We start from the raw sequence: 72,089 nt of genomic DNA, 5'->3' as shown, positions 1-72,089 counted from the left end.
CTAAGCATTCATCGCTGTGGTGTTTCTGCACTGCACTTCCCAGAGATCACCTGTCAATCAAACAGTGTGTCCAGTACTGTGACGTCTTTTTCCCTGGATTTGAGTTTCTGTAGGTGGCGCTCTTTTCTTGTCTGTTCAGCCATGGTGGCTATCACTGCTCATGCTAACCACCCAGTTCTTCTTCTGTTTATTCCAAACACCAAACTAGAAACATAAAACGCATCACTTCCTGTGCGGCAGAGAATTTTTCCCGGGAAAAGACCTACCAGACACCGGGTGTTTAGAACAGCAAGCTTTTATGAACTGGATATAGGATTAATCATTATTGTGTTATATTAATCAGCATTAGAGAGTAGCAAAACACACATTCTTTATATGAAAATGTCACAGACTATTACATTAACTGATTTAAAGATAGATTTGTGATGCAAAAACACCATCTACACTGCCTTCAGAAGTATGACTGCTATAATATGATCGTGGGTTATACTGTACGCTTTGATTGAATTTTCAAAACGTTTAATGACGCAGAGTAACACTTTTGAAACGAGTCATGAGTAGCACATTCAGCCCCACAGAGACTTGTATAAAAGTCTCACTTGTTCCAAGTCGATAGTATGTGTGCTGTGCAGATTTCAGCCTTCATCTCATTCAAAACGGCGCACAGCTGCTGACGAGGAATGTGAGAGCAAAAAGAAGACATTGTGGGAGAGCGCTCTCCTGTCAATCAAAAGAGTCTTATTAAATTTGTTTAAGCTGTGAAAGCATTTTGAAGAAAAGAAACAATGTTCTTCATGTGTTCTTCATGACCACCGATTTTCCCTGACAGAGCTTCCAATCAGACAGATTTTTCTTCAAATTAAGGTGGAGAGAGTGTTGGATTTATATTTTTTTTCCCCAAAAAAGGACACGGCACATCACAGAACTGAATTTCCAAATCCACATGAATAGATGTCTTTCTCTCTTTCCCCCCCAATCCTGTACACTGATAAATAGATATCACCGTGCAGAAAAACTGTTCGTCGGAGAAAGTTCATACATAACAATGAACACAAATGAGTTCTCCTTCACATGGCCTGTCCTCCTGACAGCGGCGCATCTCAGCAGCACATGTGTGTATGTGTGAGAGACAGGCAGATACCTAAGCGTTTACTTAGAGCATCAGACGCCGGTCCCTCCAGTTTATTAAGCTCGCTTGCTTGTTCTCTGCATCTGCCTCGCTCTGCAAAAAAACCTAACCAAATTAAAACCTGTCACTGTTTAGAAAATACGCAAACCCTGTAATCTGTAGAAATCTGCTTTGAGCCATGAGTGATGTACTTATGCATTTTTCAATGGCCAAATGTAGAAAGATAATCAGCCTTCAGTAATTTATGGGATTTCATTCTTCTTTTTTTTTTTTCAACATCTGGTTTCCATATATAAAGGAATATTTAAGACACCACTTTACTAGGCTCTGCATACTTCATTGACAATCTGAGTGTATCACCGCAAGGTAAGTATTCTTTAAGGCAATATCCTCTTCTTTACGATTTGCGAGGAAGATGCCAGCAGTAAAGCGGGCTGCTCGGCGGATCCATGTGGAAATAGCATGTCCAGGCGCTACTGAAGAGGCAACAACAAGGAACATAAAGGCAAAACCCGTGCTGTAATGCAGCCCATGCACATCGGGGACGACTCCCAGCGCTCTGAGCAATTTCAGGCTCTCTCCATAGGCAGATGAAAAATATTTATATTCAAAATTAAAAGGACATTTTAGACTTTTATCGAGTAACTAAACCTCCGACCCCACTCCAAAAGACACTTCAAATAAACTTTGCCAATTCTTGTTATTCTCAAAGTTAGTTTAAACGTTATTAATAAAAAATTCCAATTTGACTTTTAATTGGAGCGTTGATGCAACAGAACACTTGAGAGCCAAGTCGATATTAATTTCTTTTCTAGTTAAAGATGTTTGAGGAAATTTGCCTGTGTCAGCACAAGAATTATCAGCCGCATTATAAGGCGCTGTGCGTTTGAGTTGATGCTTCTCAGCTCTTAACTTTAATAGTTGGAGTCAGAAGCATTTGTTTGAGTCAATTACAAATGTGCGTCATTACCAGAATGAATCCACATCATCAGCAAATTACATATTCTAATTCTCAGTTTGGTCTTAATCATTAACACAAGTTCTTCCATGCGATTTTTGTTTAAAAAGGACCCATAAACTTCACAATTTATCTAATAAATTATAATTTTTTTTTACTTCTTTCCTCATGCTATTGCTGACTTTGTAAAACTTGAATTTTTCATGCTGCATGATGTAAAACTGTGCGGCTGAGGCCCCTGCATGCTGCACCTGGGAGATACTGATGTAATTAACTGCTTGAATGAATTAAACCTTTTTATAGACATGATGAGAAAACATTACGATATTAATTCTGCGTAAGTATATCACCATTTCCAACAACACTGTGCTGTTTTGCACTCATTAAACTTTACAAACTGCTACTAACATTTTCCAGTTCCTCCAAGATGGCTTTTATTTTAGTGAAACAGAAAATGAATAGATAATAAATAATAAAAGGCACAGAACATAAAAAATGAAGTGAATGTCACCATGCATGAACATATAATCTATTTAAACATTATGATCTTGTTAATGTGTATTAAACCTTCCAGGAATAAACCAATATCTTCAATATCTACAGTGTTATTTTTTATCATTAAACCAGCTTAACACATTTTCCAGCAGTGTCTCTTTCAAAAGCTTCAGGTGAGAATTATTTGTGACAATTTGTAAGTATAAAAGTAAGCATGTATCATAATTGAAAAGTGTCAATTGTATAAAAAAAAAACCCTCTTTGATTCCAACATATCCTCTCTGCTGAGCCACCACTTTAATGACATTTCTTGAAGGCTTTCATTAACTTAACAAAGGATAATCTTCCCTGCTTTAGACGTTGCTGATACATGTCTATGAGTTGTGCTGTGGACTGTATGTGTGCGGGTGGGTTTCAAATGAAAGGTAAGCACCGCACATCTCAAATCCCTCTCCTATAAGACTCTGTCCTCAGCGCTGGGGCTTTTGCCTCTTCAAGAAACAAGCTTTGATAGAGACTACATGTTTTAAACTAGTGCCCCCCCTCCCCTCCTCATCCCCTCCCCTCCCCAAACCTCTAATAAATAGCTTCAAATGTAAAGGATCCCGATCAGCTCTTTGAGCAAAAGGAAGCATTGCGAGAGCATGAGATCAACCCCTGGATTATTCGGCCCCGCGTTGAAAAGCGGCCCTCTCCAGCTCTTGCCCCAAGTATAATGCCCATTGGTCGCGACGAGGAACACCATTCGGATTAAGTGGTGCCCCTTTCACATACGCAACAAGTGACAAAGGAGGAGATTGGGCAACTAACCTGCTGTTTAGATAAATAAAGGTACTCTATCAGCTCTAATAATTGCTAACCCCCTCTCCTCTTGCCCCATTGTCCACTGACAAGTGCTGCTTGGCCTCCGTCTAATTGCTGACAGATTTGATTTTTCAGCGACAGCAGGAGCTCTGTTTGTGGCCTTTACATCAAGTAATTACTCTCTCCCTCTTCCCCCCCCCCCCCTGCCGCCGCCGCCGCCACCGCCACCTAGTTTGTCTTCCTCTTCTTCTTCTCCTCCTCATAATCCTCCTCTTCCTTCTCCTCTTTCTGAGACTGAATTTCCCATTCCCTCGCTCAGACCTCTTTAATAGTTTCCTTCTACGTGAATAAATCCTCACCATTGAAATCACATTTAGGGATGTTTTCACTAACTGATTCCAATTATCCAACGCTACATGAGCGGTCACCGTAGTAGCAAGCCGGTCCTGGCCCCCAAGTCTTTTTACACATGGAGTGTGAGGTAGAATTTGGCAGTGGGAAAACATGTAAATACTTAGTTTTAATAATGCTCATCTTCTCTACTTTGGTTATTCTTGATAATGAACAAAATGACCATCTGGGTTAACAAATCATGCATTTATTAGCGATATTTGTTCATATAATCACATTATCTTTTACATCTTGTACTGAAGTGAAAATGACTTGAATGAACATGTTTTACAGTAATAGTTATGGAACTTTGCCGAAGTTTGAAATTGAAAGGATTTGTAAAGTGCCGTTAGCATCAGTGAGAACAATGCATTCTGCAGCAGTAAAGACTCTTAACATTTCTTCACATGTGCAGCCTTTACTGCTCTCCTCTGGCCTGTAAGCTGCGTGTAACAAGCGCTGCTACCCCATGGGAGAGCTAGAGGGCTCACTCCAAAAGCAGTGGAGCCCAGGAGAGCCTTCACAATCACCCTTGCAACATTAAAAAGCTAATTATCCCAGGAACAAAAGTGCACTTTATTTTCACTTAACACAATTAGTCATAAACTGCGTTTCTGAGTTCTAAATCTACACAGGCTCCCATTCTCTGCCAATTATTCATAGTTTCATGTTCGTATCACATTCAGAGTTTCAAAGCAAACATATTTTCAGTGCTGGTGTCTGTGTTAATCATCCCACCCACACATTTCATGGATTAGACATTCACATTGCATGAAATATGAACCCGAGTGCAGCTCTGCCAACTATATACATACGTATTATACTCCAGAATATTTCTATTGGGTAGTTTGAAAGGGTTAGGTAGACACTATATATACACTGGAAGAGAGAGAGAATCAATGATTCCTAATCCACTCAACAAGCGGGTGAGATAATTATGCATTTCATAAATGATTAGCAAAATACAGGAATATTTAATCCCTCTTTGCATTGATGTTCTTTAAACAGCTCTTAGGTACAGCAGGGCACATGATGAGCATCAAATTGGCCTTTCTGCTGGAAAATAGCATATTTCTGGCAAAAGCCACGTTTGAATGTGACTTTTTTTTCCAAGCATTAGAATAAGGTTTTTAATATATTCATAATTGAAAATGGGTAACTATTTACAAGCAGAAGGAAAGGCTTAGAGTTTACAACACTGTTGTTATTGTAATTAATTTAAATTTAAGGGATTACTTGTCAGGTGTGCCATCACAACATGTGGATTGGGCTTGTTACACGTGTTATTGATGGTCCCAGTAGAGTTATGCTGGAATATAAAATCATCTTGTGCTGCATGTTCATCCACAAAGCCATTGGTTTCCCCTTGGCATGTTCAGCAGCCAATATACATTAATTTTTTTGAATATCTATTCTTGGATTGCATCATGTCTGGGTGATTTAGCCAGTCTGCGTGCCTGTGTGTGTGTGTGTGTGTGTGTGTGTGTGCGTGTGTGTACGTGTGTGTGTGTATAAGGGAGAGGAGGCAGCAATATTCAGGAAAGGCAGCAATGTCACACAGGTCACTGACTCAAAAAGTCATATAGGAATGTATGTTGCACACCTCACTTCCAAAAAGAACAACTCTCTCAAACAGGAGATCCACCAAAAGGAGTTATTTAAAGAAAGGAATCACACATCACCAGTGAGCACACAGGTTTGGATCCGTGGCACTGAGTACAGTACAGACTGTGCACATCACAAAAGGTCATGAGCCTCAAATTGCCAATCAGAGGTGTCAGCTCTGCTTAATGTCATCTGGGTAACCTTTTGTGGTTGATATAACACAAAAATTAGACAATACTTCTGCATTTCTCCATCATAACACGAGCCTGATAGACCTTGACCTTTGTTGTCACGTTGACACTGTGAAAATGATTTCCCAATTATCAATATGTCATCACCGCACAGACGTTACACACGTATGAGTGCTACTATCACTTAAAACGCACTTTCCCACTAACTGCTCAGGTAGAGACAAACTTCCGCCGGGATCCAACAGCAGACGGCGGGGTGCACGCTAAGGGGCGATCATGAAAACTTCATGTTGACATGATCACAACATCTGGAAGACACATTACTCCATGTGAAGATGTAGTGTGCGGAGATTAGAAAGCGCCACTGACGTGTCCTGGAGAGCGAGGGAGAGCAAGAGTGATGCTGACAGACGAGCGGAGCCCAGTTTGTCTGACCCGAGCAAGGAACGGCTCCAGGGACCAACGACCAGATACCTTTTGTAGACAGTGAGACATCTATGGTGACCGCAAGTAACACACACAGCTTACTGGTATCAAACATAAAAAAAACTGGCCTCACACGAATTAATATGTTATCCACATGTCCAGGAATGTGTCCCTTCTTTACCTTTTTTCAGATGAATGAACTGTAGAACTTACAAAATTTGTTCTACGCCCTTAATCATCATGCTATAGAGGCACTGACATCCAACATGGCATCTGTTATCTGACCTGACAATGCATCAAGGCACACACACCCTTCCATGGCCTTTACAAAGGTCATCTACTTGGGTATGTATTACCCATAGATAGAGAACATTATCTTACCAGTCATGACCTTACTGACATTATGCCGCTACACAGCGGTTTAGGGCTATATTTTAGCTTTGTGGCATTAATCGTATGAGCTATTGGTACATTTAAGACAACTGGGAAATGGGAAACTTCCTACTACCAAATAGGAAAAATCCATTTGAACATCTCATCCCTCCAACTCATAATTCCTAGTCAGAAACTTGTGATTGTTCTCTGAGCTGCGATTTCCGGACAGTTAGTTCTGTGACATCATGGAAACGTAAATCAACATGGCGGCGTTCATAGTGAATGGTAAGAGCAAAACATAACAGCTTTTGAACAGACTTTCATGTTTCTGTTTGTGCATGGCATAGGACCTACTTTAAGATCAACTAATGCAGTTGCACAACATACCCAACCCGGTCTCACGGCAGTTCGTAAAATAGTCACGAAATTTAAGCTATCGATTCATGTACAACGACACGATTTTCCCATTTTTTTCGTGACACTCAGAACGACTTTCAAATTAATGTATTTCAATTGGAAGTTTTTTTTTCTGTCAGTCGGGACTCAGGAAGTAGTGTGACATTGAAATAAAACGGTGGTGGATGGGCGTATACGTTTGCCTTCGATGCCGACGACTGGGGTTCAATTCCCAGCGTGTTCAAAGTTCATTTCAACCATAAGCCACATTTACATTTTTAACGAACGTTTTTCTTATTTAACCATGACCGAACCATTTCTCTAACCTTAACCAAGTTGTTTTAGTTGCCTAACCATAACCGTAACACAAGTTGTTTTATTTGCCTAAACTTACGTTTTCAAATTCGTGGTGGAGGAACGTAATTCAGGTCGTGGTGGAGGCACGTTTTTTATGTCGTGTTCATTTCACGAAAAAAAGGTTGTTTTTAAGTCGTTCTGAGTGTCACGAAAAAAATGGGAAAATCGTGTCCATGTACACGAATCAATAGATTACATTTTCGTGACTGTTTCACGAACTGCCGTGAGACCGTGTTGCAATACCTGCACAATTGGAAGGTTAAGTTGTTCTATGTAACATTAATGTTAAAACTACACAGTGGCCCTTTAGCCAAATAAATGACCTACCATTTACTGTAGCTTTACAGCTGCTACAAGTTATTTGAGATAATGCTAGTTGCCTAATATCACTCAACATAGTGTATGCTCAAGAGTTAGCATGGAGCAGCAGAGAAAATGATCTACTGGGGACACGTGGATGATTTTGGTGTTTATGATCTGATCACTTAATGGGTAAGTTGACTAACAGGCCAGTCTCCCGGTGTATTCCTCTTTCAGATAATTAGAATGGATAGAAAGTACACTTTGTGGAGCATCATGACAATCTCCGCCATAACATGGTAGTTAATGTTGTCATGGAAATGAGCAGTGTTTAATGTGGGACTCAAAATATTGGCATGTTTCAAGTCATCCACTTTCTGGGTCGGGGTATGCACTATGGAAATACTCTGTTATATGACAACAATATTAAATCAAACATTGAAAACAGTCTATGACAGTTTACATCTACCAGCCAAATGACCATTCAAGAATGTAGATTTCAATAGGAATGCCTGTTGCACCCACTCAAGTTCTGGGACTCCTGCCCCTCTCCTCCCGTCATCATGCACACTATCATATACATACTGTATCTCTGGACACTTTTTCTGTGTAAGCTAACATCCACAAATATGGTCTGTGGTGATAGTGATAATGACAGCAGACATCAGTGCATTTTTTGTTTGCTTTTTCTGTAAATATGGTATCTTGATTGGGCATTTTTGATAAGGTGGACAGCTAGTAATGCACATATCTAAATCTGCACGTTCTGTACATGTCTGCATCTCTAAGGTGAATTTATTTGATAAGGTGTATAGTTTTTTTTTTTTTTTTACAATGCATGTTTTAATGCCTATGCACTTTGTGTACATATACAAGCCCGTTTTTGCGAATTCTGTATACACACTGCAATTTTTCTTCTTGTTTTAATTTTCTTCTCATTTGCTATGTGTTGCACTGTATTTTTTAATAATTTTTCACTTATTTCATAATGCACATATTTCAAAGTAAGTAAGTTCAACTGTTACTAGTGCCTCTATACTTTTGCACACCTCATAATGCTGTAATCCATACTTTTTCCTACTTCATTCATACATTTCTACTTAACATGTTCTAGTGCTGAAATGTCAGTTGCATATGTTCATACAACCCCCATTTACAATTTTTTTTTATAATCTTTTTTTTTTTTTTCCGCTCTACCCTATTACTATTTTCTGCTGCAATGGCCCAATTTCCCCATGGGGATCATTAAAGTTCCATCTTATCTTATATATAACCAGATCTGACTTTGCTACATTGTGTTAAATGTGTGTATTTATGTAGAAAGAGATGTTAATTTGATGCTTAATATAGGCAAATTGCTATAAAACTGCGCAGACTGAGTGGCTGTGTGGGACGTTTATCCTTGTAGAAACTGGTAATAAGCTGATTCAATTCTGCTCCCAGCTTTGAAGACTGGGAAACGTAATGATACATCCCACTCCTTGTTTCTGTAGGGCTAAGGTAATACTACTTTATATTTGTGTGTGTGTTTTCCAAATGCTGTCTCTCCAAATACAGTGCTAGCTTTATATCATAAATGTGTCATTGCATGTAACTCTTTACATATATATATATATATATATATATATCCTACTGACTATGCAAATACACCACCTTCTAGGAAAAATGGTAATCTGGACAGACTCATTTGCAGCATGTTTTACATTCATCACTTTAAGTCGTGTAAAATGCAGTTGAATGATCATTTTAAATTTTGACTATGGGAAATTGTGTCTTCAACAGAAAGGCTTTGCAAAATAAGGCAACCCTTGCATTATAATTAGAACTGAAAAAATAGCATGGGATGCACTGAGCGATGTGTTATCTCTTAAAAAAGATCCAACATTTTTCACCTTAAATATCCAACAGGCTGCAGCGTAGTAGAACTGTGGACCAGGGAGATCCACAAGAGCCAAGCGAGTACAACATAATGCATGCACCATGTGCTACAAAACCACCAATTTCATTGGGACATTTGCGAGAACCCTCTACATGGATTATACAAAAATATAAGGAGTTTGAAATGGCCTAACCTCCATTCTGCCGTTCCCAATTCATTCACAGCTGACAGTTTTTCTTTTCTCGGCGAGCATGCTCTTGTCATTAGCATGCCTCTGAACTCTACATCCCAATGTCTCTTCAGAACTGTTCTGATGAATTATTTCATCCTGTAAGGGGCTGGGAGAGACCGCAGGGCATACACATGTGGGTGCTTCCTCTAGGCCTGGGTATAGTCTTTTCCAACTGGTGCAGGATGGACACCTGTTCCCCCGGCCCAGTACACATGACCTCAGACTGGGCTGCTGACGGAAAACTCCAACGCATAAATTCAGATGCATACTGACACAGTGTGGTTATTATCTGTTGTCATTTATCCATCTTTATTCCATCTCATTTGTTTAGTAGTTGTTAGTTGTTTTGGAAAATAAAAGTTCTTCTTTCTTTACATAACCAATGTTATATTTTAACTTCTACTATGTTTTCTTTGCTACACATTTGCATAAGATTTACATTAACTCAGCAATACATAATTAATTGCAAGCTCACAAGTTAAATATGACACATGAACATCGTATTGCTACAATCCACAGTATATATCAGTTGATTGGTATGGCAAATGAAAAAATAATTTTGATAATTTTCTGATTATTCCTTAAGCTTACATCCAACAATTTATTTTTTCCTCATTGGAATTCATGAGTGCTCAGGCTGCCATCACAAAGTTATATTCCGACCATTTGCAAAAGATTTCATGCAAGATCAAGATATGATCAGGAACTTAGAGATGCAGAGTTTAGTTAGCAGGGAGTCTCAAATACAGCTGTACAGTGACGTGTTTTAAGACAAAATGAGTTTAAGATGCAATGTGCGATTTTGAGCACAGCAATTATGTGTGTGAGCAGATGACTGAAGAATCAGACCTGCAGACCAGAATCAGACCTGAATCAGAATTCAAGATACAAACCTGATGTACATCAATGTTTGCAAACTGGAGCAATGTAAACAAAATTATCAAATGCACCTTATTCAGGTAAAATATGACAGCATTTTGTAGAAACTCAATATTGATACAAAGTTCCAGTGTTACTAACCATGACTTGGAAACCATTGAAATAAAACTGCATCTAATCCTGAAAGCTTTGTGCATTCTAATTCTCATAATTGCTTGCATTAGCGTTCATAATTGCAAGCACTGGTCACGCCATTTGAGAAATTTGCTGTTTTAACTCCTGTCATGTCTTTGTGTGCTCACTTGCTTCATACCCATAGAAATAAACTGAACAGGACAGAAATACTGAGTGATAATGCAACGTTACAATTTTAGATCACCACACAATGAGATTCCAGGAATATTAGTGAAAAATTACTTAACATAAAAGTTAAGTGGTGCGTCACTGTAGTGCCACACCAGTTTATGGCAGCGTTGCATGTTCAAATCCAGCAGGTGTTACGCAAAGATGAAACCAAGTCATTCTTATTCTAGTCACAAGTAAGTTATTTTTCACTTTTCCTACAATTGTACATTATTATCTTGAGTCTAAGACACACCTGTGAGCCACTGCTCTGATTGGCCGCGCTAGAGGCTCCACCCTCTCCCCTACCCCAAAGATGATTGGCCAACTCCAGTAAAGTCAGCTTTCTACAGCACAAACCGACCATGTTCTAATTGGCCCGTTTCAGATGCGCCATTTTTCCAAATACAACTTTGGCGAAACAAAAAAATTGTACAATTTAAAATTTTTACATTTTAAAATATCCAAGTGAAAACCCATGAAAAGCATTAGATAAACAATTTCTAAAGATACTGCCCCTGCCTTCCCCGCTCTTTAAGAGGCCCAAGTTTTAAGTGGGGTCCCAAGTCAAAAGGAACAAGTCTCAAGCCATGTCTAGTCTAGTCCCTAGTTGAATAACCAAGTGAAATCATGTCAACAAACTGAATAAATTTCAGTATAATTTACAGCCAACATACAGTTGAGCACACTTTTGCTAAATCAGTGAAATAACACAAAACAGAAACAATGTGCTATATACTGTCATTTCAAATAAGTATTTATTATATTTGCTCATTCATTCTCTATTTTTTCCTACTCTCCACTTGTTTTTTATTGTTTGGAAAAAATAAAATGTCAGAGTGAAACAGAAATTGGGCAACCGCTGCACTCTCATGGTACAAAGAGCTTATCTTGGTACGGACCTGGCATCGCCCTGGAAACCAGCTGGCAGCGAATAAACAAGCGCACCCAAAGCTCGTCGACCAATGAGATGTTGATGTTGTTTTTTTTGGTGTTAGTTTCACTTATTCTTTTGGAGGTTATGAGGCAGAAATGGAGGCCTGCAGGGAGCCACCGGGTTGATGTTCCCCCGGCTTAGCAGCCCCTTTTTAGCTGCGCTCGTCACGCGCCGGTCGCACATCTGCACCTATATATCAAAGCCGCGCACAAAAACATTCCTGAGAGCAAAGCAGAGGTGATTTGTGTGCCTTTCTCCTTCTTTTTTTATTAAATTTCATCTTGTGATCTAAATGTTCACCCTGGCTAAAAGCGAGGCCTTTTAAATCAGTCATCCGTCCCGAACTTAGACCTGCACCACATTAAGACCGGCACTGACATCACAACCGTCCCCCCCCACCCCCACATGCTTCTTTCATATATTTTCTGTTGTCCTCAACAGATGGACAATCTTGCGGCCAGAGATTTTTTAAAAGTGTTTAATAAATGTAATACAACCTATATAGTGTTGAAGAAAGAGGCCTAAACCAGAACCATGTGCAGAGCCGGAACGCATGGCGGCTGTTAAGGGCCGCGGCTAATATGGTTCAACATGTGGAGCAGGCTGCCATGCAACACAGCTTCACTTACATGCTGCACAGTTTACGACCGTCAGCGCCGTTCCCTAGTAGACTGAATCCATACGTTACCGCACACTAATTTATGGCATGATATTTTCTTTTTTTTACATATATATATAAACCAATGTATTCTCTGTTAGAGGAGAATAATAAAAGGATACAGGTGATGTTGGAATGCAGCGTCTTTCATGTTTTATCTCACAGAGGAGCGCTGCAGCGGTACTGCGCTCCTGCAGAGGGTAATATATGAAAGTGTTTGACTTATTGTCAAATTAAGGAAGAAAGTCGTGACCCCGGCGATGTATATGCATGCCTCTCGGCGTTATTTCATTCAGCTCAGCCTGACACTGCTAACCACAACAGATAATAAAATATTCTCCAGCAGGAATGTGAGTAGTGATAGCACGGGATAAATCACAAACACTTGGGAGTCGACCAGGCGCTGTATATTACAACTACTTCCATTTTATAGGAGCGACAATTAGAATCTGGATGTAATAGTGAAGCTTCATCAGCCCTTGACTTCTATTGTAATCAGGGTCTGAAATTAACACCCACCACACGCCATATGCCAGTAAAATCTGTCTTTGGTGGATAAATCAATAAGAGTCACCCACCACACATTTGAATGCCTCAGTCATTTGCAGTCTTTGATTTTTGCCTGTTGTCAAACTTTGTCCCTGCTGGCCACCGTACACTCTCCCTGACTGTAAGCCAATTAAATGTTCAAAATCTTCTCTTATAATTTGAATTCTGTTGCATTTCATGATGAATTATAAACTGGATCCACTGTATAACTGAGTGAGCAACTTCTTAAATTAATACACTACCTTATTCTATACATGAAATAGCATTAAAAACGGGTAGGGTGACACACTGTGTTTCTATAAAAACTGTATATTAATTATTTTGGCTGGTAAAAATTATTCTTGGCAGGTGAATTATTTTAGTTTATTAGCTCTTGGCAGGTGAGCCAAAAAGTTAATTTCTAACGCTGATCATTTTTACCATTTTGCCACATCCCCATCCTTTAAAACACCATTTTTTGCATTGTATTGTAATTATTCACCTCATGTTTATACCAGTTAATGCAAAACATGACAGAGAAAAGGCACAAATTTATTCAACGCAATCTGAATCACATTTTTGTGCAGCCTAATATTTCACTAAGCCGCACCATTTCATTCAGAGATGTACTCTAGATAAGTGCAATAATCTCAGTTTGATGGATGGCCCAGCCTCAACCTCAGGCCAGTGGTATGTACATACGGCACTGGTTGTGGCAGAACGATAAAACCAACAGAGGCAGGTGTGTTTGGTTAAGATGGACTTGTCAAGTGGGGTGACATGCACGTCTGTATTCATTCAAGTGAACCCCTTATCTGCACCTCCATGTCCCCACTCATGAGACAAAAGCAGCTCCCATGTTTGTATGATTTACCTCTCAAGTAAAGTGCAGCCCCCAGCACACACACACACACACACACACACACACACACACACACGCATACGCAAACACACACACAAAACACACACACACAAAACACACACATCCAGCTGGAGAGTGTGGTAGCTAAAATAATTATGTTATATCATTACAGCTTAACACTATACCTATAACTGACTCCACACTATCACAGGCTATCATGTATTTTATATTCTTTCTTTCTTTCTTTCTTTCTTTCTTTCTATTCATTTCTTTAGTTGCTTTTTATTGATATTATGTAGGTTGCTTCCATATCCTGCAGCAGCAGCAGTAGTATGTGTGTATGTGTGTGTGCATGCGTGCGTGCGTGCGTGGAGGCGGTGCTTGAACTTTCACCGAGGCGAGAGGAAGTGACGTTAAACCAGGAAGTAAAGCTGGCCGCTGGCCGCTGGTTGACAGTGGATAGGGATGGATAGCAACAACAGCAACCACTAGCTGTCTTTTGGCTCAGATATCGTCGCATAAATGTCTTTGTGTAACGAGTCTTTGCCATGCTAAAGGTCTGAATGACTTCGTAGGATCGGTGAAAATGACACCGAGGTGAGTAGCTGTGTGTGTGTGTGTGTGTGTGAGCTAACTTACTTGGTTGCTAACTAAGTAGCTAGCCGCATAGCTAACGTTACCTACAGCCTAAAACATTTGTTACTTCATGTAACCTTATCCAGTATTGCTTGGTGTTGTATAAAGTTGCTTTTTAATCTTCAAATATCGAGTTTAATAGCTGCTTAGTTAACGTAGCTTAGTCTGTCATGACAAACCTGTGGAAAGATGCTTGCTTCATGACTTAAATGCTACTGCCACTGACTGCTACTAAAGCTAGCTTAAATTACTAGCTGGCTGGATATCAACACTGCCTTACTTGCATGAGTCATGTTATGGTCCTGCTGGGAAGGGTGGTGATGCTCTTTTTTTCTTTTTGTGCTCTTTCAGATGACTCACCAGTGGCTTGGACATCTGTGATCTGATAGAAGATGAGGCTTGCTCAGTTTGTCAGACCTGTCATTGCTTTTGATGATTGCTACTGTAGGCGCATACAACACACAGACATGGACACCGAACCATAGTGAATCATGTTTCTTGCTTTTTGTATATCCCACGTCCTAGAAAGTTAACAAGATTAATTCACATTCAAATCGACTTGAATGGCTAAACGATGAATAAACAGCTGACCATGTCACTGGCGGAGCAGTCTCAAAAGTGGTTTCCGACCCATGTCCAAGCCACTGTTCTTCAAGCAACTGGTTTACAGCCCAAGGGCAAAAATGGCACCAATGATGCCTACACTATCATCCAGCTGGGCAAAGAAAAGTACTCGACATCAGTGGCAGAGAAAACACTCAACCCTGTCTGGAAAGAAGAAGCCTCCTTTGAACTACCTGGTCTGCTTTTGGAGGGCAACCCCGAAATATATGAGCTCTGCCTTATAGTGATGCACCGCTCCTTGGTTGGGATGGACAAGTTCTTGGGTCAGAGGTCCATCAACCTCAATGAAATCTTTGATAACAAGGAGCGAAGGAAAACTGAGTAAGTGTCACACAGCAACAACATCCTAGTTCTCCCATCAAGGCACAGAATAAAATTAGTGTTGTAATCCCAGGTCTATATTGCTGTTACTTCCTAGGGAGTCAGTTTGGGCTGCGTTCAGCAACATTGTTTCACAAGGGTTTTCACAAGGGTTTTGAGCATAAGAAAGATTACGGTTTGACTCTGCTAATGTGGGTTATGTCTCAAGCACCGTTGTCACAATACCTCAGTTTTACCTTATGATACTATACCAGCCCAGTATCACGAAACTATGTAGTATCCCCATGAAACGCCCATTAAAGAATAACTGTTTTCTGATTAATATGTGAAGGATAGAGTCCTCAGTACAGGAGACTAATGGCATACAATATGCATATTTTGTTCTGTTTGAATGTGGCTGATACGAGCTGCTGTAGTGCAGAAGTATCGTGCAGCTCAGTCATGCATCTAGTTGCTGTTGATGGAGGAACTGACATTTAGGAGGAAGTAGAAAAGATTTGCAGAACTGTTAGTCATAGGTGAATAACAGTATGGAGTATATTAGTTGTGATTTGTCACATTGGTTATGTGTGTTACTGCCATATTAGGCTAGATCTCTGGACCTAATGACAGTGTGTCATTGTATTCAGCATTCTGTTTAGATTCAAATCGATGAACTAACTCTTTTACACCAGCTGTTTGAAATACCATTGCATTTTCTTTTATGTCCCTTGTTTGATTTGTTGAAGAAATACTTTTTATAGATAATTTATACAGGTTTATTATAATGTAAAGAGTAGGAATTGAATTGTGTGTAGCCCAGTTGGTGAACTGGTGTAGCAGAGACACCAGATTCCCTCCGATTCTCTCTTCAGTTCCAGACTGTGTAACACAACTTCTGTCACAGATGAAGTGGCAAAACTGTTCAAGCGATCGTCAGTGGCCACAAATTATTAGACTAGGGTTTGTCCGTCTTATTGGCCCTTTATCGTTTGATACAGTACAAACAATAAGCTTAACCATGAAATGGCCCACACTGTTGTGAGATTATGAGGACATGGTTTTCGGCTTGAGCTCTGACATGGTGAGCAGCAGTTGGCCTAACCGAAAGTGGTGGAGCTGGCCAAACATGTCTTGTTAGTCACTCGTATTAACGCTTAGCCTATGTACAAAAGATGTGAATGGAGTTTGGGTGGCACGGTGGCTCAGTGGCCTGTTGCATCACAGCAAGAAAGACCTGGGTTTAAATCCCGGTCCTTTCTGGGTGGAGTTTGTATGTTCTTCCTGTGTTTGGCTGGGTCTCCTCTGGGTGCTCTGGTTTCCTCCCACAGTCCAAAAACATGCTAACCAGGTGGATTAGAGCCTCTAAATTGCCCATAGGTGTGAATGGTAGTGTGAGTGATTGTCTGTCTCTCTGTGTCAGCTCTGTGTTGGACTGGCGACCTGTCTAGGGTGTCTCCCTGCCTTCTGCCCAATGCATGCTGGGATAGGCTCCACATGCCTGTGTCCATGAAAGGATTAAGCATGTAGAGAAAATAAATGAATGAATGATGTACAAACTACACCACCAACACCCTAGTATGACGCGGTAGTATCAGTTAATTTCGGCGTTGACCCTACAAGTCTGACACGCCCATATGCAGTTGCTTAAGCATACATTGAGCAAACAGGAACAGAGTAACCCAATTGGATCTGAGGTTAATTAGCCCACTGCACATTTCAGCATGGAAAGACATTAGCACACTTCCTTTTTGTCCATCAGTTGGTGAGAATCACAATATGTCATAATCAGTGTGGATGGGTTGTATTTGTTTTAGCTGCGTGAGCCGATGCACCTCCAGGCCCTGCACGTTTTCAGTAGAGGCGCTGTAATGGATATGCCCACGTAGCTTGTTGGCCTAGTCCCACACCGTAGGCATACTGACAATGAGGCTTAGGCCCTAGATACTATATCCACACTCCACAGTGGGTCTGTGTTCGCTGCAGCCCATCCACAATGTTTTTGAACTGACATATTGGGGAGGAAAGTCCGTCTTGATATCTGAGTAGGCAGCCCATAATTATCGCACACCTGTGTTTGTTGATTGTGAGGAGTTTCCCAGCGGTCCGGGGCCGAGTGGGAGGATTGTGGTTCCAAGCAGAGGGAGGTTTATCTTGGCCTTGACACACACGTGAAGTACAGCCCCGGCCCTGCTGCAGCAGCATGCTGTGGCTGCTGATCAGACTGAGGATGGTGCGCAGCATGGGAATTAGACCCAGCAAGGCCTTTCATGACATGGCTCTTGGGCCACCAGATGGTTTAGAATAGGGTTCAGCCATTATGGGTTTTCAAAGGTTGATACCAACATTTATTGGATTGAATTGATAACTCATATTTTGTGCCGACATTTAGGGGACATTACAACTTTCTTTTGTAATCCAGGATAATAACGACAATAATTATAGTAAAACGCATTCATGCATACTTGTGTTGAAGTGGAGTCAGGCTAAGGGTTTCCCATGGATAACCTATGTAATATTTAACAGCTAAACTTATACAATAAATACGTAATCGAACATACTGCATCATATTGGAGGTGGGACATATGGTCAGAAATACTGGCAAACCAATATATTGGTCTAGTTTAGAACAAAGTATAAACCCAGGGCTATAGCCCATTCATCAATCTGACATTGGTAAAGCTGATTAATCTTGATGCTACCTAGTATTTTGAACAAGTTTCCTAAAGGACATTGTTGCAAGGCCTGTAGAAGCGAGGACAATTCTCATTAGCATGTATGAACTGCTGGTTTGTCCTGTAATGTGGCTTTGCAATTTTCCAATTGCTTGTCATTGCATTTCTGAACAAAGGCCAGATTTGTGCAAATGTCACCTTATTTTGCTCACAGTGAAGGCATAAATCCCATTTCTTCCAGTTGAAAAAGCAGAGAGGTTAAACAAATAGGAGCCCAAAAGCAGCCTGAAATGGTCTATATTATTCAGCAGCAGGCTATTTCTTACGTTCAGTTTGCAAGGAATAATGTTTATCCTCTGAATAATAAAATGTATTCTTACGTGTCAAAAAAAAGTTCAAACGATTTAAGCCTGTGCATTTGTGTGTAGCTTTTGGATTAGTCTGCTCAAATTAGCCTTTTCAATGGTATCCACAAAGAACTAGGTAGAGCACATTAGAAAGAATGTGGGCTATTTTTTTCCATGTGTCATATTGTTCGATATTGTAAGGCCTTTTACCACATTATGACTGTGTATACCTGTCTTCCTCAGTTCTGTTGAATTGGGTCTAATCAACTCTACAAATTCTTTTGGACGTTCAGAAGATTTTCATAAATCCTATTCTTTTTACATAAATTCGCTGAGCCTAAGCCTCCCCCACTCTCATTTCAGCTGGTACTCCTTGGAGTCCAGGCCGGGGAAGAAGAGGAAAGAACGAGGCCGCATCCAAGTCAGCATCCAGTTCATGAGGAACAACATGACAGCCAGCATGTTCGACCTCTCCATGAAGGACAAGCCCCGCTCACCCTTCTCCAAGCTCAAGGACAAGATGAAGGGTCGCAAGCACGACAGCGGCTATTCTGACACATCTTCGGCCATCCTGCCTCGCTCTGCCGTGTGCGACTCGGAGCCCAGCCGCCAGTCCTTCGCCCCGGAACCACAATCTCAGCCCGAGGCCAAGGCCAAGAGGCCGCTACTAGCTGGTTCCCATAAGCTCTCCGCTGCCCATTCCATGTCAGACCTCATTGGAACCCACTTTCGCCCCAAACTGGACTCCATGAACTCCATAGAAGAGAGTGGTGAGGACGAAAGCTTTCTGCATGATTACTCCATCATATATATATTAGGATAATTTTTTTGTATTTATCATATTTGTTAAAGCAATTTATGTATATTTTTATCAGTTAAATTAGATTTCAGATTAGATTTTTCCATCCCTTAGCACAAAATGACCATAATAAATAAAAAATAGGTTGATGATCAATACCAATGATTCAATGATTACTTCACCAGGTGCTGAGACAAATACTGTGACGCTGCTAGGGGCGTCCAACCGGTATTGCAACACATTTCAGTTACAAAGGCTGAAAACTCTTGTTCTCAAGTTAAAAAAGCAAATCACAATGCAGTATTATTATTACAGTATTTTGCTTGGTGATATATTACCTCTTCACTCTTAGTTAGCTCACTCGTCTATATTGTGAAAATGTGACTTAACTGTTTGTGTTAATCACAGGCTTCCATAACTCAAGGGGACGGGAGGGATGAGAGGGTCGATGTTGGTGCAATTCCTACTGGTCGCCAATAGAGGTCGATAGAAGTCATGCATTACTTAGTACCCCATTAATGGGAAAATGAACCCAGAATTAACTTAAAATGATATTTTTGGTCATTTTGTTTTTGGCTTCATCAGAGGATATGACTATTACATTATGTATTGTAGCAATTTCCCCTGATACTTATCATGCCTGGATTAAATATTTTGTACACTGTAACCTGCCTGACCTGAGAGAGACCCATCCTCCCCTGCATTCTGGGTTGAGCCAGATATTGGTAACACTGATATGGGCACTGAGTTTAAGAAATCCAAAAAAGTAAGAGTGGTAAGAGTGTCGTGTAAGAGTGTCGTAGCCCTTTGAGACCAACCATAGTTGTCATACGCTGCTCATTATATTACATTGGGTACGTTTGTTTAAGGGAGTTTGCATTCATTTTCAAACGGGCCCTTCTGCGGCAGGCTCCTGACATGCCCAGTATGACTCAGCGGTAAAACCAGCCAACAGCCAAAACAGAAACCCACATGGTGGACATCAAACAATCTGATGAGTAAGCACTCCGCAATTCATTAGCCAAATGTATCAAAAGGAACATTCAGAGTCCATATTAATTTCCCTATCTCTTGAGTTGGTAAGATACTTTTTTTCTGAAGTGCTCATAAAGAAGGCCGTGTTGGTATTCACGATTTCACAATTGATGTTGTGATGCTAAAATAAATGAAACTATATTCACTGGCAATGATGCTCCTCACTTTAGGGGCAGGTGTGTTTTACTGCAGCACACTCCGCCCTTGCCGGTGTCCGCCGTCATGTGACCAGGGTGTTACCGGCCGCTCTGAAGCATGTGCACCTTTTAGGTCCAGTGAGAAGAATTGAGAGTGAGGGCTTTTGGGATTTGAAGGCCATGAATGGAGGAAACCAAGAAATCACTAGACGTGGTAGAAATCGCATTTTCTGTTGGTATATTTTTCCTTTAAAAGGCCATTAAGTAATCTATGACTTTCATTGACCTCTATCGGCGACCAGTATGAATTGCAATAACAGCGGCAGAACTTGCCTCCTCCGACAAAAGTCTCTGGTGCATCTCCCCGACTTCTCTGAACCTCTTGAGTTACGGTGGCCTGTAATTGACACAAACAATAGTCACATTTTCACCATAAAGATGACTAAGCTAGATAATTAGAGCAGAGATCAAACAGAAACGTCAAATGAAGAGCTAATGCATTACAATGCAAAACACAGTAATAATAACAAAAAATTGTGTTCTAGGCCAAGTTTATTGTTGAGTTATTGGTATTGATTAACAACCCTATCAACCCTCCACAGATATATTATGGTTATTTTGTCCTGACCATAATACAAATCGGTACAAATCTTAATTATTGTCCTTTAAATGTGTGATTCTTTTTTTCCAAAGCTGATTTTTTTTTTTTCCATAGGTTGTGAGTTCATGTGATGTTTTTGGTTTCTCCTCACAGGCGCCCCTCACAGGCGTTCCCAGAGCGAGGTGCCAGGCTACCAGGACGGCGAGGCACACGGTGACCCTTTCACTGATATCAGTGACACCCTGCCGCAGAAGTATGCCACGCTCCCACGCAACCGCAACCCGTTCGAGGGGGAGCAGGGGCAGCTGTGGGACCGGGCGGAACGGAAGGAGAAAAAGGAGAAGGTCAGCCTACTGGAACGTGTGACGGGAAAGAAGGACGGCCGCAAGACCAGCAACGGGGGGCGCTCGGGCAGCTCCGGGGACCTGCGCTCGCCCAACCCCTTCAGCGGTGACTCGCAGGCAGACACCAACCCCTTCAGCTCCAGCTACAAAGCCAGGTACTCCCTACTATGTTGACCCAAAAGACGGTTAAAGTTGGCATTTTTTGCTGTTGACTCATCTAAGTTATATCTTACATCTGGGTATGAGGGAAAAGGCTGCCAGCTTTTGACTTGGAGTCTTCTTTGGCATTCGTGGTCAATTTGTTTCAATACTGTCAGTTGTTGAAGTTAATTTTTTGACACAAAACTCATTGTGCACTAAGTTTGCAGAAAGTTTGTGAGTAATCAACATCACTAACTTGATACAGGGACATGATATTTTACTTTGAAATATCCTTTTCTTCCATCCCTTAATTTTAGCCTAAAAAAAAAACCTGTTCATCTATAAGATGTTAGTTACAGCATTCTGGTAAAGTTTGGAATACATGGTTGATTGGATCTAGTACCTAATGGATTTCTCTCTCAGTCTATTGTCCAGTATTGTTGTTCAAACATTTCCGCCGAGCCAGTTCTATCTATTTCCTGTGCTGCACAAAGAAGTATCCTAGTTGGTGAGCACTGTGGCTAAGTTGTAGTTTATCAGAATGGAAGGTGTCATTAGTGGCTCTTTAGAGAGCCCGGGCTTGATAACAGAGCCCTCTGAGCTATAGTAATGAGATCTTCTGGAGAGATAGACTACCCAATTAACCACGTATCTCTCTGTAGGCACTAGTCCATCATCTTTACTGCCGCCTTTGTCATACAGTAGCTCAGTGGTCATTTATATTGTGGCAGACGAATACAAGATGGTAGTTCAAACTATAATATTTGTTGATGAACCTACTCACAACCATAGAAAAACATGGCGCAATGCATATCCGATGCCTTGATCTAAACGATAACTTTCACACACCACCCTTTCCTCTAATATCCAAGCGAGGCTTCTATGTAAGTGCTCACCCTAGTTTAATAGCACAAGGTTTAGTTTCATCAGGTCCTGTGTATTCATAAATTGTTGATAATTATACCCGCAACCATAAGAAAACACACTATTATGTATATCTAATGCCTTCAAGTGAATGATTGACTTGCTTTTCATTTGATTGTTTTGCAGTGATAAAAAGTCCACAGGTAATGAAGAGATCACCTATGGCCGGAAGACCAGAGACGGCTACGGCAAGAAAAATGTAAGAAAGAAAGCACGGCCCTCATTCTAAAAACAGATGATTTGTCAGGTGATATTGATGACACCGATTAAGATAAAAAAGTGGAAAAAATTACGGTTGCAAGTGTGTAGTTGTACTGCGAATAGTGTGGCGCCGACTTTTAATTGAGAACTTTCAGTCACGTTTGACCTTGCAGCTGGCAATGTTGATCTCCGAGGCCCTGGAAAATTCAGATGTGCCATTCAACTAATTAGAAGCCGCAAGCATCGGTCATCATCTCCGATCTGATCATAATTTGAAGCGGTGTGAAATTTCGGTCTCTAAGGTCAGGCGTAGTGGCGTTTTGCACTGATTCGGTAATTGGAGGATTTTGTTGAGGAAAGGCATAAAACTGTCATATGTTTTTCTTTTCCTTTTAATGATTCACTATAGTATTTGCACTTCGCTTCACCTTTTTTCCCCTTTTTAGTTTACGTTGTATTTCAAAAATTCCCTTTTCAAAAACCTAAAAGTTGCCGACCATTACGCTGCAAAATTGGTATTTACGTGATAGCAGCATGAGCAGTGGCTAAAGTGACGCCTAAATGAGAAGGAGAATGCTGATAATGGCTTTCCTCACCTTTCCTTTGTGGGTGTTGAGGGCTGTCGGTAGCCACACATGTGCCCCTGTGTATGCCGCAGTGCCTAGCAGAAATGGCAGTTCCCATTTCCTCTGCTTCAAGGCCCTAATTAACCACACACGGGGGGGAGGGAGGACAGCGAGAGATTTCAAAGGACTGAGCTTTTAGATTCTCAAAGCTGAGCTCATTAGAAACTGTAATGAGACAACTGGAGAATGCCAAGTGTGCGCCTTATCTTCTCCTCACTACTGATCGCAGAAAAATGGTCATCATTACTTTGCCAGTTCATGGTCATTTCCAGGCCTTTGTCACCAGCCACTACAGCTCTTGATTACAATGCTCTGTGTGTGTGTGGGTGAGTGCTAGTGTGTGTACGCGTGCACGTACACATGGCTCGTATGTGAAACCAGCATCCACTTCCTTATGGCTGTCAGTTCTCTTATTCCTGCTCACATGGCTTAAGAGCAGTATCTCTCAGTCAGATTCCTTTGTGTTGTGTGTGGGGAATAGGTTACTCAGCTCCGTTCTTGAAACCCACCTTAACGTCGGACATTTAATCTTGGTGGCAAATATTTCATTTTGGTTTGTATCCCCTCACTAGCCTATATACTGTTCGAGGCGATAAGATACCTGGTGAGCAGTCCCACTCCGGGTCTCTCTGCATTGTCTTTACACAGCAGTAGAGGCTTGAATGGTGCATGGGAGTGGAAGCTGATAAGCGTGGTATTTTAAACAGGGTGAAGGCTTTGCTGCTCTATCCGTTTGGGGGAGGATGCCCAGCACTGAAGCGATAAAGTGGTCCCTCATTAAAAACGATTACAGCTCTTCTTGTACCCGCGCAATATGATCTGCACGTACCGAAACACACCGGTCTGTCCAAATAGATTGTCCTCCAAAGAGCGAACCTAGGCTTGGGTTGCATCCTTATTTCGGTATTAGCCTGACCTTTAATTCTAGAAAAATGCAGCCTGGCATTTCCCCTGGAAACAAAAATGAGATTTTTTTTTTTGGGGGGGGGATCTCTATTGTTGTTATCAAAAGACCTGGCAGGCTGGTCAGAGTTTTTGCCTGATCCCTTTCTAGTGGGAGAGATTATTCTTTTAGATGTTGGAAAGTGAAGCAATAGGAGAACAACTTTTTCAAGAGGTTGTCTACTTTTTGTAGTGTTAAAGTCAAGCCCCATTAGAGTGGTTAAACTGTCCATGATTTATTATCAAACACTGTTAGACACTAATAGATCACAACATCTTCCGTAAAATTCAGTGACATGTCAGCGCTGAACTCTTGGAGAAGGGTCTCATCTTATCAGCAGCTCTCAATTAGCCTTGATTAGCAACAGGGAACAAAAGATAAACACATGACAGTTTATGTCACGTTATGCCAACACATCTAATTAGTCTGCTTTCTCTATCGTATTGTGAGCGAACTCAAAGTGAACCTTTTACTCTTGCCTTCATTATCAGATGCTGACATTTCATGGAAGATCATTCAACCATTTTTGTTTACTTTTACAGAACGTGGCTGTAAACAATATGGCGCTGCAAACGCATTTAAACTCCAAATCTGGCGAGGCTGAAATGAGAAGTTAACTGTGTTTTGCATTTTTTTTTTTTTTTTAGGAGGCGACCCAGGAGAGTGTGGCCGCCTATAGCAACTTATCCTTCGAGGAAGTCGTGCAGGAACTCATCAAGCAGAAAGAAGTGGTGAAAAAGAAAGACGCCCACATTAGGGAGCTGGAAGATTACATCGACAACCTACTTGTGCGCGTCATGGAGGAGACGCCGAGCATTCTACGGACACCCTATGAGCCAAAAAGGAAGGCGGGTAAAATTTCTAAAAAGTAGGGTGCAAAGAAAAGCAGGAGGAAGAGTTAATAATGAAGGTTTAGTGGTAGCTCATGTCAGTAAGAAATATCGGTAAAATAAGTGGGAACAAATGGGATTGATCAATGCCAAATTTCTGATTGTTTTATTTCTTTACCTTTGAAACAGTTTTGTTCAATGGATATAGTTTTTATATAGACATCTTTTTATGTTCAGTTACTTTTTAGTTGCAGTTTTTCTTTTTTAGATAGACTTCATCACTGGATGAAATTGTTCATTGGTAAATATTTTTTTCATTATTAAATGAATGAAGGCGTATCCCATGTGACCTTGCAAAACAGTAGAACAACTTTCACACTCAGTTTAATTGTGTTACCTTGGGAACTCGGATAGGTGATTAGCTTGTTGGTTCTGCAGATGGCTGAAATTGAACACAGAGGGTTCCGCCAACTCTTTGCTTGGTGGAAATCTCATGCCCTCATTGCCATCTTAAAATCAGATGCTTTTTATGGATATTTGTTCAGTTTAGCTACTGAAACAAGATGAGAGAATTTCATCAGTTGATTCAAGTCAAAGCAATTCATGTTGTTCACAAAGATTTGGCTTAGGTGTATCGTTATGCACTCGTGAACTCACACAGGCCCGCTGCAAATCCAGCTGCCATCTTGTATTCAGCCCAGAAGCTCTTAAAGTGCGAATGTAGCCAAATTCATGTTTACCAGATGCTCTCGTAGCAGTTGTTTGCTGAAAGATATCAGTGGTCAAGTGGTTGATAAGATGGAACTGTAATTACTGTGTTTACACTTAAGCACAAGTCTTAAAATTGCTACCCAAACTACAGAACACACTTAGCCAGTCAGTATCAGCCTTCCCCGAGCGTCTTCCTCTGCCTCTCCCATGCTGCAGATGCAGATGTGGACGCTCTCTGCGCTCTGCTCTCCACCCCGTCGTCCCAAATGATTCAAAGGTATTCTCACAAAGACTGAAACAGTGTTAGAGTACGAAGTCGCTGAGCGGTGTCCGGTGGTCTGGTTTGTGTCTCGCTTATTGAGTCACGCGTGTTTCAAAAAAACTGAACAAAGTCGCTGTACATTCCTATCATAAGTTATTGCCGTTTGTTTCTATTTTATTTTTATTTGTGACGACTATCATTTAAGTTTCTAGGACCAAGGGTCTCACAGTCACTTGCTATGTGATTATAGTTTTACACTGAATAAGTGCAATAATCATAACTTAAGCAACTTGCTTTATATTCCGCTGGTGATGTGCTTGTTTACATTTTGAATCACATCCTCGAGTTGAACTCATCTCTCACGTCAGTGAACTAATTCATTAGACTGGCTTGGAGTTCTTTGTTACAGGCTTCAGTGCAGATTGACCAGCCTTGATCTCGCTTCAAATACGTTGTTGGCTGAAGATTGTATTACGGTACCTAGCTGCATATATGCTTGATCTTTATTTATAAATGTTACACTGCCCATTTATATATCAATATTATTTTGATGTATGAGGTACTCTATGGTAAGGAGGCTACTGTATCACAATACCCCCCACCGACCCCCACCCCCCTCCCCTTTCTACTGTATTAACACTGTACAATTGGTACTAAAACAAATCTCAATCTAGATTTGCTCATTTGCTCAGCAATGTAATGATGCATTAAAGACTGATGCTGAAACAGTTTTATTATATTAAATTTACATTGTAATTAATATATATTCACGTTTTTAATGAAAATGTAGTCACAAGCTCATTAAAGTGATATTTCACTTTAGCAGAACATTTTTTTCTCTTTAGCATTTGTAAACCAATAATATTGGCTGACCTGGGTATTTGTAGTGCTGTTACTCGCTTGCGTTTTGGAAACCTCATCCAAAAGGTTTCAATTCTAACATTTATACAAGATATGAAATGTTCTATCAAGCTGAGATATCACTTTAATATGAATTGACGTCCTTCTGTTGAGTTAAACAACCCACTGATGTCATTACATGTCACACATAGCTGTTTGACAGCCTAGTCAGCTAACTATCCTCATTTCACCGTTGTGTGTCACCTTGTATCACCTCATTCTATGATGCCAATGTCATAACAACATACAGTATGTTGTTTTGATCACAAACAGCTTTCCTTTAATCTGTTAATTTATCAGTTTATACCGAAGAAATGTAAAGTGAGCTACAAGGCTGATGTTAAACAGGAGCACTACTTAAAATTCTAGTACAATGATAAAGTTACTGATGTAAAGGTTTACATTTTTACTTAGGTTTTTTTTCCTATTTGATGGAAAACAGTATCATGTGCAGTGTTAAAACCATGCTTTGCATTGGCATATGCTGTCTTTTACTGTACACCATGTTTAACGATGTGTATATCAAACTTCATCAGATAATCTCTACCTTGTCCTCTTGCTGGTATTTTATTCACGTCATCCTCTGATTTGTAAATCGCTTTCAGTCCAGACTCACAAGTCTTCAGATATTTGACCTTTACACTGTATGAAACCAAATCACAGATGAGGCAAAGTGCTACACTGTATCTGTGAGATTTCAAAAGTCAAAAACACTTGTCAAGTGTCATTTTTCTTTTTTTTTTTCTTTCCTGCTGCTGAGAAAGGAGTTATTTCATCTGAAGGTACCTGGTCTCCTTTTGGACTTTATTTTTCAGAGCCAAAATCTCCCGCAACTGAATGTATTTTGGTTGGCTTTGAAATGCATCATTCTTTTAATGTATAACAATGTACACTAACAAGGCCATCGAACCTCGCTTGCCTTTAAAGTATTTAGTGTATCCAAAGAGGTCATTTCATTTGGGTGATTCCCCCCCCCTCCATTCTGTATTGTCAGACATGATTCAAGTAACTTATCATGGACATGCAGTTATTGTTCATACATACATACAGTCATGTCCATGTGCTTTGACGTGACATGACTTCCTTTTACAGTAAATTCCTTCATATCAGCACAAGTTATCTGATGGGCTTTGTGTTCTGATATGTGGGGGTTTTTTTTGGAATAGCGAAAGGTTTGTTGAATCAGTTTTAAAAATCAGGAGTATGATATGGTATGAATTAAGAGGATAATGTGGATAAGAATATGGTTCAGATTATGTGAAAGCTCTTTTTTATTTATCACAGATTGCCTTCCTATATTTGAAGTGTAAACTCTCTATATCCTCTAGCATCATGTTATATCCATTACCAACTGCTTTAACTAGTCTGTACCAGCAGTTAGCCAGTTGTTCATGGATCATGCCAAGCTCTTTTAAAATTTCCATTTTACATATAGTCACTTTGAAAAGTCACTTCACCTCTCTTGATGTTTTTGCACATTTTGTTGTGTTTATAAAATGAGTGAAAATGTGTTTATTGGGGATTTATTCTGTCTGAAAGTTCAGTACCAAAATACTGAACTTTAAGTTAAAAGGAAACGGTAGAAAAGAAGATAAAAGTGTAAAATGACAAAAGAAATCAGGCCACCCACATCGCATTTGATCTAAATTGATAGTGTCATTTAATAATGTGACTCAGGCTTTTTCTTTATGTTGTAGTTATGGATTGTGGACATTTATTTCTCTCACTAAGGTATTTCCAGTATATTTCAATGAGATTTTAGTGTGTGAGGTGGTTCTGCTTCATGATACTAAGGCACAGTGGTGGAATAGTTGCTCTAAAATCCCATGTACTGAAAGGATGCAGCATCTACTTTACTTGAAGGAGGGAATTAAAACAACAGCCTAAAGATAAGGCCTGAGAAACACATGATATGAAATGTTGAACACATTGTGGACCCCGAGGTTAGTCAGTTCAAATAGAAAATGAGGGTGAAAAGTTCAAATTAATTATTTTTTCCTGTCATTTAGTTTTTGACTTCTACATTTCCTTTATGCTTTGATAGAATTGGGTACTTTTGCAGATGTCTAAATTAAAAGCATTTTGAACTTTTTTTTTTTAGCACAACAAAGTGTGCAGGAGGTCACATTGCAAAAAAAATATTTCATCATTACTCTTATTCCTTGGTGGTGTTTGAATATTCAAAGCACTCAGTATAGTTGGAGGCAACGTGAAATTTGGCCGTGGCCTCTGTCATAGGTTTAGCGTTTTCAATAGTTTTGCACATGAGGTACATGTTATTTGAGTGTTGTTGATAAGTGTCCAACCCGTTTCCATACAACAGTGCAAACGTATGGGGAATTTCACCGTGTTGATGAAGCCGGCATTGAACCTTTTGACGAAGATGACATAAAGCCCGAGTCGGATCTCACAATCCTCCTCTGGCAGTCTTTAAGTCTTCTGCTGATAATATGATGCTGCTTGCCATAGGGCCACTTACAGCTGCCAGACACTAAGACTTAAGCTGCAGCTAAATCCCCTGACGTTGCTTGTAATGTGGCACACAGTTTTGAAGGAAATGATGACTGTTTATAAAAGATCTCGCCAGTTAGCAGAGCGTCATTGAGTTTACAGAGTTGTATGGAGGCCGGCACGCAGAGGCCGACGCAATTCTATATAATACGACGAGTTGAGTTTAGCGTCCCAACATGTTGGCGACCTAAAGTGACTTATTTCTACTTCCATGTAAGACACTTTGTCTGGGAGAGACCTTGGCCTACTTCCATTTCTGCTCACTTCTGACGGTAGTAAATGCGTATTGGGTTTCCCTCCCAATTACTCCGGTCACAGGCCTTGTAAAATACCGAGCAAGATTGTTCCACACTGTAAGTAAATCTTTGTTTGGGTGCTTTTGGATTCCTGTCATTTCTGCATGTCAATCATTTCTCGTGCTACGATTATATGCAATTTTATATTTACCAAATGACACTGCATTTTCCTGATCTAGAAATCCGAATTTGTGTTTCATTTGACTGTAATGCCACAGTTGCTAATGTATTAGATCAAACTCATGATTGTACAGTGTGTAATTTTGTTAAGTGTAGCTTCCGAAGAAGAGGAAGGCAGTGGAGGTTTTTTTTGTTTTTTTTTCCACAGTGGGTGATATGCAAGACTTTTAAAGCTGGACGTTAGGGGACAAGAGTGGATGGGTTTGACTTTTTTATGGTTGTAATTCTGGAAACAAATTGGGGTCTAGATGATGGTATACATTATGATTATGGGAACAATGTAATGCTGGACATTGGTGACTGTATGTAAAATGCTAATGTAAGCACTTGGTGATGCATTTCTTAATGTCCACCCGTTCTCCACACAGGCAGTACAGTTTGTTTCCACTGTTTCAAACATTACATTTATTATTATTATTATTAAATTCCAATGATCCACTGGATGTTGTATGAAAGACACAAGCAAGATTGTATTGTCCTTTTCAATAAATTTCACGGTATTAAAAGTTAAACTGCTGTTGTATTATTTGTTCAGTTGTTTGCAGAGGCAAAAAGATCAAAAAGCCTGTAAAGACATATTGATCACATATGAAAGTAGAATTTCATAGTACATACCCATATATTTTGCAGCTGGTCTAGTTAATTAAGCGTTGTAGTGTAAATCTGATGCAAATCTTCCATAAAGTGAATTGCTAAGCTCAGTATGTTCCCTTATTTTAACACCTGTCCTATCATTCTTATAGATAAGTTAAAAGCCATTCTCAATTAACAAAACTCTGATCTGACTGGCAGTTAAACCGTGATTAGGGTTGTTAATTGTGCCGATTTGTGTCCGGCTTTTGTTTTCCTCCTGCTCAGAGCGGCTCCTCCTTTTGTTCTTGAGAAATTCCCATGCCTTCCCGGCGAAAAGGAGAAGTGGCATCGTTTGACAACCGAGGAGCGAGCTTGCTTGTTAAAACTCCACTCTCATTTGCCTATGTGTGCGAGAAGTGTGTGTGAACCCTTTTGGGACGAGAAACACTTGTGTTGTTTACCGGCTGACGCTTTTGTGGGTGGGCGGTGTTCCCCGTCACCCCTCCGTGTAGCAGGTTAAAACATGACCTCTCCCCTGTCACCTCAATCTGCCTCCTGAGGAGCGGCGTCTCACAGCGCCGGCAGCTGGCACCGCACACGTCAGTCTGACTGGAGGATCCGTAACACTGGGAACCAAGGACTCCAGGAGAAGACCCGCACACTTACAACACAGTTCACTTTCCTGAATCGATGCTTGAGTCCGGTTCACTGAGACGATGATAAACAACCACCTGTGTTGATGGAAGGATTAGGTGAAACTTCTCTTTATTTCAAGGGGCTTAAATCTAAAGAATTCAGCAACATTCACATGCAGACAGGTCCATAAAGTATATAATTATATAATTCTGTGAATGTGCTGAACAGACTTCTTTGAATTTTAAGACTGAACTATGTATAAACACAATCATTCACAACTTTAAAGACTGATTACATGAATGTTCGCCCTCTATTAACTCCAAACTTAAACACAATTATTCTTCTGCGTTGTGTGTTGATTTACCATTTAGTAAATTTATAGTATTACTGAAGGATTGTGCATTAGGATCCTTGAGCAGAAGTGATGGGGAGTTAACTGGTGCATTTACTGACTCAAACTACATTATTGGCAACAGCAGTAGCAGCATGCCTTCATGATTAATTTTTTATCTCCGTGTGTTAAGTTAGATTCTGTGTTGAAAGACACTGAACACAAGTAAGTGTGTAATTGGGCTTTATGTAGGTGTCACCTGTTGTATTCATAAGCTAATTGGAATACTCATTGTCATCCTTACACATTCATCGGCGGATCGAATTTCACAGATCCCAGCTTTTGTACGGCGGCGGCACGCGTCACCTGAACGCCTCCCTAGATTAAAGCCCATTAGTTCATTGTTCATTATATCATATGGCTGTAATTTGAGGAAATATCCAACAAACTTGTTATGCAAGATTGTGTGGGTGCAAGGGAGGCTGGGGCGCGTGGACAGGCGTGCCACAGAGGGCCACCCACAGGTCACCTGCACTCCCCTTTAAAAATGGATGGGCGTCACAGCCGGGATCAGTGTCACCCCGCACGCGTCTGTGAATGGAAGTGCCTGCAGCGATCATGGAGAAACTTATATGAGGAGAAATTTACCAGATGGATGAGGTGTTTTTAGGGGAAAAAGCAGGCCTATTTGGGCAGCTGGCCTGAACTTGTTGGCTGATCGGGGGCCAGATGTCAAGGTTAACCCCTCAGACTCCCTGGAGGATCAGACCCCACCCGCCGCTCCAACGCCGGCTTCTCTGTCGGATAGTTAGCTAATCTGAATAGGTGCTTGAGATAAATCAGGTGTCAAACGTGCCGAAGATCCCCGCATTGTGCATTGTGTGTCTATTGTCTCCCTCTGATAGCTGCCACGCGTCTGGTATCAGGTGAACAAAGCCAGATGACAACCAGCAGAAAGAGACAATCTGTCAACACTGGAAACTATCGCAGCAAACAAGGGTGAAAGATACAGAATTCACTTGGCTACAAAAAGCTTGATATATGTGTATGTACAGAAATTATTTTAGTCTGACCTGTAGATAGAAAATAAGTTTTAACCCATAACAACTCCAAATACAGGTCTATTTTAATCCTGTTTTTACTAATATTACAAATGAAAACAAACCTTCAGCTGTCACATGCTGTAAGTCCTTGTACCAAAAGCTCAGATAATTATAGATAGAAAATATATCAATAATACCAAGGCATTGGGAAAGCCTTCTAACTCTGTATAACATTTTCAATGCTCATTGATTCACTTTGCACAGAACAGCAAAGTGGTAAAATAACGTTTTGCACAGTTTTTCCATATTTATTTTGCAATCATTCATTTGTTGTCCCATCACAGAATGTCAGCTTTGGTCACAAACAGGACAAAATATCTTTAACAATAATTGCTCTTTTGCTAAAGAATTGAAGTTCATTCTTGTAGCATTCAAGTCCAGATAATGGCCAGAGGATCGAGTTTCAGTCTCATTTATTGTGGGGAAGCAACCAGAGGTCAGAATGGCAGGTGGATCCACCATCTCTTCATTTCCATACTATAGGCTACTATTAATATTGTGTCAGCTGTGGGTGGAAGTAACACATTACAATTGCTCTTGTTACTGTCATTTTATATGTACTTGTCCTTTTTTGAGTAGTTTTTGAAGTGAGTAATTTTACTTTTACTTAACTATGTTTTGACTTAATTATTGTACTTCACTACATTTGCAGAGTACACATGTTTCTAGGCTCTAATTGTATCAGAAACTGACCAGTTGTAAATTAGGCCTACATCTGCATCAAACCTGTACAAGCATGTGGAGGTAATGTTAACTACCATTAAATGCTCAAATTTATCCATGATAGTTTAGTTGGTTAAAATCCAGCTACAGTATTAATTGTTTTGTTTGTTGTTAGTTTGGTTGTCATCTAGCTAGTTAACCTTGCTAACTAGTTGGATAGCTAACAGCAAAAGAAACATCAATGTAGTAATGCTGTTGAATAGTAGGGATAAGCATTTTCAGCTTTGTTTAATCACAGATCAATTTCTGAATCTCATTCTTATAAACATATGTGCAATATGGGAAAAGTTCATTGGTGTAACAATGTCTGTTGTTTTTTTCAAAGCAACTCAGTAAGTTTTACTAGGATATTTTGAATGAGATACTTTTTTTATTTTTACTTAGCCTAAGCACATTTTAGACCAGTAATTTTACTTATAGGCTTATAGGCCTTTTGCTTTTAACAGTTACTTGACTTTGAGTAGCCTATATTTTAAATTAGATACTTTTTACTTTTACTTAAATAGGTTTTTAAACCAGTAGTTTAACCACTACTCAAGTAACATTTCAGCAAAATAACAGGACTTCTGCTTAAGTACATTTTTGAGACCAATAATTTTACTTCTATGAGTAACATTTCAGCAGAAGTACCGGTCGTTCTCCTCGAGCAGGGTATTTTGTTGGTGTGGGGGAGCAGGTTGAGCTCGTACGACCACACGTGTCAGAAAGCTAGCGGCCCAGCAGCAGGCTGGTGAGCGACCGGCCTCATTATCACTGTCTGACCGGCACGTGCCGAGGACTTATCACCTAAAACCTAGGAAACATGAGCTGTCAGCAGACCATAGGTTTGCATTTAGTCATTTTTAGCCTGTAATTGGCACCACAAAGAGCTTGTGGAGGGATTACTGTAGTGTGAAAGCAGCGAGAAACTCCATGTCAAACCCAATTGGAAGGTAACTGATGATCTCATGTTGCCATCATCAACAATGAATAATTAGGTAGAATCAGGATCAAACAGAAGATTGACAGTACCCAGTAAACATTGGGAAGTAATGCTGCAGATACTACTCTATAATACAGCATTTTATTGAATTTTATTCGTTTTTTTATCAGATGTAGGGCATGCTACACTGCATAACATATGTACAGCATGCATTGGATGTAGTGTATTCATCTTTTATGCTTTGTGGCATGTGGTTAAATGTTCCCACTGACCAAAAAACAGTCAGTTAGTGTTTGTTTTGTTATTATGTGTGGGTTATTATGCCTGAGTTCACTTTTAAACTATGATTTGTGATGATCACAGCAGGCTAACTCAGCAGCAGGCGGGCTGCTCGCTGCTTACGCCGAGCACAGTTGTAGTTTGCATTGGATAGATCACATTAGAACTTCACCGCAATAGCTCAGTAAAGCCATGCTAAAACTAGAGTAATACAATCAATCAATCAGTCATCTCCTGACTTCACAGCACAGGAGAGCTCTGCTGGAATGCTGCTAAGCTGCAGATGTACCAGCCAAATTACTCCAGAGGGGAATTACCAGGCCATAAATCCAGATGTCATAAGGATGGCTGTAGCCTATTTCACGGTAAAAAAAAATAAAAAAAAGCCATGCAACTTGTTTCCATTACCTTCAGAAAGAATGTCTCGCTCTGCATGGGCTCCAATTTATCGCTGTTGGCAAATCTAAACATGTTTGCATCCAAACATGGCCTCAAATCACAGGGATCTCAGACGAAACATCATGGGAGTCGCTCCGCAGCGCCGCGCCTTGTCCTGACAGGTCCTCTGAAATGAATGATCTGTGAGACGTCAAACTGTGAGAGCAACTAACAATCATCTCCAGCTCATTCATAATCCTGTGTAAATATGAGGCATGTTGCAGCCTGCAGGTTTTACCCTTAGCTAGATTGAAGCTTAGTTATTGTTTAGGGACGCGACGAAGACGTTTTCCTTCTCGAGCGTTACAGTATCTCCGGTTCAAGATGCATCATCATTACGTGTTTGTTATCAAATCTAATGGTTTTAGTGGCACAGAGCATGCCTTCAGATTTTTTGTTTGTGCAATTCTCATGTAAGTAGCGGGCAAACAACAGACATACAGTCTAGTCAACACGACACAGTAACCACTGGCATCAGATAGTTGGCAGGTACCGGGCCTCATTATTGCTAATTAAGATGTATAAATATGCTGTCTGGCACTTGACTTGTCGTTTGCAATGCGCCATTTTTTCCATCAAACTCAAAAAGTGCCAAGGTAGACAAGGTGAGGGCGCGAGTGCTGGTAGTGATGCTACAGTGTGTACGCTGTGGGCACACTTCAGCTCAGCTGGCATACAGCGAACTGACGCCATCGGGTGCCAGCAGCTAAACAAGCCGAGGTTTGAGGGGAGAGTGTTGTATATTTGGGCCGAGCTCAACGAAGTCTGCCAATGTCTTTGAGTGTCTGGCTTCACGGTCTCTCATACAGAGCTCCTTGTTGAGCTGCAACTCTCTGGTCATCTTGCAGATGATGGCAAAGGACAGCTGACAGCAGGGGGCACAACCAGCAGGACATGACATCACAGCGCGGCGTACTAATAGAAGGTTTTAACCTGTTACTTAAGTGAATCAGGATTCAGCCCGCCTGTTGTTGTTGGCTCGGCATTCTAGTCATTTCAGAAAATTGACATCAGTTTTTCCTGCCACCGCCTTCAATTTAGTTGAATTTCATTGGGTTAGATGTCATCCCAACACAAGCAACAACGGCCGTGATTTACAAATACTGAATTCAAACCGGAAAAGAAAAAGATTTATAAACAAAGGGCTACTTTTGATAGAGTTACAGCTGCACTAGGCCTATTTGCATGTTCTTGATTTCAAATGGCACGGAGAGGAAACTCTTTGAAAAATTGGAACTTCAATACCCAGAATGATGCTTTATACCAGAGGAAACCAAAGGGATGAGAGAGGAAAAGATCTAACGTTGGTGAGTCTCTGGACAGATCGCTGCTCACTGCCGTTTAGGAGACAGTTTGTGTTTCATTTTTGAATTTCAATTCGTCACTTGAATTTTATTGCAAATAGGGTGAATCTACAGCTGGTTCTGATTGATCTTTTTTAACCTTTACTACCTTTTATAAGCATTATCGGGGAGGTTTGCTGAGCATGCTGGTTTTCAACAGGAGAGGGAGGGAGAGGAGAGTTTTACTCATTCACTTTCCAGGCCCAGACTTTCCCAGACGGGCCAGGGATTCGAGCCAGCGACCTTCTGGTTACAGGCCCACTTCCCTGACCTTTGCCCTTGCAACTTCATGTGGGAAACACAGTCAGATGTCATCACTAAATCGGCCATAAATTCTCCATTGCAGTAATATCTGCTGTAGTTATGCAGAAGGCATGTGGTTAAAGTCATCACCATCATACCATTCAAGCCACTGGGTGACCGCTTGTAGTTTGCGGATAGAGGAATTGCCTCAGAATTGCCATGGCAGCAGTGATGGGAATATTCCTATTTCTGAAGAGACATTAGAGGAAAGTCATGCCAGGAACCAGCAGTACAAACCCAACAGACCTGGAGGGGAATGCGTCCTTTATTTTGATCATACCTGACAGTGCAGGGGAGACCTGTAGCTAACAGCACGTCGTTAAACTGATATATATTTTTTTGTTTAACTATATTTTGCAGTATCTTGGTGGTAGATCAACTAAATACAGATTTGGATAGTGTTTTCAGTAGTTTATAAGTTTTGTCATTTTTGTCATTTTGAGGTAACTACCAACTGCTTTTGGCTGACATAGATTGTAAGTCAGATGTTACAAAGACCCTTATTTATTTCAAGTTTACATACAACAGAAAGTTAAAAATGCTCCTTTTTTTTGTGAAGAACCCAAATTGGGTTGTTTGGTTTGGGATTTTTATGTCCAGACTAGCAGTGATGGACATTACAAGGAAAGTTAACATTCTTTGCACTTTTCTTGTGATGAACCCAGATAGTGTTATTTGGTTTGACAGGTTTATGGCAGGCAGCTGTCGGAGTGTGGTCATTAGCAACACATTGAACATTCTCTGCACTTAAGTTCAAATTAAATACAATTTCTGTTCACTAATTAGTGGTATTTTTTGCTGTCCTGAGATTTTGTATTATATGACACCACAGATGTAGATCATTTGAACAAGTGGTTTGAAATACTTTTTCTAAGTAACTTTAGTAAACAAAACTATATTTCTCTTGAGGGAAGCTCAGATGTAGTTCACCCTCTTCCAATGTGAAGTAACTGGTAGCTTGTAAAACTAGACTTTCCAAGTAGCTTCCCCAACACTGCCTGTAAATCCCTCTCTACTTTTTACACCTTATTTTCAACATAATTTTCATCAAGCTTTTCTGCAAATAAAACGTTCTTTCAACTTGTCTGATTACATAAGGGTAAATACGAAAAAACTGCAAATGTGCTGTTGTTTCACCATACGCATTAGATTCAATGTAATTTGTAACTGGTGTAATTTCATTTATAACCTTCATGCCAAGATTTCTCCTATGCATCAATAGCAAGATCCATTATCTGTTTTTTCTTATTCATGTGAGCTGTTCAAGATATAGTTATACTGCGTACTACTGTGTGCTGTGTTACTGTGTGTGAATGCTATAATAAAACCATACCTCAGCGACAAGCACATTACTGTAAATGAGGGTCATTGAACAAAGCCATTCATTTCTCTGCGGTGCCTAATTAAGACACAGAACAATTAGGCAATTGACCAATTAATTACAATCCTCTAATCTACAAAAAGTGATTGGCTGGAAAGATCCATTGGTGTTCCTTCCTTGTAAAAAGAGAAGCTCCATGGGCATTCTACACCAGACGAGATTTAAAAGGTCTTTAATCAAATTAATCTGAGATAAATAATGGTTTATGCTATTACAAAATTGCTGATAGAGAGGATTACAATACTATAAAATACAAAGTAATAAGTTTTATTGAAGGGGATTCAAATATCATTCCCTCCCTCCTTGCCTCCTCTCTCTCTTTCTCTCTCTCTCTCTCTCTCTCTCTCTCTCTCGCTCTCTCCGTCTACAATTTGCATCTCTTTCTTTCTGACTGGTATACAGTGATTACAATGTACCCATCAGCACAATTCCTTGTGATAACTCTATTTGCTATGTGAATGTATCGTATGTATGCCAATCCATGAAAATCCATTTTGGTAACATTTTTACTACCTGAAATTCATCGGACAATATTTCAAAAATGATGATTCTAACTATTTTGTAATCAAATGTCTTTAGATGACTCAGAACTTTAACAGTAACCCATAATGTGCTGTACATTCATGCCAAAATTATTTTCTAAGAGTAGTTGTCAAACTTTTCAACCGGTGAACGTCTCAGTTGGGAATGAAACTCTTCATATATGTGCTTGTCACCAGTGTATAAAAAGCTTGGCTTAAAAAAATCCAAAGTGAAAGTCTTTGTAAATAAACGTTGTTTTTCAGAATCCCAACATCCCAAGTGCTCAGAACCCGTCACTGGGGCGACAGCGTGCCTGTGAGCGCACTAGCGACGGTTTATTTTTCAAATAGAAGTTCACTGCAAATAATTGTGAAGCACTTCTCCAAACAGTGGAGAGTGTGTGATCCGCTCTGCGCTCCGAGGCCATGTGGACTATCACCATTAGGACGTCGCATGCTCTTTTTCCAGCCTCCAATATTATGGAATGTCTCCAATGTTTTCAAAGTGTCACATAGCTGCATGAAGACCTATCAAGCTGCGGCTGGTGAGAACCTAGCTAGCCTCTGCGGACTCCTTTTTTTCGGGGGGTAAAACGCTTGCAATTTGCAAGTGAGATGAGTTGTCAACCTTTGGAGACTTGTGCAGGTGGCTCAATTTGTCTCCCTGTTTTGATACAACGGAGGCAGTGAGTATTGGCAGGAGTGTTGGTAAAGCTCTACAAGTCTTTGTGAGTTGCGGGAGTGCTGCAATTAATTATGTCTCCCAAGTTTTGACACGCATAACATTACGCTGTCAGTCCCTCAGAGGGATGACGTTGATGTCTTTATCCCTTGGAGGTAATTGCCGGCTGTCTGTTACTCACCATGCTGGGAGCAAGAAAGAGGCATGGTCAAATACGTTAGATAGAACCTAGATCTTGGACACATGAAAATAAGGGGCTTGATTTCTCTTAACATGCGAGTGATGCATTGACTCAAGGGCAGTTAACTGTCTAGAAAGATAAACAAACCGGACTTTAAAGTAATAATCCATGACATTTTCATATAAATAAATGTGCGTTTTACTACTCTCTGTTGCCGATTGATATAACACAATAGTGATTCAACCTATAGCCAGTTCATGAAAGCTTTTACATTTGCTGTTCTAAACACCCGGTGTCTGGTAGCTCTTTCCTGGGAAACAGGCACACAGGAAGTGATGAGTTTTGTTTGTTTGGAATAAACAGAAGAAGAACTGGGTAGTTAGCATGAGCAGCGATAGGCGCCATGGCTGAACAGACAAAGAAAAGAGCGCCACCTACAGAAACTCAAACTTCATCAACAGAAAATCCAAGGAGAAAGACGTCACAGTACTGGACACTGTTTGATTGACAGGTGATCTCTGGTAAGTGCAGTGCAGAAACACCACAGCAATGAGCGCTGAGCACCAAAGATTGAGACAAAATTAAAAAAAACAAGAATTTATTTCAAATATATATATATATTAATGTAATAAATTATATATTTTTTCTCAGGTGTGGCATAGATTCCACCTGGACTCAGATATGTGGCATTGTTTAAAACAGTTTGGTCGCATTATGTTAAGAATTGACCATATCACAATGGAAAATGTGCTGTTGTTTGTGCTGTCTGTGACGTGACGAGCTTAAAGAAGAGGAGCTGGGTGTTCTGAGGAGCCTGCAGCAGCTGAGAAGTTGTGGGGCTAGGTGCTGCTTCGTCTGGGGGTATGAGTTTGGAACATGCAGTCCCCTCTCCTGGAGCGGTGAACCAGAACCAAGTGGAGTGGGGCTAGCGGGCCACAAGAGCGCCATTGTTCTTCACATTAATCAAACTGAGGAAGGGCAGGTAGCATTTCCCTAGCCCACCCCACACGCACACCCTGCCAACCTCCATGAATGGACTGCTTTTTTAGCTGGCAGCGATTGGCCATTGGAGCTCCGAGAGGATGTGTGTCTGTTTAATTAGTGTGATGAGCTCAGCGGAGTTTATGTGCAGTGTTGGACACCAGGTATTAACCCCTCGAGTTTGACCCCGCGAGGAGGCGGGGGGCCGACCTCAATCTTGACATCTCTCTCTCCGCGCTGTTCTCCCTTTCCTTCTCTTCATTAGAAAAAGACAGATTAGACAGGGGGAAGGCGGACTAAAAAAAAAAAAAAAAGAGGGGGAGCTTAGTCAGCCTCAGCCTTCGTTCTTCACCTGCCCACTTTGTAGGCTTCCCCTCAGATGAGGAGAATAATTACGGCAATGATACTTCTAATGATGCTGTCATTAGGATGCTGAGTGGTGGTCTGCTGCAGCGCTGCGAGCTTTCCTATCACAGAACACAGTGTTGTTTCCCAGGATGGTAACAAACTTTTCACTCTAATGGAATCACATGCATAGACACACACAGGACATTCTTAAGGTCATCTCAATGTTATAAAGAAGAACCAAGACAAAGGAGATAGTCTGTGTAGTGCAAGACAGGTTCAAAGCCCATGACAAGTGCTGCGGTTCCTTCACTCCGCACCGTAAACACTCATGTAAAAGACAGATCAGACGGATCACTCGCTGGCAGCTGACTTACATACGCTCCGGATGAGAGAGTGCAATGTGTTAACATCACCCAGGGGCACCGTTTTCTAATTCATTTAACCACAACAGTGTTTTCCTAACAGCTTCAGCCGGCAATTAAAAACCATGAAAAGATACGAAAACATTCTTACCATGCTAGACGCACTTTCCACAAAGGTAAAACAACCACTTCAGGCGCAAATCAAAGCTTAGGATATCACCCTTTATCGGATTATGCACTTTATTAGTTTAGTGGAACAAACACAAGCACTTCGGGGGCATCTACTTTAGGATTGTAATGCCTCTTTCCTCGCTGATGTTTCGTTTATGCAGGAGCAATTAATTAGTAAAATAGTTTGCTGTCTTTCTAATATTCCGGCTAATGGTCCAGAGAAAGTGACGTGGCTGGTGAGGAAGCACACATCCCACACATCCAAAAGTTAAAGGGCAGTTGGAGGGCATTTCCACTGATGAGTCTTGGTAATGATTTAGGAAACTAGTTTGGATTAATTCCATAAATGGCTAATTTGTCAACCCATCTGGCATCCATTTAAATGCTTTTTAGGTCATGTGGCCCGGTCCTGCATATGAGGATTTTGATAGGATTATAGTATAAGGACATCCTATAAGCACATTATGTGAGCAAGTGCAATGCATGCTACAGTGAAAGGTATGGTTAGTTTTTTTTTTTACAGGAAAATTCTCCAAGTAGTATAATAAAACTATGTGGTAAGAATTCAACTTTTTCTGTGGCACCTATTGATAAACAGCATCCTTATTAAAGTCAGTGGATGTCTTATTTTACCCGACTAAGCAACACTTGTTTTATTTCAGAGAGTGATTCAGGCTCGGGTTTGTACTTATTAATAACACCCTTGCCACTAAGGCAGCGACGAACAAAGAGCCGGAGTCACAGCATGTCAGCTCTCTAAAAAGCAGTGTTTGCTGCACCCCCTCTGAAAACACTTTATTAATTGGATTTAGATATTTGCAAAATGATCTATTTAATGGGATTACCACTCGTATAATGATCTTATTTATGAGGGAAGCAATCCAAGCTTTGGGGCGGGCTGATAATGCATTTCCAGCTCTTTGGCAGTTAATGTTGTGTTACGAGGGGGAGATAAAGTTTGAAGTCCCATTGTAAGCGAATAGGTAAGTCAGCCCCGGTGAAATGGAGCCGCCGCGGTGGCAGGTCAGACGGGCTTGAGTGGCCGCGCTCGCATTCCAGAGGCCTGTCTGGACTGTAGGCTCAGACCCGCTGAACTCCTTACAAGTTCAAGGCAGACGTAAAGAGGGGAGGGAGGGAGGGATGGAGAGAGATAGAGCCGTACCCCACCTCCTAAACCCCCAACCGCCCCCCTCCTCCACCCTCCTCCCCCAACCCCCCGGCAGCATAATGGCCCTTTCTTACGTCTTTATCCACCTCGATATCTCGCTGAAGCTTTTACAGACCCTGTTTCCACTTAAATGCCTGGAGGTAATGTCCTACCTTTTCTTCCCCCCCGCCCCCGCCTCCACCCGCTCCCCTCTCCTCTCCTCTCCTCTCTAGGAAATCTCATTTCTACCTGTCAAGTACAGTATTGGTAAAGCGAAAAGCGATACCATAAGAAACAAGGGAGGAATACCGCATGCACGATGGGCAAAATAGCACAAAGAGACTATTTACAGCTGTTTATTGTGGCTCTTTAAATGGATTTTTCATGTTTGCTAACACATTTAAGCTGTTGGATGTTTTCCCTCATGGAGGTTTTAGCTCGGTTTTGTATCTTTTCATGTAGTGTGGAGCCGCTAATGCAAAAAAAAAAAAAAAAAGTATATATGTAAATGCACTTCTTTTTTACAGAGCGCGCAGACTTTAAAACATTAACATTTCAATATAACATTTGATTTATATGTGTTTAAAAAAATAGGTTATAATCTTTTACTTTAAAAGGATGTATTCTCAAATGAGATTATGCTAATAGACTATAATTTGCATAAAACGGGTGGAAATATTAAACCAGATTAAAAATTCTGAATATTTAAGAGTTTTATCCATGCTGTTAGTCAACAAATATATTCATTCTCCCAGAGAATATTAGAGCCTAAATGTGACATTGTGGAAAAACAAACTGTGTTGCGGTTGCAGCGATCACCCCCAACTTGTTTATTACTAACTATCTACAGCATATATGAACATTTACTGTGAGGCTAAACTCTCATTTCATTTGTCCCATTTGTGCTCCTTATGGCCGTGTGGTTTCAGGGTCTTTGGAGCATTAGTCTCAGGTGAGGGCCGAGGCACAACATGTGAGGCCGACCACAAAGAGCGCCCTCACAGGCCTCCATTCAGGACATTAATCTGCAAACAAGTGTTTTTTGTGTCTCGGAGTCTTATTTTCATCGCCATCAATTTAGTACACAGATTGAAAGTGATTCAGGTTGTGCTCTCAAGTTGCATCCCCTTCCAGTCCCCCCCTCCTCCCCCCCTCTCCTCTCACTGCACTGCCCCCTCAGCAGTGGGACGGCTGGCAGGTTTTCTGCTGCAAGCGCAGATGAAAAACTTACCCACCCACCCCCATTGTAAATTACCAAACAATGCATCGACCTATAAGTGCATAATGCAGCTCAGTGTGCTACATTAACAGGGTGGTATTACTTTAAAAATGTGTTAACAAGGATTACCCAAACTGAAGAATGTTATTCTTATTTTCAGTTACTTTCAGATTACTTTGCCATATTTGAGGTATAAGAAATTGTAAAAAAAAAAAATCAGGAAATTTATTTCAGGTTTGCATTCAAACACAAATTTTCTTCTGTGCTACATTTCAAAAAGACATAGAACACTTAACACTATTTAAATGGCCTTCTGAGTTTCTCCCTTTCAATTTAAATTATTTTATTTTTTATATATCATCGTCATGTATAATATCTATAATCAGAAGACATACACAGAATACACTGAATTATTTTAGGTAATGCAATGGAATACAGTTACAACTTTTTGTATTTAAAATACAAAACTATTGTGTTACTACCTAACCCTGACGACATACAACGCACACACACATGCTTGCACGCACACACACGCGCTCACACACTCCCTTTCTTCAGTACCTGCAACAACTTATTTCCTCCCCTTTGAAACAATCTAATCTGGTGAATTAAAAGGGGAGCGAGACTGTCTGCTAATTCAAATAAATTCCATCCACTAAGAAGCTATTAATTGGTCGTATAAAATATTCAGCATTCCTCTCAGCCCATTTTAATGGCGTATTGAAAATTAATAGTTTACCATTTTGGAATTAATAGACTATTGCTGAGCTTTCTTGTTAATATTAGTACAGTATATTGCCTAGGAACATCATATTAACAGTAAAGGCTTGAGATCAACAGCAGCTTCGATTATAGCATTTTTTAAAACACAAGTTCTCCTGCAATAAAACATCACAACTGTTTATTTTAGCACTATGTGAACTATGGACTTTGAAACTGAATAAGGGATCAGATGTATTTAATCCTAACATTGTTAACTGATAGGTGCACATTTTGACTTCAGGGGTTTCACAGCACTTTGTCCTATATTTCAGCCTCACAAGACTTGCAGTCATGGCAGTATGGAGCAGTAAACATGTGATAACCTTAACTGACTTCTATGAGCAGTGAATCAAACGTGTGGCAGCACTGCAGCTCTTCTTTGCCATGTACTGCACACTGCCCCTTGTGGTGTGCTACAAACTGAGATTGAGATTGTGACTTGGCAGCAAGATCCTCTCTTTGCCCTGAGGCTTACACATTTGTACACTCATTTATTTATTGGTTTATTTGAATAGCTTTGCCATTGTGAACTTTGGATACGTTTTTATTTTCATTTTGTCTTGCTACAATACAGTGCGGAGTGATATTTTCTCCATCTGGCAATGCTTCTCCCTGTGACAGCTTTCCTGCCGTACGGTTTGGAGTTAAAATTAACATTACAATATGTTATGCAAAAGAATCTCTCTCATAATAGCCGGGTCAGGAAGACTCTATATTAAATTAGTGTGAAAATTTGACATCCCTCATCCTCCTCGTTGTAAATTTGTGAGGCTTTAATCAGCTGCAGATGTCCTTGTGTCCTTTCTTCTTTATCAAGGAGTTATTACTTTCTAAATAATTGCTCAACGGGTTTCTCTTAATGCATATGTGAACCTTGCCTATTTGACCTTAACTCAATTCCTTTAATTGAAGCAAACATATTAGACATATTTGCTATATTATGTGTTTTTTGAAGTTCCAATTTTGTTGATATAGATTTATGAAGTGCCGGCGACTGAGGTCACCGCCCTATTAGAGATTTATGAAATGGCCATGAGGCACCATTATTCAAGCTCAATCAATCATGCCAACCACTTTTATTATGGTACCATGCGTCATAAGCTTGATCAAATGCATCTCTTGCTTCCAAGTCAGAAGCGATAGGCAGTTTTTTTTCTATCCGGGATGTTTCCGGATCATCTGCGCGGAAGCTACATCGCCGCATTCCTCGGGCCGCCGAATAAAAAAAAAAGCATCACGGAATTCATTGTTTGTTGGAGTCATTTGATCACAAAGCGTTTATGTCTTTTGTCCTGACTATGGTGGTAGCCATCATAGAAGTCACCCATCATGCATCGACTGTAAACCTCACAGCCCCTAAAGCCTTTTTGTCTCAAATGTTGCTCTGCAGAGCTGAATCGCTGCATTGTCGCACAAAAGCTAGTGTCGCTCAAACATCCTGCTGGCGGTTTCCCTGTATCTCCCTCGTTTAATGAGCTCCATTGTATGAAAACATCAAAATGCACACAATTGCTTCGGACCGCTCCAATAAAAACAAAAGCAGGTCGGGGTTACGGTTAAGGTTAAGATCTGAGCGTGGCATGCATCTCGGCAGGTTAGAGTATATTCTGAAGGTGATGGAGTTAGACTTGTGAGGTGAATAGGTGGACACGGACCAATTTTTTTATCAGTTGCAGAGGCTTATAATGTAGGGTTCTTTCACTGAAGGCGGTGGGCGTAAGTGTTGTGTTCTGGTGGGCAGAGACAGTTAATGTCCCAGATCTACTGTATGAATAAAGTCATATTGTGAAGTGTGTGGGCTGATATGCTTGGCAGTCAACCCTGACAAGTAGATTAGCTCTTACTGGGCCACCTCTGAATGGCATGCGCACGACTCAAGCATTTCCAGTCTCAACGCCACATATCAAACATCTAACACCCAGCACCAGAGATGAAAGCACATCAAAACATGAAAAAAAAAAACCTGCTGTATGTTATGTGGCTTCTCCACAGCTGCAATGGTTAACGGGAGTCAAAAATTGGCATGTCTAAAAAGTGGGATAATGATTATAAATGTGACAGGCTGAAAACTAATTACAATTGTCTCACTGTGTTTTCCAATAATGCCTCTAACATTTCTATAAAACTCATTTAAATCTTCCACAAGTCCAAAATTCAGTCTTGCTCTAAAGCCATTTGGCACATTTTTCCTCAGTTTACATTTAGAGAGGATTAACTGAAGAGCTGAAAATAATCATGCCAGATGTCTTCTACAGCAAGAGAACTGCCTCCCCGGTGGGCATTTGATTTTATTGAGTTTTTATCAATCTTAAGTGAATACACTCTGGGATCCTCATAATGCATCGCCTCATGTTGTGAAGTCATGTACGCAAATTGAATATCATGTCACATTTTGCAATAATAGTTAAAAAGAAAAATAAACGCCCTCTGCTCGTGCAATTGTGTAAGGAGGAGTTCAAACAGAAAGTCAGCATTGGTCTCTTTATAGCCAAGTTAAACAGACAACACATAGCTTAACTGGGCAGACTGGTGGAACAAACAGTATAATAAATAAGACCAATTCAATGACAGGTTTAAATGCTAAACCACATCTGTACACTTTGTAAAAGCCATGGTAAATGTTACTCTCTTTAAAACGTGTCTGAGAAATTTAGCTGTCAGTCACGGTGACTCGTAAAAGTTATTGAGATGATGAGCAAACAGAGTTAACAATTACAAGAATTTTGTAGATTTCTGCAAAATTTGGCTGTTTTGTAGAATAGATAATTTAGTATTTTTTTTTCTTAAATAGCAGCAACAGCAGACATCATTTGCCCTGGCCTGTCCTACATATTTCACGGCCCTCCTTTGAGACCCGGGCAGTGTTTGTTGGATTTGTTTTTTAGCTTTAATGAGCTCCACTGGAATGCAGTGTCTCCCACATGTCTTGCGAAGGGCGGGGCCAATCTTATTGCTGCCACATGTTGGGCTCCTAGTGACTCTTCCAGGCTTGTGTGGTCAGCCAGTTCAAAGAGCCCAGGCTCATTTGTTATACAACTTTATGTAACAACGAGCCGATGCTTCAGTGCGTCTGAAGAGGCAACAAAGGAATGCCGCCATTCTTTTCTTTGTCCTAACTGGGCCTGCCCAGAGAGACTTTCAGATCATCTGTTTCTCTAATTAGCATGTTTGGTGGACAATATGTTGGCGGGGGTATTGTGCTTCTACATAGTGAAGAAATCCTCTATTTGAGCCCGTTCAGTGTTTGAACTCTGGCAGTAATGTTGTATGGCGATAGAGAACAGTAGTAGTTGATCACTGTCATTGCCAGAGCGGTGCGCCGTGCCACATATGGCAACAATCTGACATGGTAATCCACTCCTGAGGTTATGAGTGACTAGGTGTGGGCTCCCTGGATCATACCGACTCCATCAATTCTTCTGTTAGCCATTTGTGTGAGGAGTTAGCAGCGGAGCCCCTGCTAGCGGCTGACAGGACATCTCAGCAGGAGCACAAACTCGGGCCTCACTAAACTCCCCTCACGCAGTTTTTATGCATTTAAAAGTAACATTACCACTTATTCAGGGCAGGGAGGAAAGATGGAAGAAAGGAAGAGAGCGACATGTCAATTCTGGTACGTACGTTCGGCCGCATATTGGCTCGCTCACCGGTCGTTGGCTTGTATTGGCTGGAATGTACATCAAATGCATTTGCAGCTTGATATGCATGCATTCCTTTCAGCCATAACCGTTGGCTACTTTGTTTTAAAATACCACTATTAGTCTCTAACTCTTGTTCATGCATTAAACTGGACCAAATTACAGAGGGTCTTGACCACGTTTGCTGCCCTGTACCACACACTTACTGCAAATAACCTGTTTTTCCTTTTTCACACATCAATTCCCCGGGGACGTTTTCAGCTTCACTAGACTGGCGAGCCTTCAGGGACTAGGTCCACTGCATGTGCTGGCTAGTAGGCCATTTGCAATAATCTCCTTTTTACCGTTTAGAGGCTAATTATGTAACATTACACCTGCCTCCCTGAGCCTTGGCTCTGGCATGGTGCAGAATGAGTTGCTTTTTCCCCCTCCCTGCTCATAGGGTGGTTAGAGTTTCTTAATGAGATTAGCCCAAAGCTGAAATCTGCTTTGTGTCCCTTGCTATATGGCGAGATACTGGATCAACGGAATCAAAGCTAAGAGGGAGAATCATTGGAAGATGCAGGCGGCCGACCTCGTTTCTGTCTCCCCACCAACCCCCCTGCGTGTGACTTGGACAGGATTCGTCGCTATCACACATGACATTGTGTGCGAGCTTTGCATAGGAAATATCTTTGTCTCACTGTCATGTTTGCCTGCTTCGCTGTTTCCGTGCTTTTTGCTTTATCTTGCTGTCCAGTTCATATTTGCTGTTGGATCAAACTTCTCAATAGTCATTTGCTGAATTGAGGACAGATGGGTTGAATATTGAACAAAATAAAAGGATAGGCTTTTCTCCCAGTCTGGGATATAAACTTGTCTAGCTGTGGTTGGTGTACTGCTGTCTTTTTTGTCTGTATTAACTCAAAATATCTTGTATTTTTCCACAACTTCTAAGACGGCGACTAAACTCTTATTTGTCCGTAACAACATAATGTACAAGACAGAGTTATATAAAGACGGAGCTACACCACCCACGACAGCCCATCTACAATGAGAGCCTTTCTTCCTCTAATTTATTGGGACCCTAATGTCCTTGTGACTTTCAACTCAGACAAAGGATGTAAAACCAACAACCAAGCCTGGACACAATAACACACACACACACACACGCACAGACTCGTACATGCACAGCGGTGTATGCATGCATGCAAACAACTTTGGCATAAAATTCCCAGACCGACAGCGAATTCTCACTGAGCGCTGCGAGAGATAGCATGTAAATATTTTGCCCACTTGCTCAGAATATGATGTTGATTAAGAGAGTAAAGGTTAGGGTTAGGGAAGGGGCAAGGATTAGTACTGTGGACCGTGTCTAGGGTTACCATAACAGCCTGGCTGGTGGGACTAGTAATAACAACAGAAGTAATAATAATCACAGACTAATTGATTGAACCCTGTGGCTTCCTTGCAAGAGTCATATTTGTAAAGCTTAATGCCTCCACTATAAGCTAATGCCTCATTTGCCAGTATTGCTTTCTTGTCATTTGTACTTCAAGTGAATCATATTTCGAGTCTTCAGAATCCACATTTTTTCTCATGCAAAAAAAAAAAAAAAGAAGAAGAAGAAAATAAATTCACTTCCAATAGACTTTCACTGACTTGTGAATTTCCAAATGCTCCTTATACCACCATTACATTTACTTATCTGTAATTTTGGTATTGAGCAGTCTGGTTACTCTGTGTGAGATCCTATCATTGCATTGTAGTTTGTTGAATTTTACAAAGCAGCCTGGAAGCCCTGAAGCTATATACTGCTACAGAGAGCTATTTGCTCTGCGTCAGCGGAGTATCCTGTCATGGAGAGAAAATCCCGTTTGAAGTATGGCCCCCGTCTTTCACACTGACGATAATGCTCCTGGCTTTATCATGTCCTCCGTGCAAAGCCCATGTCTTCCCCTTTTGTCCGGCTCCCTCTCCCCCACTCCTGCACACCCCCTGGCTTTCCTCTTTTGTGTCACTCTCTGTCACATTGCTACCCGTTCACTGCGAGGAGAAGCGGTCCAAACCTTATCCCCCCCTGAGGCATGCTGGGAAGTGTAGTTGTAGTCTGGGTGGAGGGGATTTTTTTGTGTGTGCAGTTGTTGGGACTGTTGAAACTGATCGATGGTCCGGTGTGGTTTACAAATTCAGTCGGGAAATGAAAAACGATGATGCTGAGATTTATATTTCATGGCATCACGCTTGATAAAATTTACATAGCCTCTCATTTGCCGTAAAGACACGACTATAGATAATGAATAAAAATGTGGCTTTTGCTTTTATTTATAAGGGTTTATGGTAGAGGAAATTCTAAGGTAAATACTTAGCATTTTAAATAAGATACATTATTAGTATTCATTCTGCTCGAGCTGTTCCCAAATCCACAGCTTAAATGCAAATGCACTCCAGTCTTTTCCATCCATGGCTTTGTTGGCCTCTCAGAAACCTTAAGCCGGTATCTTAAATAGGGGCCTCTCATGGCATATGCATGTGCAGTATCTTATCTGGTGAATATCACAAACATTCTCTAGGACATCAAATATTTAAACAGGCCATACAAACAAGAGACAGGAGAGAGGGCATGGAAACAAGCCTTTTGTGGGCCCTGTGTGAAAACAATAAATGTGCTACCAGCCCTCAATATTTTCATATTCAATGACTCTGTATGATCCATATGATCCCAACATAAAGAGGGTCTGCGAACCCTCTCTCTTAAACTGTAGCAGGCATATATTACCAGGCTTAGAGCTTGGCAAGCTCCGTATCCCAAAATAGATTTCAACAATACTCTATGAGGATGCATTAAATAAATCTCTGCTCAGCTAATCCGTGGAACAGTTCACATTTTCGAGAGAGACACTCCGGTAGGACAAAAGCGCCGCTCTGCTCGCCGCGCCTTCATCTGGGGACAGACACACATAAAGAGAGATATTTAGAGAGAGGGGAGGGGATTGGAGGGGGGGGGGAGAGAAATCCTCCACTAATGTGACAGAGAATTCTCCAAAAAATCAGCATTGTGTGCTCTCGCACTGCAAAGCAGATTCTGCATCACTCCATATATTTTTTTTTCTTTTTTTTCTTCTTTTTTTTTTTTCTTGAGTAAGTGCAATAACTTAATCTTGAAGGCAGAATGTGGACACGAGGGCCATTTCGAAACATGTTGTAGATAAATGTTAATCACATTAGCATTTCCCAGACTTCCGTAAATCTCCATAAATAGCATGCTGAGGTTGATCCCTCTTTTTTGCCCATTGAGGCAAAATTACAGTTGATGAATTGCTTTTGCCATGCATGTAGGCTAATGAAAGCTTTGCTCCTGGGCCTTCCTCAACAAAGGCTCATAATTTTTCCACTTTCCACTAAAATAAGAACCTGTTCCACTTTTAATTAATAGTTTTACCCTCTCCTATTCAAGAGTGTATGCATACTTTCAAATTAATTTTTTTAGGTGAGGCTCGGTTATTAATAGGCAGAAACAAACCCCTTTGTGTTAAAGTAACAGGGAGGTAATGTTAGCCTGCAGGTTTACAAAGAATTTGCTCTCATGTCACCTCACTGCTTAATGCGACTCATGACACAAGACCAAAAGCTGCGAGACCAAAACATCTCATGACAGGTGGCTATTTCATTCACACACTCGGTGTCATCACTTACTGACATGTCTGTGAGCTGCAATAGGACTGAAGACGCGGCTCTTTACAGAGGCGCTTAGGATTAACCTGTCCTGATCTTGTTATGTTAATGCCAACTAGAGCTACAAGCAATAGAACGCTTCACCAATATGGAGGCAGGCATGAATCAAACTAGATTGAAATCTGCATGGGGGGATTTTTACTTTAATGCACTTACAGGCAATCATATGGGTGCAGCCTTGTAAACAAGTATATATGTTGCTCTTCAAAGTGGGTTTCCACTGACCAGGGAAATACAAGGTTAACAAGCAGCAATTAACATGCATCAGGGTGCACACTGCCATACATAATAAGTATTTGGGTATGATTACTCAGACAGCTTGGTGTTTGAGCGAGCAAATAGCCCCCGTCTAGCCATATGTGGTTATGGGACACCCTCGCTGTCCCATGACAGATCTAATTGAGGTGGTTTTGACATCGGACTTCATACAATCTCCTCCCGCAGCAGTATTTCATTACTAACTGTTACAGTCACTTGTCTCCTGCACATATTGGCAAAATATTTCTTTTCTAATGTCGAAAATATCTGGAAATATTGTGACATTCTGTCACCCCTCTACTTTTAACTGCCTGTCCAAGTCGCCAAGTAGCAATCCTGATATTGTGTTTAAATCATTTCATGTCAAAATATTCATAATTGCCCTTTGCAAAAGAAAATATCTGCACCTTTTATGTGTTTGTTGATAATGAGAGCAAATAGCACTTGCATTCTTTACCCTTGATAAGAGAGTAAAAGCAACAGAGAAGATTTTCTGGTGAAAATCCATTCCCTCTTTGTACCTGTGACTTAAGCTCTCAAGGTGGGCGATCCATATGGCAATTTCGTATTTGTATTTCTAAGCTGTCAGAAAGAATCGGCCCTGACACAGAGCAGAGGCAGCAAACCAAAGCGGTAGCTGCACTTAAGCACTGTGGGTGATTTCATACCAATTAGCGCAAATCATGGAGTACTTAACATTATTGCCCAGTGAGTTTAACAACACTTTGACACCTCCTCTGAAACTGACCCCTCTCGAGTTTATTTTTCCCCATAGATTTTGGACTTCATCATGAAACCTAAAAGTAATTTATCCAGGCTGGGGCTTTTCATTTCACCAGCTTGATTTTTTTTATTTTTTTTTTTTAAATATGGCCTCCAGTGACAAATCTGGGTTCCATCTGAGGTCAGGCGCGCTCCCCCTCGGCAGGCTGGGCTGGGGACAAGCTAACAGCCCCTTCCTGCTGCCCCCTCATCTTGGGGCTTTAGCAGAACTGCTCTGGCATGAAGTAGAAGCTGCCGTCTCCATGGTGACAAGTCACTTCAGCTCCACCAGCTTTACCCGGCACAACCGGGCTGTGAATTGACTCGTTTTAAAAAACAAAAAAAAACATTCAAAGAAATATACCGTTTCATGCCTCTCCCCGCGATGTCGGCGGGTGAAAAACGAGCCTAATATGGCGCGCCGGCTGCGAACGCCAATAATGGCTGGAGAATATGCGCTAAATAGCTGTTCTGTTGGTGAAAAGCTAATGGAGGAGTCTTTGGCAGTGTGTGTCTCATTGAGCAGGGATAGAGAGAGGCGGTCCCAGAGGTATGGATGGGGCTGCTGTGATAGTTGTGAACTCTCCCAGTGTTTATGCGTCAGCCAACAGCCTCCGGAAGGAGACTGGAGACATTCTCCACACCGTCTTGCAGACAAGGACTGGTCCCCTCAATTAAACGAGTTAATTTGAAACCATAAGCTTGTTCTTAATTAAGAAGAGCTTAGACATCTCCTGAAATGAAATATCTGAAATGAGTTATATTGACGACATACTATTCCCTTTGTTCAGATGTAGGGTTCCCCATCCTCTTCCGCTCCTGGAGATTGTCCGTGTGCAAACCCTCAGTTCATGCTAGACGCAGATAAACGCCAAGGAGAGACGTAACCCTGGCAAAATATGCAAGCATATCATTTTGAAGGAAGTTTCAATTTCAAAGTAGATCCATTGTGGACTCCCACCACGTCTTCTCTCACACCGTATTCCCCATCTGCCTGCACTCTGTGCATCCCCGGTGCCAGGGAGAGGAGGATGAGAGAGGAGGAGAGGGAGAGAGGGAGTGAGATTGTGGCATTAAGTAAATAATTTGTATGATAATTCATTACAGCGCAGTCTTTTTCAACTTTAATTGGTCTAAATGAAGAGACATTTCACACCATTTAGATAAAAAAGAAAAAGGAGGCCAGCATAATGAAAAGGGGCCTGCCTATCGGACTTCAGAGGTTTGCTCTAAATGAAAATGTAATTGCAGGCGGAATGGTACAAGAGGAGAGACCCGCGCTGCAGATCCGGGGGTATCTTCAGACAGCCGAGCAAAAGCTAATGACTGAGCAATTTGGAACATTTACTCACCCCAAAGACTCTCATTAAGTCAATCACAGGCTTAGCCGAGACCCACTCGCAGCGTCGGAGCCGGCCCCGCATTTATTCCAACATCAATCAGGAGGGGCCGGCTTCTTCTTCTTTCAGAAGCCATGAAAAACGCCCAAGTAATTTATTCGGGATCTTTGAGAGGATAATGGCCAATTATTTGTTTATAACACTGGTTAAATTTTCATTAGGCAGATTAATGGAATATCATGTACTGTCAACACTGGACTGAGGGGTGGTGTGTCAGAGATAAACGGCCAAACAGATGATGTCGCTCTGTTAGTAAATTGGTTTTTCTGCAGCCCTTTTCCTCCATATGAAAATTTAAAGGTGGACAAGGCACTGGGGGTGGAGGCTGTCTCCAGCAGGAGTGGAGACTGACTGGGAGAGGCAGGAGGGAGGACACTGTGGTCCACTTGATCCAGCTATAGGTTTCTTTGTTCTTAGTGTTTGGCTGCAATGTAAAAAATTTGAGTACGATATTTAGACGGTTTAAATGCTAAATATTCTAGAAAGTTTGACTGTGTGCCGGCTCTGCAAATATGTATAACATTTATTCGCATTCACTTCATTGCAACCCATAAATTACCCATTCTATCAATCATGCACAATCCATATCCAATCCCTGGGAAACATATTTCATAGACCACAGGCACTATTTGAAATGATAATTCCAGTGAGTTTTTAGAAGCTAACTTTTTTAATGAACAGAAAGAGCTACTTTTGGCAGGGACTGTGGGTGATAGCATAATCTGACATTATGCAGGCGACACAAGATACCTGTAAGTGACAGTTAAGAGTGAAATGACAACTACAAGGCAAGCAGGTTGCTGATTTGCTGACCTCGTATGATGCTTCCAGTTGATAAAAAGCAGTTTGAACCTTAAGTTGTGCTTTCACAGACCTCCACCTGAAAGTGGTCTGGGAATTGTCGTTTTTGAGTGTTGCATATTTATGCTTCAAATAGCCTCCCCCCCCCCCCACCCCCACCCCCCCCCCAAACACAGAGTTTTGAGAATTGAGATAAAATATGGCATATCAAATCTTAATATGCACGCCTCACCCACTAGTGTGCAAATGATGCAATGATGCATCACGGGCTCCTTCAAGAGATTCTAATTTCCCCAGACTTATGAAAACAGAATTTAAATGACTCTGTTTTCTCTGTCTTATATTAGTCTAGAGGAGACTGAACCAAGGCACAGGATCTTGTGCTTACTTTTTTGAAAGTGGAAATTCAGAATGCATATTGCGCCGTAAAGCTTCACCGCCGCGGATCTCATTTCCAACAGAATTACAGAGATCTGTTACATCTGTTACACGCACATTACAGTACGATTACATACATTTCAAAGAATTTATCCATCATTTAGCTCCATAAAGCTCGGCGTCCTGGATGGGAGTTAATTTGGACTCCTGGATCGCAATCTGCCAACCTTAGGGCACCCAAAGTGCCGACTAGCTCCCCTATCAAAACAATCATCAGCTGAAGGAGGTTATCGTCGGGCTGGGCTATCTGTCACCCGGCCACCAGCAGCCAGCAGGACACAAGGGCCATTTAATTAGGCCTACTGCTCCTCTCTGGTGTGAAAGACTCTCAGGCCCCTTTGATTCCCCACTGCTCTCCCAGCAGGAAGTGGTTGGTGATAATTGACACAGGATTTCCTTGTTAACCAGCGGCAGACTCTGTGGATTAAAGTGACAGAGATCTCCAGAAGAAAGTGGGGAGCAGATAAGGGGGGGAGGGGAGGAGGTTGCAGGGGGAGATGGGGGGGTGAGAGGTGGGGGTGAGTGGGGGGGGGGGGGGGGGCAGCAGCAGCTATTTACCGCTCTTGAGAAACCAGGGAGGAAATAGCAATATCAGACTGGTGCGCGGTCCTGCCGCGAGATGTAGCTCCCACTTATCTTAGCCATTTCAGCTTGGCTGATCAAAGATTGGCTTTCCTTAAAATAACCTGGGCCCAAGGTTGAGTACATGCTTCCACGCCACGGGTTTTTTGGCAAATTATCACTCTTTTCCAATCCCCCCTATAAAGCTGGATGGCTGTTTGTGGAGGACTAGAGAGATAATCTCATTTCATTTGTACAATTATACACTATCATGGAATGAAAGCATATTTGCAAATGACGTAATTTCCCGCTTTGTACCAACTGGGTCACAAGCCTTGACAAAAGCATTATCATGCAGACAGGAGAGGTACCCAGTCGGCTGTAGGGCAGAGATGGAGCTTTCAGAGGACCTAATCCACTTTATTTATTTCTAGATTTCCTTTTTGCTTATCCAACCACTACAGAGCTTACCAACAGACATTTTACAAGTGCTCATTGGAAGGCTTTAACATAGCCCTCCTGGAGATAAAAGAATAAGAAGCTACTGTACTCTCTACCAGCCTCCCTTACCATCTATTGTATCAAACATAGGACAAGGTAACTTCACTTATATCAGGTTTCCACACAGACTTTGATAACCATACAGTTCGGAAACATAACTATTTTACTTCAAACTATTTTTTCATAAATTCAGTGCTCTCCGGCCTTCAAACTTAATAAATGTATGACATGTATGACATATTTACTCATACACCTGACAAGACATTCCACTCCTTAAATGCCCAACTGACCCAAACCTGGCGTAAAATGTTGTCTGGTCACTTTCAAGAGCTCACTGATAACTGAATGGCGTGATGGCAGGCTTCCAGCGGTAGGACTGGGTTAAAACCAGGTCCGTCCTATAAATCAAAGGAGGAATTCCACTCGCCCCCATCCCCCGGACAATACGAACACGCAGCTGTGGATACATGAGAGGAAGAAAAAAGGGGAGATATTGTTTTATTACAGCAATAATCCCCGAGAGACTGTTCTTTACTGTGATTATGGGTCTGACAGTGATGTGGCAAGATATGAGGTGCTGAGGACCGTTAGCATCACCAACGTACCCAAATAGTGCAGAATATTCTCTCATGTAGTATAGCTTTTACAATAGTTACCACTGCAAATGTGCTGCCTAAATATATTTTAAGGATGAGTACATTAGCAAAAAATGCTAGCTAGTTAATGAATAAAGCATGACTTGGCATGATTTATGGTCCATAAAACATGTTGGAATGCCTATCTGACCAATCAGTGACAGTAGGTAGCCTAAAGGTTCTGGGCCTGCGAGTGCAAGGTTGCTGGTTCAAATGCATGGACTGAATCCATGGGTGAATAAAAAACAGTCTTGCAAAATTTTCTGAAATGAGCGTGAACTCTGAAACGCAGATTATGCGGTGATTACGTTCCTCCACCACAAAAGCATGATGTAAGAATTGGGCATTTTTACCTGTACGTCACATGTAAAGGTAAGCTAACAGTTAAGTTTAGTCGAGTAAAACGTCTTTGGTTGAGGCTAGATTAAGTTTAGGTTTAGGTTTAGGCAACTAAACTGCTGCCTGTTTCTAGCTGTTCCCCTCTATCTTTTCTTGGTGGGCAAACATATTTCTATTCTACGTTGTTTGCATTTTAAGACATTGTTCTCATTTCACAAAATTTCGTGAGCCCAGGCTGTCCCTACCATTGAGACGCTGTTGAGTGTTGAGTGAGGTATTTCACCCTGAATTGCTCCAGTGTAGCTGCTCAGTGTCCAGCAACAGGAACCTGTGGTTGTACATCAGGTGTGAATGTGTGTGAGGCAGGGCGTTGCTGAAGTCGTACTCCCTGGATAAATAAAGGTCAAAAAGTCAAATTGCTTGGATGGAACTTCCATTGTATAATAGACGAGACAAAAATGAAAATGATGTGTTAGTATTACAGTAAGTAGTCTGTTTGACATATGACAGAAGTGATGTTTTAACATTTGCGTTTACGTTCGACACTGTGATACAGTTTTGATAGAATTGTAATCCGTATCCTGTCATTTGCTCTCTAAAGCAATATTCCACTTAGTTTTAAAATGGGGGTATTCGGCTCCTGACTGCCTAAACAGTATAGGTTAATGTAGAGAGACAGACAAGCATGATTCCATGAGGAGATTTTCGAAACACTGATCCACTCCTTGGAAGCGTCATTGTGCAGCAAGTTCTCCATCTCGTTTGCCATTTTGAGAAATGCAACAATGCAGGTTTGTGTGTTTGTACAAATGAAGGATGAGGCGGCCTGGGGCCGAGACTCGTCAGCCCAAATTCCACATCTACTAGTTTCAACAGAAAGTTTTGTCTAAATTCCACAGTGAGGTTTCAACCAGTAGAGGAACTGAAGTGATTTTAAGATTTTACTGATCACATTTGAGGCATGGCTACATCTGCCCACTTAGCTATACTGCAGACCTCTTAGTTATTGTGTTTTTGCCATCAGATCCCCTGGACTATGGAGCACTGGCTGAGAAACATGCCTAAAAATTTGTTTTTATAGCTTTGCTTTTATGTAGTGTTTTTAATGCAGCCCACTTTAATCTTGCATTGTTTGTTTGTTTTTAAACCTTTTTTTATTTCCTTTTTATATATATTGCCATTCCATGTTTTAATGCCTTTTTGTAAAGAACCTTGTAAACTCCAACAAATGCTATATAAAGTTTCTTCTTTTCTTGTTTAATATGCAAAATACTTGATGCTTATTTGTTTTTTTTTCTTCAGTTGCTTAAGCATCAACAATATGATGCTTTTCTAATGAAATAGCAATTAAATTAAAGGAATAGTAACCTACTTAATATGAAAGAGTAGAGAGATTGTCTTCTCTCCAGGCTCTCGTTTCAGTGTAGAAACTGAACTATTACATACCTGGGTAGTAAAAGTGAGTGACAAGCGTATGGATTTACATATAGCACTTGCCTATAAAACTATTTTATTGCTAGTTTTAGGCTGAGACACACCTGAAAATTATGCACACAGCATACTTGGGTGGCTTTACAAGAATATCTGTTTTGTAAAATCTCATTCAGCTGTTGCCGTGGACATACAGAAACTCATGCAGAAATCTCCTTTAAACTGCTCTTTGGAAAGCTCCTAAGCCAGAGTTGATTCTGGGATAAATATGTACATTACTGATTGGAAGCGCAAGTCAGGTGCGAAAGTCCAGAGATGAGTCAAACCGCCTCCGAAGTGTTTAGATGCAACATTACACAAACATGCTGTACAGAAACTTCGCATCACTGTCCACACCTTCTTATCTGTGTTCCCTCATAGGTACTGTATCTTAACCATGCTGTAAGACTTCAATATGTGAGCATTAACACGCTTCAAGGTCCTTGATTTCTCTTCAGGAATTACTGTGTGACAACCAGGAGGAGAAGCTGGAGATTTGTTCCCTTCAGTCTAAAGTAAATAGGATAGGCAGGGGAAGCAATCACATAACCAACACATGCTCTGCTATCAAGAAAACACAGGAGTCTAGATTAAGATTTTGTCATGACCAAAATCATTGCTGTTTAATTTAATCTGCCGGCAGATAAATTCTTTAACCATTTCCACCCCCTGATGGTTTTGGAGTGATAAATTCAAGTTCATTTAGAGTGGTGCGAAGTCCTATTGAGCATCTCACCACTTTTGCAGAGAGGTCCTTAGAAACAATAAAATCTGCCTCGATTCGTAAATGAACCATGAGTGTTGAAGTGGTGCAGAGAAGTGTCATTGTGGCCTGAGTAAAGGCAGTGTGACACCATTCAGACAGAAGATTTAGCCGAATGAAATGAGAGCGGACCACTATAGCTAATACAAACTCAGTGAGCCAACAGCAGGTGATGTAGTATTTGATAATGACCCTCAGATAAACTCTGAGTAACCTACTTCATCTTACGCTTCACCTTTAACCACTTATTACTAATAAAGCTAGCTAGTTAGCTTTTCGCTAATTAAAGTGACACGCTTCTATGTGTTTGGTTTGGTGTATGTCGTCCATTTTTGGTAGCAAAGTTGTCCAGCAGCACGATTGGCTGTTAATCGACCAATCAGAGCCCATATTACCACTGCGTCTCTCTCTGCTTAAGTGGCAGAAAAACCAAAACAGAGAAATGACTGAGCCTACTTTCAAGACGTCCTGGTCTTCGGCGGTCCCGGTTTGAACAGTTTAATTCCTTGTCTTAATGTCCATCCAGTTAATTTAACTTTAGCCTCTGAGGCTAAGTGGAGAGGTTGGCTATTTGTTGCTTTGCCTCAGCTCTCTCCGCGGGGAGAGAAGCCAAAGACCGGGCCAAAAACGACTCCCCACGGTAACTCTGGCTCCTTGGTTAGTATTGACGGTACTGATTGGAGTTTTCCTTATTCAAATTTGCTTTCTTTAAATGACAGTGTAATCAGCACAATCTCACTCTAGAATCACATATCTTGGCTCCCACAACTTGCATGTGTGCAAGAGTATTTTTTCCCAGAAAGAGCTACCAGACAGGTGTTTAGAAAAGCCAAAGCTTTCACGAACTGGATATAGGTTGAATCTCTATCGCATTGTATCAATTGGCAGTGAAGAGTAGCAAAATGGACGTTTATTTATATAAAGAGTCACAGATTAGTACTTTAAGGCTAACAAATCATTTAGGTCTAGTCAGGATTAAGGTTATCAGTTGACAATAGCTTCAACATTTAGAACATTTTCCCTCAGAAAAGAAAAATCTCAGAAAAATGTAGATCTGATTTTATTAGTGTAGGTATAGATAATAACTAAATTTTTATTCTAATTGTGTGTGGATTAGAATCTAATTCTATACAAATGGACTCCTATCTGAACAAATCACTCCTTCAGTGAACACCCAGAGAGAAATCCAAATGTTATGAAAACCATAAATTATGGATTTTTTTTTTCAAACTCTAATGTTAGAGTTATAGAATAATAATCAAAAACATCGCCTCTTTTGCCATGAAAAACTTCAAACAGTGGTCAACTTCTTAACAGCCAAAGGAGCCAGGTCCCAAGCAGAGATGGCGGCTGAGTTATTTCAGCAGCAGCCATACCCATATGATCAGAAACTCTCTTTTCCTCTCTGCCACTTCGCAGTCAGGAGGAGAGGGGGGTCTATTTCTAAGCTTTGTGTTGCCATACAGCCAGACGTCGTGGTCTAATCTACGAGCGTCAGTCTTAACCTCATTATTAATATACAAAAGCCGGCTACTTTCCATAGCCTTTGTTGCAGTGGAATATGTTTTGCTGAGATACAGGGGGGAAAGCCCCAATCTCCTGCAGGGGTCGAGTATTAACGTATGAACCGCTCCTCTGGGTACGCAGGGTCTCACAGTGGAGGTTGTCAACTTTTCCTGGGGCTCATTTTGATGTGTTTCCACTTAACTTTAATTCCCTCTAAGTAACATAAAATCCATAATATAGATATTGATATTGTATGATGTTTGTTTATATGTGTTTAATTGTTTGTTTGTGTGTGTATGTGTGTGTGCCATATGACTCCCAGTATGGGTACTTTACTGAGGAGACTGTTATCCCCTGGTTCACTTAGAAATGGCACATTGGAGCTTTAGCTATACAAACATTTCTCAGAGGCAGAGCTGCTGCAGAGGCAGAAATAATGTAATTGGTTGAGTTAAACTTCGATGGGCGGAGCCAAAGAACCATAGCTTTTCTGGCTGAATAACGTTACACTGAAGCTCAGTGAAAAAGACAAAAGGTAAGAGAGGAGGAAGCTAATATTACAAAGCCTACTGTTCTTGCTACGAACGGAAAAAATGCAATTTAACCATACTAAGTTATCTAGGTTAGCTAGTTAGCCTAGCTGACCTTCCAAGTTCAGACTAGCCATACTAGCCTAGCTATCTAGGTAAGCTAGTTAGCTAGCTGCTGACCTTTCCATGGTCATGAAGGCCATAGTCATTAATGAATGAAAAAAGAAGTCATTGACATTTATTTATTTTTTATATATATATTTTTGAGTTCCTTCTTTGCCATTCAAGTTTGTCAGTTAGCTAACTTGTGTTCTGAAAAACATTGGTTCTTTGAATTTGCCTATTGAGTTTTAAGCTCAGCTTCCGAGAAATGTTTGTATAATCAAAACTCCATTCTGCTTAGAAATTTTGTTGCTTCTAGTCATATCTCTATAAATGATATAAAAGCTCATTAACTGTCAATTTAGCTTTTGACACATTTATAGTTTATAGACTACTGCAAAGGAAGCAAGCAAGAGGAACTTGGAGAAGGGTGAAGAGTTATCAGAGTGCCACAGAGCTGCAGATAGCAGTGAGAGGAGAGGGAGGGAAAGAGTGGAAGGGAGGAGAAAGGCATGACCTCTCCTCGCCACGCCACTTTGGCCAAGGAATTAACCAAACAGCGGCCACTGACAAAGATCCAGGAAATCAGAACCATATGCTTGAAGGGAGGTGCACTGAGGTGCTTATTTGTTTTTGGTAAATTAATGGGGGCTAATTGATAATGTCATTACATCACGGGAGGGGCACAGGGAAGGGCAAGGGGAAAAATAGAGGAATGTTGCACATCAATCCTCTTTGAATACCACAGATGCTGGGCCCAGTCCCCCCAGAAGATTAAGATCTGTCCAGCTAACCAAGAGCAGGCCTGTCTCTAACCCATTCTGTAGGGTATGACATGGCCACAGCAGCCTAACACCTTCCACAAACCTGGGCGAGGTGTTTAGAAGACTCTGTCACTTACCACAACTGCTGGAATATTTTCACTTTTTAGCACAAACCTCCATAGGAGCTCATGAACAATCAGTAGTATTGGTTGACCAAGGCATCTGTGGTCATCACAACATGTATAGTAATAATATGTAAAAATTTAAGAACATGGAATGTAATTTTTCTATGGCCAGTTTTGTATTTTTCAAGAAGCAATTTTGCATGTTTGCAATTATTGATAACTAGAGTCAGAAAAAAGCCGTGGTGAAGACTGAATGAACATCAACTCATGTGGAGGTTGCATGATAAAAGCATGCAAAAATTGTAACTAAAGTTTACCATTAAGTTGAAAACAAAAAGAAAAAAAAGTTTCAACTACATATTTGTCATTGCTTCATTATAACCTATAATCAATAGTGTTGAATAGCCTGAATTAAAACTTTGATAACTTGTATGAAATCTGTATTATTAATCACTGACACAGAAACCTACAAACAAAGGAAAGCAACATTAAAAAAAAAACTACACAAAAGCAGTTGTTTTTGTCTAATTCAAATTTAAATGATCCAAAAGTGCTCCAAAAAAAAATTCAAGAGGCAAATAAAGTCAGTCAGGATGAGACACTTCACTCCTCTGTGAGCGATCAAACTTCGTCTTGGTTTACAGCACTTGAGAAAATAATTTTGAGAAATCTGTTCTTCATTGGATAGTATCTAATTGATAAAAGAAGGAAAACATCTAGTATTGTACAATTTAAACTTTGAGTATGAATCTTCACAAATTAGCTGCCGATTCCCACGACCCTCTTAGCGTATTGAGACCCAACTAAGCGTCATGGCCACCTCTGCGTCGTGGGACTCAACCGAATCTCTACTTGCTCTGTGCGCTTCCATTTACTGTATCTGCGTACAATCAGTGCCACTTTCTGCAGCAGATCCTCAGAGCAAGTGCAGCTGTGGGAAAGAGAGGATGGTGGCTAATGTGCTGCAGCAGTGATTTAGGAGACAGCAAGGGGGTTTAGAGAAGGCAAACAAGTTCATTACACTTCCATACTTGCATATCGCTCCCCGAGGACCTGTCAATGAAGATAGTGAAGAATATGAGCAGGCCTCAAAAACCTATTAGAGGAAGCCCAAGGGTGAGCGCGCCATTTACAATGCTTACCCCGACACCCTTGACCTCAGCTCTCCGGGGTCACTACTTCTTCAACTTCATTTCAAACAGTTACGACATGACTTTGCGCTCACCAAGAACAAGTTTCATGCTTCCTCCCCAATAGCGTTAGCTGGTTTTGTGTGTGTGTCTGTGTAGGTTGCAGGGGGGGTGGTGTGATGGCGAATGATTACAAATGTCTCCGTTCTAGCCTAATTGGATCAAGCTGACTCAGAGCTTATTGAACAAGATCTTGGTTGTTTCAAAGCAGATAGATTAACAATTAAATTTGTTTGGTAATTCGCTGGAATACACCTTGAACAGAAAATAAGACGCATTAACTTGAATAAATTACATTCTTCCCACAGGGAATATCATTAGCAGGAAATTCCTTCTTACAGCCTCCCAAAAGACTTCACTTCACTTTTCATAATTTAAACGGGGGGGGGGGGGGGGGGGGGGGGGGGGGGGGGGATATCTAACACTTATCTCTTTCATGATGTCTTGCATGTCATAATTTGTGTATTTGCATAGAGGTAATCAATTTCACAGTAAATGCTCTGGAACCATCACCTCTTTATTGCAAGAGCTAACATCCTAATAAAATATTACAAAGGTCACCCAAATAGCAAATCTTCCACAGTCATAAAGAAATCTAAAACATTTTATTTGTCTGTGTTTTTTACCCATCAGAATTTAATTTAAACATGTTTTTGTAAATATCATTGCTGTTGCTGTTAATAATAACAGTAAGAATACTAATAATGATGAAAATAATGCATTTCTACTTTATTTGATATTATACAGTATACTGACCATGCCAGGACGGCTTTGTGCTGTGAAATTAAACTTATGCTTAAACTCAGCTCTAAATTATATTCCTTATTACAGATCCATGACATAATCACAGTCTGTCAAACTATCTGTGTTAATCAGCAAAATCAGTTAGCACTAAAAGAGTCCTGCGCTGTCCCAAGTTGATAAAAAGCGAAGTCTTGAAAGAGAAATGAAACCGACTCAGAGGAATATCATTGCCAGGATCTGGGTTTGATGTGTTTATGAGGAGCCGGGCTATTAGAAATATGTGCTGCGGCTGACGCTGCTGTACCTGTGTACGAGCAATACTTTTCACATTAAAATCAACTGGCAAGCCATTAAACTAGAGGAGAGCCTCCCAAAATAGCTTTGACTTGGCCTGTGAGTCTCACCCACTGCACAAAGATAAGACCTTCCTCAATAGAGCCATGCCTGCAGTTAGCATATTACTTTGACAGAGGAAAATAATTTGTCAAAACCTTATTTTAAAGCACTATGAATGTCATCCTGTGTTGCCGCTTTTAATTGAAATGTAGTTGGCCAAGCGAGGAAATATATGGGCACACATGGATGGTGTCGGCAGAATGTTTTATGGTGATGGTAACCGCACCTGGTTAATATTAGCATCCTCCTTACTGTATACTTTACATTCCTCGTGTCAGTTTTAGTTTGATTTATCCAAGAGAGGTTAGCAGTAGACTAAAAAAAAGTTTTATGTTTTATCATATTGGAGATTTTCTGATAAGTCGAAGTAGATAAATACCGTAAAACATTTTACAAATTATTTTGGTGCGAGGTCATTTCTGAGACAACTGTAAGCATTGCAATAATATCCTGATCATGATTTACAGCGAGCCTCTTGAGGTTTGTCATCTGCAAATGATTCAGGCTAAGGGACTAAGCCATTTCATGTGGCTAAGATCTTCAGAGGAGTACTTCATTCAGAGAGGCTAGGTTGGAAGTCCAGCAGCTGCAGCGGAGGAAATCATTTACGTTGTGTGTGCTCATCTTTAGTGGAGTTCTCTGTCATTCCAATGGCTCAATTAAACCTCTGTTAATCGCCACCCTCGGATATCTGAATGAAATGTTTTGAATTGGTTCGGTTCGAAAATATCTTCCTGATGCTTTGGTTTGTGCTCCATTAAAGAACAGGCACAACTGAATATGCAGGAGGCAACAATTTCGCCTTAATCCTTGTAGATGCAAATACACTTATATCAAATTCTCTCTGTGTCCTTTACTGAAACTAGAAGTTGAAAATAGTTTGCCCTTCCCCCCCTTGGTGAACCTTGCCACAACCCCGGGCTCCTGAACTCACTTGTACATTTTAGGCCCCGATAATAAACCAACATCTGCAGAACTTACAAGTGCTTTACCAGAGTTAATTGAGTAAATTGAAGCAAGCTGCAGAGCAGTGGTGATCTATGATCCCCTGTTGAGGGCCCAGAAGGGAGACAACAGATTTACTGCGAGGACAGTGGGCGGCCTTTTGTTCAGGCCCTGGTTCATGGGAAGTTTGAGGTCAGTCAGGATTAAAATATCTTAGGGAACAAATGGAGTAATTTGAGTGTAATATAAGGAGTGCTCTGCCAGTTTCTACCAAGGATCCAGGTGTGATTTATTTGATTTTAAGCCCCATGTCCCTTTTTCATCTTTTTTCCCCCTTGCCCTATTATTTGGGATTTATAGATAACAGGAAGATTGGCCCTTATTAACAAGCCCTTTAGTTCTGGTTGACATAACCGAGAGTGAAGGAGTCATGCATATGAACACAAACAAATACCAAAGGGGAAAAGTCTGCCTTTTCTCTTGGGCAGCACTACTTGGCCTCATCAAAGTGCTGTTTAAGAGACTTTGAGATACTGTTTAGACTCATCTAAAGCTAAAAATACAGATTGAAAGGTGGGGCAAGTGCAAAGAAATAAAGAAAAAAACATGCTAGTAGGGTACACACTGCAGATTCTTGTCCAAATCGTATACAAATCTATTTTGTATTCTCGTTAACCACATCACCTCTTTCATATTTGCCTGTCAACAGACTACAAAATGTTAAGGAGTAATGCCCTTAGGCAGAAAGAGAGGCTGGTAGCATCGGCGACATGGTAGCTTTACCCTGCAAATACCCAAATGGCCCAAATGGCTGAAGAGCTACAGTAAGAGGCGAGGAGATATGTTAAGTAAGCATGCATATCAGATTCATTTGGAAGGGGGCATAACAATTTTAGTTACCAGGGTCAAGAGTTTGATCCTCAGCTGGGTTTTCTCCCGAAGGAAAGAGCCAGGTGGCTAAGGTGGTCCTTTCATACGGTGATTGTGTTAAATTGAGCATTCAAGGGAACCACTCAAGGGCCCTAGTAAAATGTGAGTGAGGAGATGTGACTGACATTGATAGCGCAGAAAGGGCCGAGTGTACTGATACTCGCTTGGTGTGTACAGAAACCCTGCAAATACCCCCTAATGTTTATTTTGTCTCCTCGCCACTTAACTTGTTATTTATGTGCAGGCTTTAATTAACCATCGGCTACTTTTTCCCCTGAGTGTTTGCAGTAAAGCCCATTTTCTTTTCAGGTAAATTTATTGGTTTGAAATACTTTTTTTCTCTCTAGTCATTATTGGTCCTTTTAACGCTTCACGTTTATAACCTCAACTTTACATTTCCTGTTACCGTCAAGCTAAATATTGACGAACAGTTGAGTGTGAACACCACATCACTATGAGTTTCACAAATTATGACTATTTATCATTAGCCCACTATTCGTCTTTGTTAAAATCTCTCACTTGATCCAAAGACATAAATACTGAATGTAGCACAGTAAACCTCGTAGACAGCTGAGGATTACTGGGCTGCACAGAGTAGCCTAATGCTGCCTTCACCTTACAGACTGGAAAACACTCACCATGTAACAACATGTACTAGAAAAAGAAAATATGTACTACACCATGTGCCATGTAGTAGAAAACAGAAAATATTTCATTGGTCAGGGCATTAATGATAGCATACACAGTTTCCTGGATAGCTTGGCAAACTCAGAGTCTGGACATGCTGTCCCACAAATCCACCAACTGTCTCCACTAAATGATGCACACATGCTGTAAAGCCACTACACCCAGCAATCCATGGTCTACTATGCTCAGGGTTTGTAATAATGAAGGATGATAGCTAATTGTGAATGGCACGCAGGTTCTGTTATTGAAAAGTAATGCATGCATGATTTAGAGCACATACTGTATACAGCTATGGCATATGTTTGATTAATACTCATGCAGTCCAATCAGTTTGCCACGTTTCTCTTCCTCCCTTTTTAAAGAAATACGCCAAGTTCTTGGGAGATTTGGCCAGTGATCAATTTACCTATCAAATGATGAAAAGATGGACAGCAAAATCATCCCTGTGTCCCCGGTACATCATGGTTGAGTACTGTGGCGGCTGGTCAACAGAGGGCGCCAGGGTGCCGCCCTACCTAATGTTGTATTGAAAAAGTTACTTTAGAATAATTTTTAATAAAATATTTTATGGCTCTACGTTGTGTGCAAAAGTATTATCTCTGCAATAAAAAACAATGTAATTTTAAAATCTCTAGATATTTACCAAACAATCTGTACTACTAGTTTTGCCACAGAACACTTACTTGTGCATGTGGCTAAAAAGATAGGAGAAAAGATCTGAAACCTTAGATTAGTTTACGGATTCACTCTGAGTGAAAACAACAGTTAGTAGCTAGCATGGCGAGTAGTGAACAGGAAAGTGAGTGAGAGTCATTAGCAGACAGATAGCTGATATAACCAGGTTTATTTTTGGAGCTATTTCAGGTGAGCAACCACAGTGATTTTTAACTGTAGGCTACACAGTCTCCCATCGCCGCATTCACTTACTATGGAAACAGGGAAAGTAGACCCTGCTAGTTCAAACCAGTCTATTTTTGTATCATATTTTATGTACTGCAAGTTTTACAAATCTCCTGTACAAAACTGCCAGACTTAGCCGCATATCACTTGCTTTAGAGCTGTTCTTATTTTCTCACTTTGGAGACTAGCTACCTACTATCACTCAATTTAGCGTATGCGAGTTAGCATGGAGCACAGGAGCAAATAATCTACTGGGGACACATGGATGACTTTGGTGTCTATGTTCTCATCACTTAACGTGCAGTAAATTGACCAGCGGGCCAATCTCCAAAAACTTGGTGTATTCCTGTAAGTCTGGTTGGAATGGATAGCAGAGTTTCCAGACTGGGAGGCAGTCATGTGACGTGGAAGAAGACAAAGGCCAGAGGATTTGAATGTGGATTTGAGTCTTGAACAATGGAGTAATGGAGCAACAGTGCCTCGATGTCTGGGAAGGCCTCTACCACCTAACAAAGAGGACTGCTGCTGATCTCAGTCCTGCCTGCATTTGTTGATGCTGCCACCAGAGGAGAATCCAAGAAGACAGACAGAGCTGGTCACTCACTGGTGTTGTTTTCATCAAGATTGCTGAGCTATGAATTTTACACCTAGCCACCAAGCTTTTCTTTTTCTACCTCTGGTTTCTCATCATCATTAGCAAACCTAGCACACATTTTGCTTGAGTTGAGAGAGGCTAAGTCCCAGATAGCCCCTTAAGAGCTCTTCTAATAACATACATTGAGTGCAGTTTAGTGTAGAAAAAGGCCACTGGCTGTGACAACTTTTTCATTTTTTAGTGCTAATACATACAGTATATAGAAATAGGCCAACACCCCAAACTGTCTACTCTGAGGCCCATAATCAGCACTGATTTCGCCCTTTTATTTTGAAAATTGAGTCTAAAAATCATTCTTCTAATGTATCCACCAGCAAGGAAAAGGAAATCCATGTAATATTTTTTCATTCCATATCCCAGATCACAAGGTATAATATTGTCTGGTTGCAGTTATCAATATTGAGAGTTGAGTAAAAAAAAGCACAAATTATGGCAGTAACAGTATATCCAGACACCGGAGTAGAAAGTGTTGGAAGGTTTTCTGCAGGTTGCCTGAGCTTCTATGGAGGTGTGCATGCTGAAAAGTTGAAATATTCTACCAAAGTGATGTGACCCCCCACATCAATATTTTGCCCATACCAGCGCCTAATGATTGTAACCATTGTTGTGAAGTCCTTTTGAGCAGCTAATATACTGTACATGCATTTGGTATTGTTGCAAGGATTACATTCTTCCCTTTTCTTTGAACTCAGTTCCATTTTGGTAAGATTAACTCAGTGGCCACTGGGGCCCTCAGACGTGTTCTTCTTGCTGTTACCTATTTTCACCTCCTCTCACATGGTTTTTCTGCGTTTATTGCTAACTCGGGAGATCGCTGCAGACAAAGACTTCCAGCTGTGAGATACTAGCAGGACCATAATGCTTCAAAGACCATATAAATGGACCACCAGTCACATTTTAAGGGAGGTGTTCATTTTCACTGTGTGTAAGATGCAACTGTTACAAATCATTGTATTACCAGACTCGTAACTATTTTTTTTTAATTATCCAGGGTCTTCTTATCCATGAGTTTGACGGTTTTAAAGATTACAGTAATATTAAAAACATGAATTCAAAACATTTTGGACCATTTACACCCACATTCATTTTCATGCCACAATATGATACAACTCATACAAATACAACTACAGTGCCTCAGTGTTATCAGTCAGATTTAGCAGATACTGCTAAATATAATAGTCCTGAGAGAAAGTCCCCAAGAGTGATTTTTGGAGGAATACAAAACATGAAGGAGGTGGAAATCTGCTTTGCACTCCAGAGCTTCCCATAAGGGTTCAATGATGTTTAGATCTGGAGACTGGGGAGGCAAGGAGTTCATGCTGGTATTCATGAAACCACTCTTGAATTTGTTTAGCATGTATGGGGGCATTATCATCTTGACGTATGAGAACACCATGAAGGAACATTGGGTGCATCTGGTCTTGTAAAGTGGTTTTATATTATTCCTGGGCTGTTACACAAGATCAGAACTAATGACTCCCCCAAGATGGCTGCCCATACCATTACAGATCCACCGCCATGTTTAACAGTTGGCAGCAGACATGATGGGTTGAAGGACTCCAAACACAGAAGATGTTGTGAAAGTGTCAAATCATCTTTTGGTACAAAATTTATGTGTACTTCCCCTATATTAAGTAGCTAATATTTCTTACAGATCTATTACACCATATATGAATCATACACACACCCACATTCAGTGATTATATCTTTTTTTTTTGGCCTACATCACCATCAGAGTTGCCCAGTCCTTACTTAGTGGTGAAGCTATTTTTTTATTAACCATGAAATGACTAGGGCACATTCCTCATCCTACTGCTGTGGCTGTCATTTTAAAATCTACACATCACAATACATAAACTGGATGAAGACAGAGAGCCATGCAAGATGTAACAGCATGACAACATCAGCTGTCCAAATCATCTTTTGACGTCTGAGCATGAATGCCAGTCCAGCACAGCTCCACCACTGGAACATAGGAGCTCATGCTGAAAACATTTGGTAGAGGAGTCCTTGTTAACGACATCCAGGCGCGATGTGTGCAATGTGACAGCAACTCGCTGTGATTGTAGAAGTCTCTTGCACAAGTTCTTTCAGGGCTATGCTATCGATCTAGAGTTCATAACGGGCCACTCTGCCCTGTCATCCACTTGACAAAAAGGAGTGCACTCGACCAAACTCTCAACCGAAACTAAGAAGTGGTGAGGGTCAACATTTATATTTACATTCACATTTTAAGCCTTTAGTTGACGGTCTTGGAGCAATTAACAATGAGTGGAACAGTAGAATAAGCTTAAATTCCTAGATCCTAGATTACAACCAACCAGTAATTAACATCTGTAGCAGACATTCAATACTATCAGTATATTGCTGCAAACAGGATGCAAAGCTGCATCTTTCACCCCAGGCCCTCTCTCTCTACTCTGCCTCTGTAACAGGAACATGTCCTCCCAGTCTGGCTGTTGTTATTGTACACAGTCATAGGGACTGCGAAGTACAGATCGCCTCAGCTTGGTGGGGCAAGTTGCCCTGTGGCATTTCCTAAGCACATTCCCCGGCGAAGCATCTTCCGACTCTTGGCTGTGTCTTTAATGTGCGTAATGTCTTTTAAAAGCTCCCAGTTCCAGGTGAGCATTCGCAGGTGAGGACAGTTAGTTTGTGACTGCCAGGGATTCACCCATTAAGGCCGAGGCTGCCTCCACCGTCCACAGCTTCACTGCAGTGTACTAGATCTGTGACTTTTTGCTTCTGAGCCGCATTGTGCATCGTCTGAATGATCTGAACCAGACAGTCACTTCAGTGGTTCTGATTATGGGATAATGTAAAACACAAACAGCTGTTTCTTTTGCAAGAAATATTTCTTCTATCTCCCAGGAAGTTCACAGAACTCAGATAAGAAATAGAAAGCCAGTGGATTTATCTAATACATAATAATCAAATTACAGTTGTGAGAGAATTACTCTAATTGCTTCTGCATTCCCCCTTGGACACACACAGACACACAGACACACACACACATATACACACATAGAGCCCCATCTGTCTAATAAGGACATTCACAAGCAAAATTAAAGCATATGCTATCATCACTGAAGATGATTAAACATTAGGGCCAATCTGGCTCCATTCCCAACTCAAATTTACAACCAGATCTTTTTCATGTTTC

General features: G+C 40.9%; 1 protein-coding gene across 2 annotated transcripts; it reads left to right on the top strand.

Annotated features, from left to right (window-relative positions):
- The first annotated feature begins 14,202 nt into the window (after positions 1-14,202).
- rab11fip2 (RAB11 family interacting protein 2 (class I)) lies at positions 14,203-27,881 on the top strand. 2 transcript variants are annotated; one of them, XM_071913276.2, is made up of 6 exons: positions 14,203-14,340; positions 14,731-15,324; positions 18,689-19,095; positions 21,051-21,396; positions 22,433-22,505; positions 24,724-27,881. In XM_071913276.2, exons 2-6 carry the CDS (start codon positions 14,954-14,956, stop codon positions 24,946-24,948), a joined length of 1,422 nt encoding a protein of 473 aa, XP_071769377.1. In that variant the 5' UTR covers positions 14,203-14,340; positions 14,731-14,953; the 3' UTR covers positions 24,949-27,881. The 2 variants fall into 2 exon arrangements, with proteins under 2 accessions (XP_071769377.1, XP_071769378.1); XM_071913277.2 differs by lacking the exon at positions 22,433-22,505 and having other exon boundaries at positions 24,724-24,939.
- The last annotated feature ends 44,208 nt before the right edge of the window (positions 27,882-72,089 follow it).

The sequence above is a fragment of the Centroberyx gerrardi genome, chromosome 15 (assembly GCF_048128805.1).
Source record: "Centroberyx gerrardi isolate f3 chromosome 15, fCenGer3.hap1.cur.20231027, whole genome shotgun sequence".
In the NCBI taxonomy this organism is placed as follows: Eukaryota; Metazoa; Chordata; class Actinopteri; order Beryciformes; family Berycidae; genus Centroberyx; species Centroberyx gerrardi.
The sequence above is the reverse complement of the archived record's forward strand: the minus strand, read 5'-3'. Positions and strand labels throughout refer to the sequence as shown.

Excerpts from the sequence above, each read along its gene's own strand:
- rab11fip2 (XM_071913276.2), top strand. The coding sequence starts at position 14,954 with ATGAATAAACAGCTGACCATGTCACTGGCGGAGCAGTCTCAAAAGTGG. Across the intron at positions 15,325-18,688 it reads AAGGAGCGAAGGAAAACTGA|CTGGTACTCCTTGGAGTCCA; the intron begins GTAAGTGTCACA and ends CTCTCATTTCAG. Across the intron at positions 19,096-21,050 it reads GAACTCCATAGAAGAGAGTG|GCGCCCCTCACAGGCGTTCC; the intron begins GTGAGGACGAAA and ends TTCTCCTCACAG.